At 38.8% G+C, this 72,089-nt stretch overlaps 2 non-coding genes and 1 pseudogene across 2 annotated transcripts; 1 reads left to right on the top strand and 2 right to left on the bottom strand.

Annotated features, from left to right (window-relative positions):
• Positions 1 to 14,607: 14,607 nt before the first annotated feature.
• On the bottom strand, positions 14,608 to 14,680 carry Trnaa-ggc (transfer RNA alanine (anticodon GGC)). The gene has a single exon. It is a non-coding gene; the product is annotated as a tRNA-Ala (tRNA).
• A 166-nt stretch (positions 14,681 to 14,846) lies between these two features.
• Positions 14,847 to 14,953, bottom strand: LOC113175294 (U6 spliceosomal RNA). Its single transcript, XR_003299954.2, has one exon. It is a non-coding gene; the product is annotated as a U6 spliceosomal RNA (small nuclear RNA).
• Positions 14,954 to 31,537: 16,584 nt separating this feature from the next.
• On the top strand, positions 31,538 to 33,427 carry LOC113199309 (14-3-3 protein zeta/delta pseudogene; annotated as a pseudogene).
• The last annotated feature ends 38,662 nt before the right edge of the window (positions 33,428 to 72,089 follow it).

The raw sequence follows: 72,089 nt of genomic DNA, 5'->3' as shown, positions 1-72,089 counted from the left end.
CTGGCTCTCTGCCAGGTCCCCTCCCTCCTCTTCTGTTGGCCCAACATCCAAGTATTCCTCGGCATCCCCACCCTCCCAGGCTCTGGGTAGGATTAGGGCCTGGGCTCCCTCTTCCTCCTTGGGGCCTCCCTTGGGCTCTGGGACCTCCACCACCCCAGGCCCAGTCACCTCGGCTTTGATGGCCTCAGGTGCCATGTCACCCACATCTGGGCCCAAGTCGCGGTCCATCCCTTCACCCACTCCAACTGCCCCATCCACTCTCCCATTGGGCTTACCCGCCTGTTTCGGCCGTCTAGGGTACGGTTTCTATCCCCTGTGGCAGACATGACACCAATCAGTACCTCAACTGAGCTGCGATCGGAGTGGGGCAACGTTGACAGCAAAGATGGTGGCTGTCTAGCAGGCTGCCACAGAGGGGAGGGGAAAGAGGGGGCAAAAAAGCCTCTTTCAGAGAACACAGCAGTCTGTGGGTGGTGCCTGACGAGAGGCCCCACTACACGAAGGGCAGAGGGTCAATCCCAGGCCCCAGGAGTTGTCAACCAAGTCTGAGCCTCAGAAGACCCCCCAATAAGAATGAAAACTTCCCAACGGCAGGTGATGAGGCGGGTTCAGAACTGTCAACAAAGGGTTGCAGCCCCTTGTGACAAGCTCTAAGCTCATTTGCTGAAAAGAGAAGATTGACATGCCCTATGTCCAATGAATGATCAAGGGCCTTAGTTTCTAGGACTATTGAGCATCCTGTACCTTTTCTTTGAAGCCTTAGCCTAAAGGGAAACCCTTTATGTCCACACCAGTCCTGTCCTTTTGATTTGATGATTATTGACAAAAGTATAGTTGTTTAACATGGAAGTAACCCTGAGGCATGTTTACAATGAGTAAGTAGTTCACTGATTTCCACCTGGTCATAATGGCTCATGCAAGTAGGGATAGTCATAAAAATGTTGTATAATCCAGACCTCAAAAGTAGTTAAAACTAGGCTGTGGCTGTGGCTCAGTAGAGAGTGCCCGTCTCACATGTGTTCTATCCTCAGCACCACCTAAAAATAAATATATTGTGTCCATCTACAACTAAAAAAAAATTAAAAGAAAAAGTAGTTAAAACTTTCTGAGACTGATAAGATTTTGTGTGGTTTAACATGGTTAAAACTATTTAGAAAATAATGGACAAAGTTGAAGTAGATGCATTCAGGACTGAGTGTTGATGAGGTAGTAAACAACAGGTATTGGATGAGGCTTAATGAATCCTGCCAAATTCACTTCATGCCTCCAGAGAATGAAAAATAAAAGAGACTTAAAAAAAAAAGACCAGGTCATCTCTTAAGAGCTAAGTATGACAGACATCAAATGGGCAGGATTCCCAGGATATTTCTGAGGTAACAGACCAAGACTTCTTATTGATGTCAAGACCTACTTACGATTTCAATTGTAAGTAATTCTGAAATTATGGAGAAATCAATTTTATTCTCATTCTATAAAAAGTGTTTTGAAACACTAATATTATTTTATTTTGGTACTGAGGATTGAACTCAGGGGCACTCAACCACTGAGCCACATCCCCAGCCTTATTTTGTATTTTATTTAGAGACAGGGTTTCACTGAGTTGCTTAGCCTTGCTTTTGCAGAGGCTGTCTTTGAATTCCTGATCCTCCTGCTTCAGCCTCCCAAGCTAATGGGATTACAGGCATGTGCCACTGTGCCCAGCTTAGTTTTTGAAGATAATACAAAACAACATATATTACATTTTAGAAATATAATACCATTAAATATCATTAATGAGAGCATGTAAATTTTTCTTTTTCTCGTGTCTCAAGATTGGAAAAGAAGGTCCTGTCATCTTCATCCTCTATGACTAGTTTCTCCAGATTGCTTTTTGGAGGGGAGCTCATTGCTCCTCTCTTCACCCAGAGCAAAGGAAGAAAGCCTCATGTAGAGTACAATATGCACCTGACTGCAGACAGGCAGCTTTAACATACACAATAGGCATATAAATTCAACCAAAGGGAGAGAAGGGAGTATTTTGCCTCCCATTAACACAAACTCCAGTTTTTATTTGATTTATTTTTTACCTTTTAGTTCTAGGTCAAGGAGACCTTGTGGTTTTGCACAAAATGCCCTGGAGATGAATGCTTACAGTTACATGTACATGTGTGAGGTCTGGAAGGGCCATTAGCAGTCATGGAATCTGTCACTCTCCACACTTGCATGTGGAAAGAAGCAGCGGGAGGGCTTGTCACAACAGATGGCTGGGTCCCATGCCAGAGGTCAGGCTTCCCTGGGTCTGGGCAGGGACTGAGAATTTCATTTCTGTCAAGTTCCCCTGGGAGGCTGGGGCTGCTCTTGTGAGCACTGCACTTGGGGAACCAGGGATCTCATCCAGCTTCCTCATTTCACAGGTGACTGTGCTGAGGCAGAACCCCAGCTGGGTTCTAGGATTGGTTTTAGCACTTAAGCACTTGTTAAGACTTTGCAGACTTGCTTAGCTTCTCTGGGCCTCAGTGTTTCTCATCTACAAAATGAGAGGAAGGGCCTTGTTCTGCCTTCCCCGTGGAGTTGTTTAATTTATAGAGTGGAAGCAATAGGGTTCCTTAGGCCTTGAGCAACAACCCTCTGATTGGGCATGGAGCCCTCAGGTGGTCTCAGGGCCACTCATTTATTCCTCTTCCCCTCTGGTTAGTGGGCTGGAGTTTACCCTCTGCTTTCCCTTTTGTGGACGACTGAGAGAGACACATGCTTTCAAGTTGAGGTATACATCATTTTCCCTTCTTCTTGTGTTTTCCTCAATTTGCATTTTCCTTTTAAGTTTGTTTAAATTTCTACCTGTATTTTTCCTTTTTTCAATAAAATTTTTACTAGTGTTTTCATATGTAATTTCTTCCATTGCTTTTAAATTCACACAACTTAGACCATTCAAGTGTATATTTTCTTCTTATTTTTAGCATGAATCTTTACCATGTACATCCTTTTTCTATCTGGAGTTTAAAAACATGTACTATGCAATTCATAACTCAGGTGGCTTTATTTTTCTAAACAGCTAACTGCTGCCCCTATTTGTTGAGTAAACCTTTTTCTCACTGATGATGTGAGACTATACCTGTTAGCACTTCCTAGGAGGGTAGGATAGGTGGGAGGAGAGGGATTTGTGTCTACCCTATTCTTTATCAAATACAGAAACCATGGCCCAGTGTAGGTAACTTTTTTCTTCAATGTTATGCTAGTTTAATGGAGAAATCAGGCTTAGAACCAAGATTTCTCGTCTCCTATGTGAAGCTGAACAACAACTGCTTGTTGTCCCTCCAACTTTGTGATTGACATTGGTCAGCTATAAAGAATGTGCCTTGATTAATTGGGGCAGCTATTGTTTCCTCATTTTTTATTATGTGGGTGCATGGCCTTTGTTGTTTGCTGTTTCAATAGATGCTAACAACCATTTTGGTGGGGGTGATACCGGGGATTGAGCCCAGGAACATTATTTACCACTAAGCTATGTTCCCAGTCCTTTTAATATTTCATTTTGAGACAGGGTCTTGCTAAATTCCTTAGGATTTTGCTAAGTTGGCTGGGTTGGCTCAAACTTGGAATCCTTCTGTCTTAGCCTCCTGAATTACTAGATTGCATGATTGTGTTTTAAAAATGTGAACTCACCTGCATTTAATGACTACTTGGACATATACAAAATGCTTTTAGGTCACATGTGACCACAGGTTGCTAGTTTTTGATCTTTTTAAAAAACTACTATTTGCTTTGGTATGGCAGTTGCATCCTGACTTCTGTTCTAGTTATTTGAAATATGGATCATTCAGCTAATATCAGAGGAGAAACATTTCCTTATTCGTCTTCCTTTTTTACCCTCTTATTAACCAGACTGAGCAACCTGGAATTAGTTTTCCAGTAAGACACCATGTGAACTAGATGATCTGAATTAATGGTTTGTTTATGGCATTAATGCCATTTCTGATATTTCCCTAATATTATTTACTTGAAATATAATCTAGGATTAGACTAATACATGGTGAGCTGCCCTTTATTATGGTTTCTGGAGTGATGAAAATCCACAAATGTGAAAATCCATAATTGATTTGGGGAGATAATGGGGATTCAAGTGTGCTAGATTTAAAGGAAACGAGTGAAGTGATGGTATGCTAGTGCCTTTTAGTTTCATTTAAACGTACCTCTCAGTACCTGACATTTCTTTTTCCATTCTCATCTAGGAAAGTTTTTCTTGGAGATTACCAGGGATTGAACTAAGGTTCTCACTCATACTAGGTAAGTACTCTACTACTAAGCGCCTCCGTCTTTATCCTTATACGTTACAAGATCTTTGAATCTTCTGATTTTCTGAATTATTGTTGGCAAACAAATGTGCTGTTAATGTTTAGAAAGTGGAGGAAACCGATATCCATAGGAAGATTAAGAGACTATAATATGGATAATAAAAAGACCAAGCATTTAAGGGATAGTGTGATTTTGTTGTGTGGATTAGAAGAGATTTTTTTTTTGTAGTGGGGAGACTGGGGATTGAATTCAGGGGCACTCCACCACTGAGCCACATCCCCAGCCTATTTTGTATTTTATTTAGAGACAGACAGGGTCTCACTGAGTTGCTTAGCACCTTGCTTTTGCTGAGGCTGGCTTTGAACTCCCAGTCCTCCTGCCTCAGCTTCCAGAGCTGCTGGGATTATAGGCATGTGCCACCTTGCCCGGTGAGAATGTTTTGTGTAACTATTCCTCCTGGATCTTCAGCAAGGCCTTTCAGAAATGGTTCAGATGAAGAAGAAAACCTAATGCATTTCTCCAAACTCTGTTAGTATGTCCTTGCTTTCAGACACCTTTGTTGGAATATTGGTTCTCTGATGAATACCCTTGAGTAAGCCATATGTAAGCATCTCTGAAACTGTTCTCCAAAATGTGAATAATAACAGTATCTCTTTAATGGGATTATTGGTAGGATTTTAATAAGATAATAGAAACTCTTAGCATTGTACCTGGCACACTATAGTCACTCTATACATGCTAAACTTTTATCATCATTTCTATAGACCCTTGGAGGATGGGGAAGAGTAGATCAAGAATGGCATGGAGGAGATTGCATTTGAGTCAGGCCTTATAAAATGGACTGGATTCTCATAGATGGTGATAGAAGGGAAAGAGACAACAACACAGAATGATATATTCAACAGCTATTATTGAGCATCTACTATGTGGCCTAGCATTAATAATTTAGCAGTTAGGGAGAAAGTCATGCAGTAAAAGGCCAAATATCAGTTATGCCATGTATTGACTCTATGATTGTGTCTCATATTGTGTTGTACTTCCACTTCGCTCCCACTCCCTTAGCACTCCTGTTAGTTGTATAACCCTTTCTTCAGGGTGGGGGTGTACCAGGGATTGAACTCAGAGGCAGTTGACCACTGAGTCACATCCCCAGTCTTATTTATTTTATTTAGAGACAGGGTCTCACTGAGTTGCTTAGCATTTTGCTTTTGCTGATGCTGGCTTTGAACTCCCAATCCTCCTGCCTCAGCTTCCAGAGCAGCTGAAATTACAGGAGTGCACCACCATTCCCAGTCCTGTATAAACCCTTCTTAAGTTACAATTTGATAATGATTTATTCTTGAAAGGAGAGGCATTTGCAACTAATCCAACCCCTTTCCTTGTACATGGAGTTGTTTGAAAGTCATTCTGTCTTTCCTTCCTAATTGCGAGTTGTGAAATGTATTCTTGTTTTTATCCCTTCATATGATTGCCATGAATTTGGATTCACTGTTCGGACTAAACACATCTTAGTATATTACTTTGTTGGTATTAGTTCATCCAGTTAATGATTCTACTTTATTTCCTCAATTAAGTCATCAATTATTCCTTTTTAATTTTCTAGTGGTTGCATTGGGATTTACAAAATACATTTTAATTTGATAGTTTATTTTAAAAATATTATGCCCCTTGGGGTGGGAGTTGTGGCTCAATGGTAGAACACTTGCCTGGCACGTGTGAGGTACTGGGTTCGAACCTCAGCACCACATAAAAATAAATAAAAATAAAAGTATTTTAAAAAGATACAATAAAGATAAATATATGTGTATTTATATAATATATTATATAAATAGTAAATATATTTATTAAGTATATAATATATATTAAATGTGTGTATATGTATGTTATATATAATATATATATATATATTATATATAATATATATAGCTCCTTGCAGGGTGTGGTAGCTACTTGGGAGGCAGAGGCAGAGGACTGCAAGTTCAAAGCCAGCCTCAGCAACTCAGCGAGACACTATCTCAAAAAAAACCAAAAAGGACTGGGGACGTTACTCAGTGGTAAAGCTTCCCGGGTTAAATCTCCCTTATCAAAAAAAAAAAAAAAAATATATATATATATATATATATATATATATAAAAATAATGCCCCTTCACTTATACTATAAGAATCTTACAACAGTATACTTTCATTTTTCTCTGTGCTGGGGATTGAACCCAGGGATGCTTTACTACTAAGCTAATATAATCAACTTTTATTTTGAGACAGGTTCCTGCTTAGTTGCCCATTTAGTCCAAACTTATGATCCTCTGCCTCAGCCTCCCCAGTTGCTGGAATTATAGGTATGTGCCACCATGCCTGTCTTCATTTTCTTTCTCTTGACCTTGTGCTATTTATCATATATTCTACTCTTACATATGCTTTCAGCCCTATAATTGTTACTGTTTTGTGTTAGACTGTCAATCATTTTTTAAACAATTAAAAATAAGAAAATACCTTCCTTTTTGGCATTTATTATGTCTTTGCTTAGATCCAAATTTTGTTTGGTATCATAAAAATTTCTTGTAGTGCTAAACTTCTGCAAGTGAATTCCTTCAGCTTTTTTTTTTTTTTTTTTTTTTGTATCAGAGACTGAACTCGGGGGAACTTGACCACTGAACATATCCCCAGCCCTATTTTGTATTTTATTTAGTGACAGGGTTTCATTGAGTTGCTTAGTGCCTCCCCATTGCTGAGGCTGGCTTTGAACTTGTGATCCTCCTGTCTCAGCCTCTCAAGCTGCTGGGATTACAGGTGTGCGCCACTATACTGGCTCCTTCAGCTTTTGAAAAGTCTGTTTCAACTTTATTTTGATGGATAGCAGTTAGGATGGTAGGTTTTCTTGCATTTTGATACTTTCAAAACAATACTACATTGTCTTCTGGCTTGCATATTTTTGATGAGAAGTATGTATTGTATATATTTCTTTTTTTTCTGTTTTGGGTTTTGGTATCTAAGATGGAAATCAGGGCCAACTCATGTTAAGCATACACTCTACCATTGAACTACATCCCCCTGCTGCTATCTATGTTTAATGTTTCCCTTCATCTTCCTTAACCTGGCTGCCTTCAATGTTTTCTCCTGATTTTTAGTTTCCAGCAGGTTAACTGTGATGTGATAGGTTTTGTTTGTTATTTACTTTGATTGAGGTTTATTGAGCTACTTGGATGTGACATTAATATTTTTGGAAAATCCACAGCCATTTTCTTTTCAAATATTTCTTCTCCCTTTTTCTTTCTCTTTTCTCCTTCTGGGACCTCAGTTGCACACATAAACAGTTTGATATTGTATTACCATTCTTGTGTGTGCCATTCTTGACCAAACCTCTATTTCCTCTTGGTGTTTGTTTGGCAAATACACATTGTTGAGCATTGCATTGAATCATCTTAAAAATATATTGAAGGGGCTGGGATTGTGGCTCAGTGGTAGAGCACTTACCTAGCATGTGTGAGGCACTGGGTTTGATTCTCAGCACCACGTATAAATAAATGAATAAAATAAAGGTCCATCAACATCTAAAAAAAATCAAGTCTTCACCTCAAGAACCTTAAATGTGAGCTTATTTGGACATAGGGCCTTTATAGAGGGAATAAAGTTCAAATGAGACCATTAAGGTGAACCCTGATCCAATATGACTGGTACTTTATAAAACTGGGAAATTTGAACAGAGACAAGAAGAATACCAAGTGAAGATGGTGGCAGAGATTGGAATAATACATCTAAAAGCCAAGGAATGCCTAAGGTTGCTAACAAGCCAATAGAAACTTAGAGTCATGAAATAGATGTTCCCTCACAGTTCTCATAAGGAACCAAGTCTGCTGACAATTTGCTTTCAGATATCTAGCCCTCAGAACTGTGAAAAAATACACTTGCTGTTTAAGCCAAACAATTTGTAGTACTTTGTTACCGCATCCCTAGGAAACTAATACACTTTGGCCCATATCCAAATTTGTTGATTTTTTTTTTTCTTTTTGCCTCAGCTGCTTTCAGTATGTCAGTGCTATTTTTTTTTACTTCTTTAAATTTCTTTATCTTTATTAAAATTCCCCATCTATTCATGCAAGTTGTTTACCTTTTTTACTAGCACACTTAATATATTAGAACAACATTAACACAATGAGCTCTTTAGCATAACAAAATAATAGTTTAAAGTCCTTGATAGTTCCAACAGCTTGTATTGGCTGGTGTATCTGTTGACAATGGGCTGTTTTTGCTTTTCTATGTATCTCAATTTTTTGATTGAATGTTGAACATAATATTTGCCAGAAAAGTGGAGACCAAAGTAAATATTTTTAACATTTTTATTTTTTAGTTTTAGGTGAACACAATACCTTTATTTTTATGTGATGCTGAGGATTGAACCCGGTGCCTTATGCATGCTAGGTGAGTGCTGTACCACTGAGCCACAACCTCAGCCCCAAAGTAAATATTATTTATGCCTAGTAATGTGCTGCTCTTCTTTGGTCAAGCCATAATATGTGATTGAATCAATGTACTCAGGAGTTAAAATGGATTTAGATTTTGTCATTTTTATCTTTGGGCATCACAGTCTTCAAATTCCTTTTTTAAAAATTTTTATTTGTTCTTTTTGGATACACATGACAGTAGGTGTATTTTGGCATATTATACATACATGGAGTATAACTTATTCTAATCGGGATCCCATTCTTGTGGGTATACATGATGTGGAATTTCACTGTTCATATATTCATTTACCAACATAGAAAGTCCTATTCATTCTACTGTCTTTCCTATTCCCATCCTCCTTCCTTCCCTTCATTCTACTTTGTCTAATCCTAAGTACTTATATTTTTCACCCCCCCCACTTGCTTGTCTTCAAATTCTTACAGTGTTAGGATGCTGTTACCTTTTACCTAGAGTGGTGGCTAGATGGCCAGATGGTTTCCCTTAGTATTCAGTTCTCTCGTAGGTTAGACCATCTCTGGTTGCCTGCATAATATTTCTCTCTGTGTTATTGCCTTTCTCATAGTGATAGACTACTATTGTATATTACTTGGTACTAGACTAATTTTGTGAATATTGGTGGGTGGTTCTCTAGTGTTCTGATCCAATCTAGTCTTAAGACAGATCACTCAATTTACAGCTTTTGTAGCAGCTTCAACTCAAGTCTATAAAATCTGTGGAAAAAAAAAATTCTTGCAGAATTCAGAGCCCTTCTGTCCTCTATATCCCACTCCGCAACTCCATACTAATTCACCCTTACACCCCTGAATTCTAATTATTTTGCCTCTTGTAGCTACAGGAGCAGGAGCAGTCATGTCTTCTGAAAGTATGTTCCTGTGTGTATGTATGTGTAGTACTGAGGAGTGAACCCAGAGCCTCACACATGCTGGGTAACCACTCTTCTTCTAAGCCACATCCCCAGTCCAAGAAGTATTATTTGTGTGTGTGTGTGTGTGTGTGTGTGTGTTGTGAATTGAACACAGAGATTAATTACCACTGATCTATATCTCCAGCCCTTTTTTTATTTTGACCCAGGGCTTCACTAAATTGCTAAGGCTGGCCTTAAACATGTGATCCTCCTGCCTTAGCCTCTCAAGTCATTGGAATTACAGGAATGTGCTTGTATATATGTATATTCTTGAATCAGGGAAGGCTTTGTGGAAATAGTTTTGCTTGAACTTGTGTCTGAAAAGTGGACAATATTTCCATAGATAGAAATGATGGAATAGGGATTCCAGAGAGAATGACTAAGAATAAAATAAAGTCAACATTGGAAGAGGTATGGTGTGCCCTTCTAGCAGTAAAACAGTGTTTGGAGAATGTAATGTAGGTGGTCACAAAATCCTCTCACTGATAACAATAATGGACTTACGCCATTTGACTTAGGACTGTATTTGTACCTCATGCTGGCAAAATAGATTGTGAACCTATTGTATCATCTATTAACAAGCCCAAAGTGCCCCAGAGGAATATCCTCATATTCCAGTGGAAGAATAATTTTGGTTAAAATAGTCATAAGATCCATGAATTTAGTCATAGAAATTGTGAAACAAGTTAATTGTCCTATTTGTTTTGTCATAGCATAAATAGTTCACAATTTTTTCTCTAATTTAGAAATCCAAGACCAAGAAATTATGAGCATCTAATTCACAATAGCTTAACTATGGAACCAACCTAGGTGCCCTTCAACAGATGAATGGATAAACAAAATGTGGTGTATATACACAATGAAATACTATTCAGCCATAGAGATGAATGAAATTATGGCATTTGCTAGTAAATGGATAGATCTGGAGACTATCATGCTAAGTGAAATAAGCCAATCTCAATAAACCAAAGGCTGAATGTTCTCTCTGATATGTGGATGCTAACACAATAAGGGGCAGGAGAGGAAAGAATAGAAGTTCATTGGTTTAGACAAAGGGGAATGAAGAGAAGGGAGGGACAATGGGAATAAGAAAGACAGTAGAGCCCAGGTGCGGTGGCACAAGCCTGTAATCTCAGCTGCTCGGGAGGCTAAGGCAGGAGGATCAAGAGGTCAAAGTGAGCCTCAGCAACAGTGATGTGCTAAGCAACTCAGTGAGACTCTGTCTCTAAATAAAATACAAAATAGGGCTGGGGATGTGGCTCAATGGTTGAGTGCCCCTGAGTTCAATCCCCAGTACCAGAAAAACAAAGCAAAGCAAAAACAACAGTAGAATGAGTCTATTTTTTTAAGAGAGAGAGAATTTTTTAATATTTATTTTCTAGTTTTTGGCGGACACAACATCTTTGTTTGTATGTGGTGCTGAGGATCGAACCGGGCTGCACGCATGCCAGGCGAGCGCGCTACCGTTTGAGCCACATCCCCAGCCCACTTTCCTATGTTTATATATGAATACACCACAGTGAATCTTAACATTATGTTCAACCAAAAGAATGGGATCCTAATTAGAATGTTATAACTCCATGTATGTATATATGTCAAAATATACTCTACTGTCATCTATATATAAAAAAAATAAAAATAGAAATTATGGGCATCAAATTGTAGGGAGACTAACATCTACAGTATCACATTAGGTTCCATCCTTCTCCATGCCACCCCTCCCATCTGCCTATGTCTCCTGGTAAGAATAGTGAAAAGGGGGATGAATGTGTTACAGAAGTATAGAGAATCAAACTTTTTCTGTTTCTTCTCAGCTGATTAAAAAAAATCTTCAGAGGATGTAAATAATTTAAAACCTCTGTTTCCTGGATTTGTTTGTTGAAAGCAATTTATCAAAATAAACTTTATTTTTACTTCTGTAATACTTGGATCAGAAAAGACAAAGTAAAATAAGCATGGTAAATTTAAAGAAAATTATTTTTAAGCTTCTAAGAAACAGGTTTAAGAAAACTGTGGCATAGTAATTTCTGGTTTTAACCCAAATCCAATTACTTCATTATTTAGTAATATCTCCCCACCATTTTTGCTTCTTTTAAATTAGTTGGGAGGTGAAGATAGTGGGTTACCACACCTTTGGTGTAATGATATTGCTGGAAAGGTGTCATTTTGATGCCCAGAAAACCTCTTCACTGATGCAGAAATGGAACTGTGATATGAGATTAGGGAAATTCCAGCCGCCAGTATGTATTCAAGCATATTATATATTTATGTCCAGAATTAGGTTTCTTTCAAACCTCTTTTGCTGTTCTCTCTTTGGCTTTGCCAACTGAATGGATGAGGGATTCAGCCTCCTATGCTAGGCTTTCTCCTAAGGGAAAGGGATGGCACACTTCCATTTTTATATAAATAGGCTGATTTTCTATTTCTCTAAGCCTCCATTTGGTTCACTAGAAGAAAATTAAAAATACAATTGATTAGGTCAATCCCTGCAGCATATGGTACTGGGCCAAAGATGCACTGTGTGTGATTGCTTTTTGTGTGTGTGTGGCATTTGTTGTATTTATTAAAAATAACAATAGCAGTAATTTATTAGGTTTTAATTTTATAATTGTCAAAACCACATTACATTTTTATTTAATCCTCACAATAACTATGATATATGTGTTGTTATTTACATTTTATTTTTTTATTTACTCATTTATTTTTATGGTACTGAGGATTAAATAAATCCAGGGATGCTTAACCACTGAGCCACATCGCCAGCCCTTTTTTATGTAAATTTTTTTATTTATATATGACAGCAGAATGCATTATAATTCTTATTACATATAGAGAGCACAATTTTTCATATCTCTGGTTGTATACACAGTATATTCACACCAATTCTTGTCTTCATACATGTACTTTGGATAGTAATGATCATCACATTCCACCATCCTTGCCAACCCCCTGCCCCCTCCCTTCCCCTCCCACCCCTCTGCCCTATCTAGAGTTCGTCTGTTCTTCCCATGTTCCTGTTCCCTGTCCCACTATGAATTAGCCTCCTTATATCAAAGAAAACATTCAGCATTTGGTTTTTTGGGATTGGCTAACTTTACTTAGCATTATATTCTCCAACTCTGTCCATTTACCTGCAAATGCCATGATTTTATTCTCTTTTATTGCTGAGTAATATTCCATTGTGTATATATGCCACTTTTTTTTATCCATTCATCTATTGAAGGGCATCTAGGTTGGTTCCACAGTTTAGCTATTATGAATTGTCCCAGCCCTTTTTTTATATATCTTGTTTAGAGATAGGGTCTCACCAAGTTCCTGAGGCTGGCTTTGAATTCATGATCCTCCTGCCTCAGTCTCCTGAGCTGCTGGGATTACAGGCATGCATTTCCATTTTAATTAAAATATGGAAACAGCCTCAGAGTAGAAGTGATTGCTCAAGGCCCACAGTTGATATCGTAGCTAGAATTTTAGTACAGGCAGCCCTGCTACAGATTCTCTGTTCTTAGCCAGGGATTGCCAATTTTTTCATTAAATGGTCTGATAGGAAATGTTTTAGGCTTGACAGGCTATATGGTTTCCATTGCAACTACTCAATTCTCCTGTTGTACTAGAAAAGCAGTTATAAACAATACATTAATGAATGGGTGTGGCTGTGTTGCAATAAAACTTTACCCAAACAGACTAAGGTCAAGATGTAGTCTGTGTTCTATAATTTGTCCAAACACTGCTTTTAACTCTTATGAAAGTATGTCTCATTGTTAGGGATTAATTATTCTCAAGTAACCGAGGTGCTTTCCACAGGAGACATACAATACACTTAGTCTTATAAAATACCTAGAGAAGTCGGGTACAGTGGTGCATACTTGTAATCTCAGTGGCTCTGGAGGCTGAGACACGAGGATCACAAGTTCAAAGTCAACCTCAGCAACTTAGCAAGGCTCTAAACAACTCAGTGAGACCCTGTATTAAAAAAAATATATCTATATCTGTCTATATCTATCTGTATCTGTCTATATCTGTCTATATATCTATATACGGGCTGGGGATGTGGCTCAGTGGTTAAGTGTCCCTGGGTTCAAACCCCAGTACCAAAAAAAAAAAACAAACCAAGTGAGAAGGACAATTAATATTCATAATCTTCTTTCAGTTTTTTTCTTTTTATTCATTCTTTTTAGCTATATATAACATTGGGATTTATTTTGACATAAAAGCATGGAATTTAGTTTGCTCTAATTCAGTCCCCAGTACTTCTTCTTTCTCTCCCTTCCTCCATTTCCCTGTTCCCTTCCCTCTATTCTACTGATCTTTTTTTTAATAGTTGTAGATGGATACAATACCTTTATTTTTATTTATTTATTTTTATATGGTGCTGAGGATCAAACTTAATGCCTCACACATGCCAGGTGAGTGCTCTACCACTGAGCAACACCTTAGCCCTCTATTCTACTGAGTTTTTGCTATTTGCTTTTTTTTTAAAGTGTGTTGTGGATATACATTATGATGAGATTCATTGTGGTATAGTCATATGTTTACATAGGAAGTTAGGTCAGATTCATTCTATTGTTCTTCCCTTATACCATCCCTTGTTTTTCCTCCTCAATCCCCTTTATCCTATTCACTGATCTTTCTTCTATTTTGATGGAATCTACCCCTTTACCCTTTCTCCCTTTCTTCTACCTCTCTTTTTTAAAAAATAGTTTTTAGTTGTTGATGGACCTTTATTTTATTTATTCATATGTGGTGCTGAGAATCGAACCTAGTGCCTCACACATGCTAGGCAAGCCATTTCCACTGAGCTACAACCCCAGCCCATCTTGTCCCTCTCTTTTTTTGTAGACTTTTTTTTAAATTGTTGATACATCTTTATTTGATGTATTTGTTTCTATATGCGGTGCTGAGGATTGAAGCAGTGCCTCACACATGCCAGGCAAGTGTGCTACCACTTAGCCACAGCCCCAGCCTCCCCTTTTTTGTGGTACTGGGGATTGAACCCAGGGCCTTGTGCATGCCAGGCAAGCACTCTACCAACTGAGCTATGTCCCAGCCCTCCCTCTCTTTATTTTGGACTAGCTTCTGTATATATGATGAAACATTCAATCTTTGATTTTGGGGTCTGGCTTATTTCACTTAGCATGATAGTCTCTATTTCCATTCATTTAATAGCAAATTTCTCAATTTCATTCTTCTTTTTGGTTGAGTAATACTCCTTAAAAATATGAAATGCTTCACTAATTAATGTATTATTCTTGTGCAGGGCCCAAGCTAATCTTCTCTGTATTGTTCCTATGTTAGTATATATGCTGCCAAAGTGAGCACATAAACTTTTTAAAATGAAAAAGTATTTCTATCTGTATCTACAATATCACTATATGGGTGCTTGGGTGTACATGGGGCTGCCCAGGAGGAAATGGTGTGTGTATATGTGTTTGGATGTGTGTTTAGGTACACAGTTATGTGTGCATGTGTTTGGTGTATATAATTTCAGTAGGTCTTTTTACTTTTCTCAATATATGAACAAACAATAGAGTAGAGGCAGGGGATGAAGGAGGAAGAACAAGGGGAGGGAAAGTATAAGAACTGGGGAGTGAAGTTGACCATATTATGATATGTATGAATACAACACAATGCATTCATTTTTTGGAGGGTACTTTAACACTGATGTAATACCCCTAGCCCTTTTATTTTTATTTTGAGGCTGGGTCTCCCTAAATTACTGAGGCTGGCTTTGAACTTACAATCCTCCTGCCTCAGCCTCCCAAGTTGCTAGGATTACAGGTGTGTGCTACCACACCTGGCCATTTCATGTTTATTTATAACTATAATGTGCCAATTAAAAATAAATAGGAAGGGCTGAGCATGCAACTCAATTGTACAGCCCTTTCCTGGTGTGTGTGAGGCACTGGATTTGATCTTCAGCACTGCATAAAAATAAATAAATAAAATCAAGGTATTTTGTCCATCTACAGCTAAAAAATTAAAAAAAAAATAGGAAGACCAATAGAGCAGAGGAAGGGGACTCGGGGAGTGAGGATGGGAAGGAAAGTAGAAGTACTGTGGACCAAAATGGAGCAAACTGTGATATGCATTTATGAACATGTCAAATGAACTCCATTATGTATGACTATAATGTACTAATAAAAACATTTTAAAAAGGCACATTAAAATGTTAACTGGCTATCTCTTGGTTTGACTTAGTGGATGTTTTGAACTTTTTTCTATAATTGTGATGAATTTTCTAATTTTTCTATAATGAATATTTATTACTAAAGGGAATCGGTACAAATCAAAATTATAAGATAATCAAATTTATTTTCTGTGAAGGAGACAGAGGAGAAGAGTGGAGAAGGCACACCATTGCATAAAAGCTAGGACCAGGAGAAACAGACCGCTCAGGCACCTTCCAAGGTTCAACACATAGGACAATTAGAAATGTTTCTTATCAGTTCCATATTTATCCTCATTGCCTTATCTGTAAAAGTGAATCTGAGCTCTTTAAATAGATTTCCTCTTTACCCATCATGTTAAGTTTTGTTAGATGGCACTAAAGAGACATTAGAAGAGGAAAGCTTTTTGTTTCCTGACCCTATGTGCTCCCTCCAGGGCAAGTGGCTTCCCCAGTGTCCAGCTCCTTTAATGTGGGTGGCTTCCCCAGTGCCTGGCTTCTACAGGGCATGAGGTCTAGCAGCTGTCAGCTAAAAGACTTTCCTTGGCCACTGCCCTCTTTCATAGTAGAGTGCCTCTGATAGGACACTACCTGTGAACTTAATGAGAAAGAATTTCTGGCAATTTCCAGAGGGCAGATTTCTAGCAAGTTTTCTTGCCATTCAGTTAGCTATGCCTATGCCTTCTTTATCAATGCCTGGATCTTAGCCCTGGTGCAGAGGTGAGGGTATAGGGGAGTAGGAGTCAGAGGAACTTTTCTTTGGGTGCTGTTTCTTAGCCTTAGGGTTAGTGGTTGTACCTATATATGTAATAACAAGATATCCTTTATTATCCTGATCACCTGTTTTAGTTAATAATTCCTTGATTTTTTCTTTGTTAAAATAGTTGCATCATTTTTTCTCCTTATGAATACACTAGGGCACTGAACCTGGCTGCTTAGGTCTAGAAACATCATGCTTTTCTTTGTCAACCAAGAGGAAGGCAACTTCAACAGGAAAGTGCACATATACCTTTCTGACAGTCATAGAAGGGCTGAATCCAGTAGGTTTATAATCCAGAATTAAGTGTCATTGCTTTCTTCTGAGCTTCATGAAGCTGCTTTCAGACTCTCCTCTTCATATTTCATATTGCATAATTGATATGGACTTTATACCTTCAAGTTAGTGTCATACATAAATATCTTTTTCTAATATAGCAAAGTTATATAGTAGCATGTATAGATTTGGGCTATAAAGATCTGTTTGAATTCTGGCCTAACCATTTAGAAGCTATTTGACCTTATAAACTAGTAAATAAACTAGTTTTTCTGAGTCAGTTCAATTTTTCTCTTATGTAAACTTTGGGACAATAGTAACTACTTAAAAGTTTTTGTAGTTGTTAATGATTAAGAACAATGAATATAAACATTCTAATATGGTGCTTCATACATAACAATTGTGTTGTACAAATATAATATAAACTGCAGCTACTAGCCTTGGGGTAGTGGTTGTTCCTATATATGTACTAGTAGTAAAATATCAGTAATTATTCAGTGTGTATAGAGCATTATATTCTAAATAGTTGAAGAGAAAACAAGGGAGAAGCAAGAGTTATGATCTTAATGCTGAAACCAAACATTTGTTAGGAGCAGATGGTAACCTGTCAGTATAAAAGAATCTTTTCCTAGTCCTATTTCTTCTCAGAAAGTTCCACATCTGCAGCCTTTAATTGGGCAGTGAAAAGTCAGGATGGAGTCCAGGAGTAGGTATTGAGAGCATCACTGGTCCTGTTTGTTAGGTCTTTATCCAGCACACTGGGCTGATGTGTAAGTGAGAGGGTCTGGATCTTTTTTTAAAAAATATTTTTCTAGTTGTAGATGGACAAAATATCTCTATTTATTTATTTTTAGGTGGTGCTGAGGATCAAACCCAGTGCCTCACACATGCGAGGCAGGCACTCTACCTCTGAGCTACAGCCCCAGCCCTGAGGGTCTGGATCTTAACTTTTAACTTTATAGCACAAGTAACTCCAAATTGGATAATGATCATATGATGCCAATAGTCACATCTCCTGCTGCTCTGTGTAAGTATTTTAATGCTAATTCAGATTACCATTGCTCCTTGGGAATAAAGAGAAGGCTAATTTGATATGCAAACCAGGGTGTATGTGTTTGGAGAATAGTATGTGTCTTTTAGCTGGGCTCCTGCTGTGACTGAGCCTTCTAAAATAAAACCAAATGTGCATATTACTTGGCTTTCTTCTCTTATATGTGACATAAGAGATTCCAGTTCTTGCCTGGGACACCATGTCCTGGCTGAGCTTCTGGTGTGTCATATCTGCCTCTGTGTCTGTCTCTGTACTTGTCAGCAACATTCATGAGTGAAGGAATGAGCTAAAATGAAAGTGATTTCTGTAGTTGAAGTTCTGGTAATGACCTTTACCAGCTCTGGCTAAGTAGGTTATGCCTGGATGGGACTGGTCTTCTGTGCAGATAGAGTATGTGGTATTCTTTGGATTAAGTTATTGAAGACTCCTGTGAACATTGACTACTTGATCTGGTTTAAGATTCTGTGAGCAATGCAAACAAACCAATTCATTTTGATCATCAGAAGACTGAGGTGAATGCTATAGGTTTTATAGATGAGAAAACTGAAGCTCACGTTAAGGGATTTATTACTATTTATATAGTTAATAATTAGAGTTTATTCAATGAAGATTTTCTATAGCATCTGTGTGCCCAATACTTTCCAAGAGGTAGGGATATAGCAGAAACCCAGAGAGAAATATCCCTGCCTCCAAGGAGCTTACATTTATAATGGTTAAAGGACAACAAGAATTTAAATAATACATATAGTGAAAAGTGCTAAAGAGATCTATAAAATAGAACAGGGGTGCAAAGAGTATGTGTGTTGGATTGCAGCTTAGACAGGGTGATCAGAAAAGTCCTCACTGAGTAGGTGGCATTTGAGCAGAGCTCTGAAGGAGGTAAGGGATTAAGCCATGAGTATATGTATAGGGAAGAGCATGCCAGGCAAAGGGATCAGAATGTTTCAAAGGTGTGAATGCAGAAATATGCCTGGTATGATCAAGAAACAGCAAAAAAGTTAGCAAAACTGGAGCAGAAGGGACAGCAGATAACAGTAGTCCAATTATGTAGGACCTTATAGCTACTGTAGAGATTTGGCTCTTACTGAGAATGGAGAGTTTTGACAGAGATGTGCTATGATCTGACTTGTTTTATTTTGTTATTTTTATTTACTTATTTTTTTAGTACTGAGGATTGAATCCAGGGGTGCTTTACCACTGAGTATATCCCCAGTCCTTTTTGTTTTTGTTATATTGAGAGAAGGTCTTGCTAAGTTGCTCAGGTTGGTCTCAAACTTGTGATCCTCCTGTCTCAGCCTCCTGAATCACTGGACATGGGCCACTGTACTTTGCTGACTCTTGCTTTAAAAAAATCAACTTTAAGAATCAACTGGGATTAAGAGGTTCTAACAAGGGGCTGGGGTTGTGGCTCCGTGGTACAGCACTTGCCTAACCTGTGTGAGGCACTGGGTTCCATCCTCAGCACCATGTAAAAATAAATTTTAAAAAGGTATTTTTTAAAAACAAAGAATACTTAAGCTATGATTCAAACTAGGTGGCACATGCCTGTAATCCCAGTATCATGGGAGGAGCCCACAGAAGGAGAGGCCTGCTTGCTTCATAGCAACCAGGGAGAAAAACACCCCAAAAAATTTAAAAGAAAATTTAAAAACAGGGACAGGTTCCCTATATTCTCTTCAAGAACTTTCCCATTGTCCTAACTTCTTTCAACTGGGCTCCTCTTCCTAAAGTTTTCCCTACCTCCCAGAAATGCTAAGAGCTGGAAACCAAGCCTTTAATACAGGGCCTTTAGGGTACATTTAAAATAACAATCAAAAATCTCTATGAAACTATGTCTATTCAGAGTTTTTGCTCATTTTATAGTGAGATTATTTGTTTCTTTGTTTTTGAGTTGTAGGAGTCCCTGGTATATTTTGGATATTAACCCCTTATTGGATATATTGCTTACAAACATTTTTGCCCAATCTGTAGGTTATCTTTTTATTCTGTAGGTTATTTCCTTTGCTGTACAGGATTTTAGTTTGATGTAATCCCATTTGTCTATTATTATTTTTGTTTTTATTTTTAGAACTCGGGAGCATGAACATTAAGCTACATCCCTAGTCCTTTTTATTTTTAATTTTGAGACAGGTTCTCCCTAAATTGCCGAGGCTGCCCTTGAACTTGCCATCCTCCTGCCTCAACCTCCCCAGTTGCTGGGATTACAGATGTGCACCACCATACAAGCCAATTTTTGCTTTTATTGCCTGTGCTTTTGGTGTCTTACCCAAGAAATCATTGCCAAGGGCAATGTCAAGAAGCTTTTCACCTGTTTTCTTCTAGGAATTTTCCAGTTTCACATTTTACATTTAAGACTTTAATCCATTTGGAGTTGATTTTTGTTTGGTGTGAGATAAGGGTCCATTTTCATTCCTTGGCATGTGAATATCTAGTTTTCCCAGCAAATTTATAAAAGAGACTGTCCTTCCCCCATTGTATATTCTTGGCACTCTTGTTGAAGATCTTTTGACTACATATGTGTCTGTTTATTTCTCGGCTCTTTATTCTGTTCCATTAGTCTCTGTCTTGATTTTTTTTTTTAATTAAAGGGACTAGGAAAGGGTCTGTGTAAGGGAGGGATGCTGATGCTTAAGCTTCATTAGCTTCACAAGGAACTGCCTCTGACTGAGTTACTATGGTTTCATTGTATGCCCTGAAAACAAAGCGATGAATAATTTATAGTAATTAGTTTTAACATCTAGACTATTCTAAAGTTTCTCTCTGGTTTTCTTTCTTATCTCCTCCAAACTTCCCAGTATACATTGGCGCGCGCGCGCTCGCTCGCTCTCTCTCTCTCTCTCTCTCTCTCTCTCTCTCTGTGTGTGTGTGTGTGTGTGTGTTTGTTGCTGGGGATCAAACCCAGAGCCTTGTGCAAACTAGGCAAGACTCCACTACTGAGCCACATCCTCTGCCCTCATTTGCTTTCTGTTGCAACTTTCCATTGGCTGCAGGAGATGATCTATTGTATTAGGCATGAGAATCATTTGGTGGGAGGGGAATACAAAATGCAGATGCTATGGTGCCATCCCTGAACCTACTGAGTCAAAGTCACTGAGATTTTTATGTAAAATCCTTCATTTAAAGTCTCTCCAGTTTATTGTGATGCAGATAGCCACACTTTAGTAGTAGGTAATGGACTATGGCCAAAACACCTTAATATGGGATATCATCCATACAGGGTATTGGTCTAGCTGAACTTCTCAGCCCCATTTTTCCTATTCTTCAATGTAGACCCTTCCCAAATATGCCTTGTGCATTCTTGACTGTTCCTTGATGAATTTGTTTCTCTGAATGATAGCCTTTTCTTAAATTCTAGTTCAGGTCTAGTCTCTTTCTTGATGCCTTTGCTTAACAAACAGCCCACAGAGATCTCTCTAGGCTCCATGCTTCAAGAATACTCATCAGCAACCTTGTCATATTTATTGCATTGTTTTTACTTCTAAGTCATGTCTGTTAACTAGACCAAGAAATATCTCTGGGCAAGGTCCATTTCTTTAACTTTTTGCATCCCCAGGGATCTTTCTTGCCTAACACATAGCAGACAGAAAAACCAAAAGTAGGCAGCATGAAGAGTTATGTCCATAATGGACTACATTTCTTGCCCCTTATATTCTCATTTAGTAGAGCATAACAAATTCCCAAACAACTGCTTTTCAATGAACCACACAAATTTGGTTCATAAATACCAGTTCCAGAAATACATTGAAAATAAAAAACTTTTTGGCTCAGATGCTCATGACACATGAAGATATTCTGTGATATACTACTGGATACTGGCTGCTGTTTTAGTATATATTCCAGGAATCAATTTATTTACTGCTATGATTTTTATATTTTTATCTAAGGTTATATTTTTATATTTTGTTACCTTTAAGGGAGTTTATTTGCATGCTGAAATAGTGCTCTCTTAGATTATTTGGAAAAGAAACACCATCACCAAAGTATGGTCAGCCATCTGTATCCATGGGCTCCGTATTCATGAACTCAAACACATTCAGGAAATATTTTTAAAAATTGCATCTGCACTGAACATTTACAGACATGATTATTGTCATTATTCCCTAAACAATACAGTGTATTGACTATGTAACTTTTATTGTGTTAAGTATTTCAAGTAATGTACAGATGATTTTAAAGTAGACAGGAAATGAGTAGGTTATATGTGCTCTATTATGTGCCATTTTATTTCAGATCCTTCAGCATTTGTGGATTTTGGTATCTATGGATGGTGGGGTGGAGTCCTAGAACCAATCCCAAGAGGATACTGAGGGAGAGCTATATACCTAAAGATTGCACTGGGATCTGCAAATTTTGATGTGATACTTATTAGGGTTTAAGATAAGATGGTATCTTATTGGAGATTGAACCCAGGGCTTTGTGCATGTGAGGCAAGCACTCTACCAAGTGAGCTATATCCCCAGCCCTAAGATAAAATGGTTTTAGAGTTAGTCTTTCAGCTGTCCAGAAAGGAATGAATATAATATTTACATATGTAAAGATGGAAATATTTGGGGCTGGAGTTGTAGCTCAGTGGTAGAGTGCTTGCCTAGCACATGTGAGGCACTGGGTTCAATTCTAGGCACCACATTAAAAAAATAAATGAGGGGGGGAAAAGAAGATGGCGGCGAAGGGACTGCATCACCCCAGGGCGCCGCGTCACTAAGTGGGAGAAAGACAATGCAAAACGGCTGAAGGATATCTTTGGGAAGTTTCAGTGAAATTGAGGTGCTCCAGAATCTAGTGGACAGATTTCCATCGTGCGAAGTTCGGCTCTGAGAGCTCCATTTCCCCGCACGGAGGGTCGCATAGCCTGACAGGCAATCGCCCGGAGGCTGGATTCTGTGGCGCGTGCCGGGGAGCGGCAGGGTGCTGGAGCGGGGGAACAGCGATACGGATCCAGGGGGGCTCCCGCCAGTGGTACATCGGAGCCCTTAGTGCTGAGTTCCGGCTTTGAAACAGAGGAGAGAAGCGGCCCAGTTTGGTTCCAGACACCGGTCGGCGGACCACAGTGGAGGACAGCAGCCGCCATTTCGGAGAGATGATGTAATCATCCCCGTGTTCTACTGATCTCAGCCCATTCAACTACGGAACAGGTGATTTCAGGCTGGTATTTGCCTGCGTCTAGCAGACAGATTTCTTGCTCAGGCTCAGGACTGGGGATCTTGTGGAGAATACTCCTAGGGGCTCGTGCCTGGCAAGGCGTGCGCCGGGCAATGAGCAGCTGGATTCTGGTTCCCGGGGCTAACCTGGCCCAGGTCTGAGGAAACTGCGGAGACTGCCGGTGGAGGCCAGCTCCAAGTGGAGCGCGCGCTGAGCTTGGGGCGACTGAGTTCTGACTCCCGGAACAGTTTTGGCCTGGGGCTGGGGAACCCGTGGGGGTCGCTCGCTGGAGCCAGCTCCCAGCGGAGAGTGTATCGGGATCGGAGAGGCGGGGTCTGGCTACCGAAGCTGCTTTGGCCCAAGGCTAGGGAACCAGCGGTGACTGCTTCTCAATCAGGGTCCGTCGGGGTGTTGTAGGGGCAGAGTGGAGCTTCCTCCTGCGCCCAGAGCAGGCCAAGTGACCCGCCGGCGTGGTACCATGACACCCCAAACGCAGCTGGGGCTGAAGAGAGCAGCCGCCCACGCCTAGAATAGGACCAGCGATTCCGCGGCGCAGTAGCCAAGTAACCTCATTTGGAGTAGGGGCTGTGCGGAGCTGCCATCCGAGCAAGCAGGGCAGGCAGACCTGCCGCCAACTGGCAAGACAGGCCAGGTAGCTTGCCAGCGTGGTGGACACGTAAAACCGAGGCAGTCGCGTCACACTGGTTGGAGTGGGGGTGGAGCAGGGTCGCCCCCCGGGTCCGGAGGGGGCTCAGCGACCCATTGGAGAGGTAGTCAGGTACCCCCATTGGGAGTGGGGGCTGTGCAGAACTGCGACCCACCGGCCTAGAGGTCTGCCAGCGCGGTAGACTCGTCACACCAATTGGAGTGGGGGCCCAGCTGAGCCGCCACCCACATCCAGATCAGGACCAACGATCCCAGGGCGCGGTAGTTACGTTACCACAATTGGAGTGGGGGCAGAGCAAAGCCACCACCAGTGCCCGCAGCGGGGGCAGACCTGCGACCGATCAGCGGGGTAGACAGACCACCATAATTAGAGGAGGAGCACAGCCAATACCCGCCCAGCAAGGGAGACTTCCCAACTATACAAGAGCAACATAAATAAATAGGGGGTAAATTTCAAAAACACAACAGTGGCACCAAGCAGAAAGAAACACCAGCAGTATGAAAAGACAAGGAAAGAAAGGACCACAAGTAATGCAGGTCAACTCAACTTTAGAAGAGGTAATAGCTGCAACAGATGGAATGTCAGATAAAGACATCAGGATTTATATGCTTCAGATGATCTGGAGTCTCAAGGAAGACATGAGACAGCAAAATCAGACAATGAAAGATCACATTGACAAACAAATCCAGGAAGTAAAAGATCAATTTCACAGGGAGATAGAGGTAATAAAAAACAAACAAATAGAAATTCTAGAAATGCAGGAATCTATAAACCAACTTAAAAACTCAATTGAGAATACTACCAGCAGAGTAGATCACTTAGAAGAGAGAACATCAGACAATGAAGACAAAGTATTTCAACTGGAAAAGAACATAGACAGCTCAGCAAGTCTGCTAAGAAACCATGAGCAGAATATCCAAGAATTATGGGATAATATCAAAAGACCAAATTTAAGAGTCATTGGGATACAGGAAGGCACAGAGCTCCAAACCAAAGGAATAAAAAGTCTATTCAGTGAAATAATACGAGAAAACTTCCCAGACTTGAAGAATGAGACAGAATCCCAAATCCTAGAAGCCTACAGGACGCCGAATGTGCAAAATCATAAGAGATCCACACCTAGACACATTATAATGAAAATGTCCAACATACAGAATAAGGAGAGAATTTTAAAAGCTGCAAGAGAAAGAAAGCAGATTACATTTAGGGGTAAACCAATCAGGATAACAGCTGATCTCTCAACACAGACTCTGAAAGCTAGAAGATCCTGGAATAACATATTTCAAACACTGAAAGAAAATGGGCTCCAACCAAGAATCATGTATCCGGCGAAATTAAGCTTCAGATTAGAAGATGAAATTAAAACCTTCCACGATAAACAAAAGTTAAAAGAATTCGCAGCTAGAAAACCATCTCTTCAAAAAATCCTTGGCAAAACATTACAGGAAGAGGAAATGGAAAATAACATTGAAAACCAACAATGGGAGGTAGGACAGTAAAGGGGGGAAAGTTGCTGGCAGCTGCCGGCTGATGATTGGCTCACAGTGGCCCCAGCAACATCTAGCTGATTGGCTCCTCTGCGGCGATGTTCATTGGGCTGTTTCCCTGCCCTTCAAGCTGCCAGCTGATGATTGGCTCACAGTGACCCCAGCAACATCTAGCTGATTGGCTCCTCTGCAGTCATGTTCATTGGGCTGTTTCCCTGCCCTTCAGACTACGGAACTGCTCATTGGGGGACTTCTTTGGCTCCGCCCACGCGACCCAGCCAATCGGCCTCAAGAGCAGGAGGATTGTGGGAGGTGGTGTGGTTTGTGTGGGGAGAGGCTTCTGGAAGCCGGTGGTGGCAGTTGGGCTCTGAGGGTTTTCCTGAGGAGCTGTTTTGTTTGGCGTTTGTAGTTTTAAAAATAAAGTTTGTTTCTTTTGACAAGTGGCTCCTGAATTGTGCCCAGCCAGACTGCGGTGCTGATAACGCCAAGGTCGCGGGTTCGTTCCCCGTACGGGCCACCAAATGCCGCAGTCTGGCTGGGCACAATTCAGGAGCCACTTGTCAAAAGAAACAAACTTTATTTTTAAAACTACAAACGCCAAACAAAACAGCTCCTCAGGAAAACCCTCAGAGCCCAACTGCCACCACCGGCTTCCAGAAGCCTCTCCCCACACAAACCACACCACCTCCCACAATCCTCCTGCTCTTGAGGCCGATTGGCTGGGTCGCGTGGGCGGAGCCAAAGAAGTCCCCCAATGAGCAGTTCCGTAGTCTGAAGGGCAGGGAAACAGCCCAATGAACATGACTGCAGAGGAGCCAATCAGCTAGATGTTGCTGGGGTCACTGTGAGCCAATCATCAGCTGGCAGCTTGAAGGGCAGGGAAACAGCCCAATGAACATCACCGCAGAGGAGCCAATCAGCTAGATGTTGCTGGGGCCACTGTGAGCCAATCATCAGCCGGCAGCTGGGAGTTTGCTGGCAGCTGGAAGTTTTCTGGGGCCCCTTTGGCTGTGGCTCTCAACAAAAGTAGTCAAAGAGGATAACAAATCAGGGTTAGTAACATCAATAAACAAATTATGGCTGGAAGAACAAACCATATCTCAATAATAACCCTAAATGTTAATGGCTTAAACTCACCAATTAAGAGACACAGGCTAGTTGAATGGATCACAAAACAAGACCCAACAATATGCTGCCTGCAGGAGACGCATTTGATAGGAAAAGATATACATAGACTGAAGGTGAAAGGTTGGGAAAAATCATATCACTCATATGGACTGCGGAAACAAGCAGGAGTGTCCATACTCATATCAAATAAAATAGATTTCAAGCCAAAGTTAATCAAAAGGGATAAAGAGGGACACTACATACTGCTCAAGGGAACCATACACCAACAAGACATAACAATCATAAATATATATGCCCCAAACAACGGGGCTGCTATGTTCATCAAGCAAACTCTTCTCAAGTTCAAGAGTCTAATAGACCACCATACAATAATCATGGGAGACTTCAACACACCTCTCTCACCACTGGACAGATCTTCCAAACAAAAGTTAAATAAGGAAACTATAGATCTCAATAACACAATTAACAATCTAGACTTAATTGACATATATAGACTATACCACCCAACATCAAGTAGTTACACTTTTTTCTCAGCAGCACATGGAACCTTCTCAAAAATAGACCATATATTATGTCACAGGGCAACTCTTAGACAATATAAAGGGGTAGAGATAATACCATGCATCTTATCTGATCATAATGGAATGAAACTGAAAATCAATGATAAAAGAAGGAAGGAAAAATCAAGCATCACCTGGAGAATGAACAATAGGTTGCTGAGTGATCAATGGGTTTTAGAAGACATTAAGGAGGAAATTAAAAACTTCCTAGAGTTAAATGAAAACACAGACACAACATATCAGAATCTATGGGACACATTGAAAGCAGTTCTAAGAGGAAAATTCATTGCTTGGAGTTCATTCCTCAAAAAAAGAAAAAACCAACAAATAAATGATCTCATACTTCATCTCAAAATCCTAGAAAAAGAAGAGCAAAACAACAGCAAAAGAAGTAGAAGGCAAGAAATAATTAAAATCAGAGCTGAAATTAATGAAATTGAAACAAAAGAAACAATTGAAAAAATTGACAAAACTAAAAGCTGGTTCTTTGAAAAAATAAATAAAATTGACAGACCCTTAGCCATGCTAACGAAGAGAAGAAGAGAGAGAACCCAAATTACTAGCATACGGGATGAAAAAGGCAATATCACAACAGAGACTTCAGAAATACAGAAGATAATCAGAAATTATTTTGAATCCTTATACTCCAATAAAATAGAAGATAGTGAAGGCATCGATAAATTCCTTAAGTCTTATGATCTGCCCAGATTGAGTCAGGAGGATATTGACAACCTAAACAGACCAATAACAATAGAGGAAATAGAAGAAACCATCAAAAGACTACCAACTAAGAAAAGCCCAGGACCGGATGGGTATACAGCAGAGTTTTACAAAACCTTTAAAGAGGAACTAACACCAATACTTTTCAAGCTATTTCAGGAAATAGAAAAAGAGGGAGAACTTCCAAATTCATTCTACGAGGCCAACATCACCCTGATTCCGAAACCAGACAAAGACACTTCAAAGAAAGAAAACTACAGACCAATTTCTCTAATGAACCTTGACGCAAAAATCCTCAATAAAATTCTGGCGAATCTGATTCAAATACATATCAAAAAAATTATACACCATGATCAAGTAGGATTCATCCCTGGGATGCAAGGCTGGTTCAATATACGGAAATCAATAAATGTTATTCACCACATCAATAGACTTAAAAATAAGAACCATATGATCATCTCGATAGATGCAGAAAAAGCATTCGACAAAGTACAGCATCCCTTTATGTTCAAAACTCTAGAAAAATTAGTGATAACAGGATCATACCTCAACATTGTAAAAGCAATCTATGATAAGCCACAGGCCAGCATCATTCTGAATGGAGAAAAATTGAAGGCATTCCCTCTAAGATCTGGTACAAGACAGGGATGCCCTCTTTCACCACTTCTGTTCAACATAGTCCTCGAAACACTGGCCAGAGCAATTAGACAGACGAAAGAAATTAAAGGCATAAAAATAGGAAAAGAAGAACTTAAATTATCACTATTTGCAGATGATATGATTCTATACCTAGCAGACCCAAAAGGGTCTACAAAGAAGCTATTAGAGCTAATAAATGAATTCAGCAAAGTGCCCGGATATAAGATCAACACGCATAAATCAAAGGCATTCCTGTATATCAGCGACAAATCCTCTGAAACGGAAATGAGGAAAACTACTCCGTTCACAATATCCCCCCCAAAAATAAAATACTTGGGAATCAACCTAACAAAAGAGGTGAAAGATTTATACAATGAAAATTACAGAACACTAAAGAAAGATATAGAAGAAGACCTTAGAAGATGGAAAAATATACCCTGCTCATGGATAGGCAGAACCAACATCATCAAAATGGCGATATTACCAAAAGTTCTCTATAAGTTCAATGCAATGCCAATCAAAATCCCAACAGCATTTCTTGTAGAAATAGATAAAAGAATCATGAAATTCATATGGAATAATAAAAGACCCAGAATAGCAAAAACAATGCTAAGCAGGAAGTGTGAATCAGGCGGTATAGCGATACCAGACTTCAAACTATACTACAGAGCAATAGTTACAAAAACAGCATGGTACTGGTACCAAAACAGGCGGGTGGACCAATGGTACAGAATAGAGGACACAGTAACCAATCCACAAAACTACAACTATCTTATATTTGATAAAGGGGCTAAAAGCATGCAATGGAGGAAGGATAGCATCTTCAACAAATGGTGCTGGGAAAACTGGAAATCCATTTGCATCAAAAAGAAGCTGAATCCCTATCTCTCGCCATGCACAAAAGTTAACTCAAAATGGATCAAGGAGCTTGATATTAAATCAGAGACACGGCATCTGATAGAAAAAAAAGTTGGTTATGATCTACATACTGTGGGATCGGGCTCCAAATTCCTCAATAGGACACCCATAGCACAAGAGTTAACAACTAGAATCAACAAATGGGACTTACTCAAACTAAAAAGTTTCTTCTCAGCAAAAGAAACAATAAGAGAGAGAAACAGGGAGCCTACATCCTGGGAACAAATCTTTACTCCACACACTTCAGATAGAGCCCTAATAACCAGAATATACAAAGAACTCAAAAAATTAGACAATAAGATTACAAATAACCCAATCAATAAATGGGCCAAGGACCTGAACAGACACTTCTCAGAGGAGGACATGCAATCAATCAATAAGTACATGAAAAAATGCTCACCATCTCTAGCAGTCAGAGAAATGCAAATCAAAACTACCCTAAGATACCATCTCACACCAGTAAGATTGGCAGCCATTAGGAAGTCAAACAACAATAAGTGCTGGAGAGGATGCGGGGAAAAGGGCACTCTTGTTCATTGCTGGTGGGACTGCAAAATGGTGCAGCCAATTTGGAAAGCAGTATGGAGATTTCTTGGAAAGCTGGGAATGGAACCACCATTTGACCCAGCTATTCCCCTTCTCGGTCTATTCCCTAAAGACCTAATAAGAGCATGCTACAGGGACACTGCTACATCAATGTTCATAGCAGCACAATTCACGATAGCAAGATTGTGGAATCAGCCTAGATGCCCTTCAATAGATGAATGGATTAAAAAAATGTGGCATTTATACACAATGGAGTATTACTCTGCATTAAAAAATGACAAAATCATAGAATTTGGAGGGAAATGGATGGCATTAGAGCAGATTATGCTAAGTGAAGCTAGCCAATCTTTAAAAAACAAATACCAAATGACCCCTTTGATATAAGGGGAGTAAACAAGGACAGGGTAGGGACGAAGAGCTTGAGAAGAAGATTTACATTAAACAGGGATGAGAGGTGGGAGGGAAAGGGAGTGAGAAGGGAAATCGCATGGAAATGGAAGGCGATCCTCAGGATTATACATAAGGACATATAAGAGGAAAGGAGGGGTAAGACAAGATAATACAAATGGAAGAAATGATTTACAGTAGAAGGGGTAGAGAGAGAAAAGGGGAGGGGAGGGGAGGGGAGGGGAGGGGAGGGGGGATAGTAGAGAATAGGACAGACAGCAGAATACATCAGACACTAGAAAGGCAATTTGTCAATCAATGGAAGGGTAACTGATGTGATTCAGCAATCTGTATACGGGGGTATAATTGGGAGTTCATAACCCACTTGAATCAAATTGTGAAATATGATGTATTAAGAACTATGTAATGTTTTGAACGACCAACAATAAAAAAAAATAAATGAAATAAAGGTATTGTGTCCATATACAAATAAAAATATTTTAAAAAGAGGGAAACATTCAAGTACACGTGTATTAACCATAGTTAGACAAGAAAATTGTAATCTTGCTGGAGGTGGATGTGTTGGTTAGTTTTTCATCACAGGGACAATACGTGAGAAAAACAACTTGGAGGATAAAAGATTTATTTTGGCTCATGGTTTTAGAGGTTTCAGTCCATAGTGAACTGGTCTTGAGATGACAAAGGACAGGTAGTCAGCTTAGATAATGAAAGATGGGGGCTAATTCAAAGGAAAGGAAATGGATTACTAACCTCTGGATAGCACTTCCCTGCTCAAACAGTTGCTATCACCTCTAGGGAAGGGGAAAGATCCCCAGTTCCAACACAAATAATTACCCCCTGCAGCTAATCTTTCCTGCCTTTGGGCAAGTCCACAGGAAAGAACAAAGAATTACAGGTGTTTGCCACCCTACTGGGCTGTTGAATGACTTTCTTAACACCACTGGGGGGAGAGTGTATGGGTGGGGACAAGTGAGAGAAATAGACAAATCATGCCATCCTGCTTGTCTCAGTCCAGAGAAGTCTAAATTGGATTGAACCTTGAGATGGAGCAATCAATGATGCTGACAACCTCAGTTCATAATTAAGCCAACCATAAGGCAGGACACTTTGGCAAAGCAGATTTGTTTGTTTTTGTGGTATTAGGGATTGAACCCAGACAAGTACCCTACCACTGAGCTACATCCCTAGCCTGCCTTCACAAAGCAGCTTTGACACAAGGGATGTTTTAGTTTTTATTTTCTAAACTTTTAAATTCGAAATAAAAATTCATAGTCTGAAAATTAGTGTAACTTTCACCCACTTTCCTGCAGTGGTTACATCTTACATAACTACAGTAAATTATTAAAGCTAGAAAGCCTTGCTCTTGCCACTGCCATCACCTAAACCCTACTTAGCTCTAGTTCCTCTGCTGCCACCCACTCCAGACACAGAACATCAGTTCATGGATAAAAATGAGCTGGTGCAGAAGGCCAAACTGGACAAGAAAATTGAGCAATACAATGACAAGGCAGCTTGCATGAAGTCTGTAAATGAGCAAGGAGCTGAATTATCTAATGAGGAGAGGAATCTTCTCTGGGTTGCTTATAAAAAATGCTGTAGGAGCCCCTGGGTCATCTTGGAGGGATGTCTTAAGTATTCAGCAAATGATGGAAGGTTCTGGAAAAAAGCAGCAGATGGCTGCTTTTTATCCCTGTATCTATATATCTATATCTCTCTATATATATCTGTATTTATATTGATATCTATATATCTATCATCACTGGTAGCTCTTAACTTGGTCTCAATTTTCTCTGTATCATTAAGCCATGTGATGCTTTTCTTCAGTACCTTCCATCATTTGCTCATTACTTGAGCAAATATATGTATATTACAGATACAGATATATATCTATATGTCTATATCTATATATACTGTCTATATATATACTGTCTCTTTTGGAAACTTAATTTTTTTTTGGTACTGGGATTGAACCCAGGGGTGTGCAACCACTGAACCATATCCCCAGACCTTTTTTATATTTTATTTTAAGGCCGGGTCTCGCCAAGTTGCTTAGGGCCTTGCTAAATTGCTGAGGCTGGCTTTAAACTTGCGATTCTCCTGCCTCAGCCTCCCAAATCGCTGGTATTACAGGCATGTGCCACTGTGCCTACCTCAAAAACATTGTTGATTCCCAGTTCCTCACAAGCAGAGTCTTCTATTTGAAAATGAAAGGAGGCTACCTTCATTACTTAGCTGAGGCTGCTACTGGTGATGACAAAACCAGGATTGTACATCAGTCACAGAATAAGCATTGAAAGATATGGAAAAACGTGTCCTCCAGGAAGGACTATGGGCCCTGAGCACATGTTGGTGGGCCTGATTCTGGACCTACATGGAGGAATGCTTATTTTGCTCATTGTACAGAAGGGAAGTCCTAACATAGAACACTTATGTTTTGGGGCAAAGTGCTGTCAGAACACTGGAAAGCACCATTTCCTTGCTCCCTTGACAAGAAGTTATTCCCCTGTTGGTGCAAGGTCGGCCTTTGGGGCAGTTTCTGGACTCTTGGGGTCTTGACTCCCGTAAGATGATATGTTGTGTACACCTCTGGCCTATCATGACTGTTATATGTAAATTGGCACATACCCACTATAAAAGCTATTTTTGCTGCACAATAAAGCAGACACTGTTCTCTGAAACCATCTCTTGAGGGGTTTCTCCCCACCTTCAAGCTCCCCACAGTAGATGCTGGAGGGGCAGGCCCCCCAGAAATCACATACAATTTCCCTTATCTATTATCATTCCTCCAGTCACTGAAGGCCTCTCTCCTGCTATTTCTGAAATTTCTCCTGCAATAATTCAGCCAAAATTCACCTGCCTGCCAAAAGCCTGCCAAAGGTAGTGGTCTCCTCTCATGAGCTGGCTTTGCTAAGGACCTATAAACTCTGACCTCTGTTGCAGGATCCCTCACCATTTTCTCCCCTGAAAATGTACCCCTCCGATGCCTGACTGATTTCGCTGCTGATCCATTGAGGTCTGCTCCCGTTTTGGTCATTTTTGCTTACAAGCATATCAAGAAACTTTTGAAGTAAGCAAAAAGGAAATACAATGAACATATCCTCTCAGATTGGACCTGGCCCTTTACTTCTCCATGTTCTACCAAGAGATTCTAAACCCCCCAGAGAAAGCCTGTTCTCTTGCAAAGACAGCTTTTGATGAAGCCGTTGTTGAACTTCATACATTAAGTGAAGAATCATATAATGACAGCATGCTAATAATGCAATTACTGAGAGACAACTTGACATTGTGGATAGTGGGTACCCAAGGAGATAAAGCTAAGGCAGGAAGATAGGAAAATTAATTGCCCTTCCAACTTTTGTCTTCCTCATTCTAAAATTCACATGGAGATCATTTATCATCCTTGCTGTGTCAGAAGTAGTTTTTGGTTTATGATTTATCACAGGTTTATGCTAATTTTATTTGGATTTCTTTGTTTCCCATGTGTTTTTTTTTTCTTTTGGTATCAGGATTGAACTTGGGGGCACTCGACCACTGAGCCACATCCTCAGCCCTATTTTGTATTTTATTTAGAGCAGGGTCTCACTGAGTTGCTTAGCACCTCACCATTGCTGAGGCTGGTTTTGAACTCGTGATCCTCCTGCCTCAACCTCCCGAGCCACTGGGATTTTTGTGTTTAATATTAGGGGAGTAGAGTGAGTTCACATTTAGGAAATTTTGTTTTCATCTTGAGGTGGTCAATATGGAGATGTTGATTTCTTTATATAAGTTGTGTTTATCATAATACTCTTGATACATTGTGGCTTCACAAGGGCCAGTGTTAAAACTGCTTTCATATCTAAGCAATGAAAATTGCTTACATATTGGTTTGTCATCTTGGGGAATAAAAGGAAGCACTTGTTCTAGTCATAGGCATAGTGTGGGTACTAGCACTTATAAAGCTGTGGTAGAAAAAGATAGCCCATGCATCCTACATGTGTGACTCAAGCGTTTCTCTGGAATGATCAAACAGTGTGCATACCTTGGGCTACTGCTGCAAAAGTGTACCTTTAAACAAAGTGGTGACCCAGTTTAGTCTGCATAGGAGCAGAAACTCTTCACGTTCCATTATTGTATAATTACCTGATGTCTGCATTTTCTTTTTTTTTGTGACACATTTTATTTGTATTTAAATGTTTTAGGCAATGTAAGAACAAATGTAAAAGGAAAGCTGTAATAAATTGATTGGTATTAATTACTTCCTGCATATCAAGCACAACAGAAAACAAACAAAAAAAAACCCCTAGATAGGCATAATGGAACATGCATGTAATTACAGTGACTCGAGAGGCTTAGGAAGGAGGATTGCAAGGTTGAGACCAGATTGAACAATTTAGCAAGTCCCTATGCAACTTAGAGAGACCCTGTCTCAAAAAGGCTGGGGATGTGGCTTAGTGGTTAAGCACCTCTGGGTTTAATAGTTGGTACCAAAACAACAAAACATGTATTTGACTTTTTTAAGTGTTTGTGTTTACTTTTGTGGTTGTTTTGATACTTGCCTCTTATACATGCACTTTAAAAATAACTACAGGGAAATAACCCAAGATGATGGCTACCTTTGTTTTATGTCTTGTGAAATTTTCATGTATAATCCATGCATAATTATTAAGAATATGTATTAAGTTCATGTGAGGGGAATAAAAGTTTTATAAATGGACTCTTCAACTACTTTCTCTATAGCTTTTCTTTTTTTATTGGTTCTTTTTAGTTATACATAACAATAGGATTCATTTTGACATAATTATAAAAGCATGGAATATAATTTGTTCTAATTCAGTCCCCAGGGCTTCCCCTTTCCCTCCTCTCCTCCCTCTCCCTGTTCCTTTCCCTGTACTGATGTTTCTGCTATTCATATAAATTAGTCTTTTGGTTTTTTTGGTGCACAATAATTGTACAGAATAGTGAGTCTCATTGTGGCATCTTTATACATGTATATAACATGATTTCATCAACTACATTCCCCAACATCTCCATTTACCCTCACTTTCTCCCTTTCCTGGTCCCTTTCTTTTACTCTAATAGTCTTTCTTCTGCTTTCAAGTATCAAATATTTTCTCTCATGTGGAAGCTAGAGGGGAAAAAAGTGTTTTGGTTTTAAAAATTCTTAAGGGGAATTATACATTCTTGCAAATTCCTTGTTCTGTCTTTGCAACTAATGAACTTTTACCAAGTTTAAATGCAAATTTTATAACAAAAATACTACTAACATAAATATCCTTTTAAACCATGTCTCATATTCTCTCTCCTCTCCCCCAAAAGTAAATTAATTCTTTTTCCTGGGGAAGGGATTGATAGGAAACAAGTAATATGTTCCATTTAAAATTTTGATATATGGCATTTTCTTTTTCTTTCTTTGTTTTTTTAATACTAGAGATTGAACCCATGAGTGCTTAATCACTGAACCACATCCCCAGCCCTTTTAATTTTTTTTTTTTTTTAGATAGGGCCTCACTAAATTGCTGAGGCTGGCTTTAAACTTGCAATCTTCCTCCCTCAACCTCCCATACTGCTGGGATTATAGGCATGTGCCACCATGCCCAGCAGATAAATGGCAATTTCTTACTTCAAATCACAATGTTTTTTGGTACCGAGGATTGAACTCAGGGAAACTTAACCACTGAGCCACATCCCCAGCCCTTTTTTGTATTTTACTTAGAGACAGGGTCTCACTGAGTTGCTTAGGGCCTCAGCCTCCCAAGCCACTGGGATTACAGGCATGTGCCATTGTGCCCAGCAGTCACAGTGTTTTTTATTCATCATGATATTGGATACATAGCATAAAACTTGCAGTTAATACTATACTTCCAAAAATGTGCAACTACAACTAAAAAATAAATATTAAAAAAGAATTTCTTAGCCAGGCTCAATGGTGCACACCTGTAATTCTAGTGAGATGAGAGACTGAGACAGGAGGGTCACAAATTTGAGGCCATCCTCAGCAACTTTGTGAGACCTGTCTCAGAATTTAAAAAGAGCTGGGGATGTGGCTCAGTGGTAAAGTGTCCCTGGGTCCAATCCCAGGTACAAAAAAAATTCTTCATAATCTTATAGCTTGTATTTTACGTTTTATTTTTGATAGTGCTGGTGACTGAACCCCGGGCCTTGCACATGCTATACAAGCACTCAACCACTGAGCTACATCTCCAGCCCCTGCATTCAATTTTGATCCTTAATTCTTTGTCAGATGTACAAGATTACTTTTCTTTCCTGGTCTTCTGTCTTGTCACCAACTATTTTTACTTGATGGCCATGTACTTGGGGAAAAGGCTCTAATCTTTTTGGCTCCACCCAGTGTCTGAAATACCCTGCAACCTTTGCTTGCATCCTATAAACTATTTCCCTCATTCTCTACTTTAGCACCTCTCTCCTCAGTTGATGAGATGGCATTTATCTCCCTTTAAACCCTACCTATCTTGGATGGTCTGTCATTGCCTGCTTTTAAAATCCTTTCTCATCCTCTCTTCTCTAAATAATGATAGAGCTAAGTTATACCCAGAGTTCACTCTACAGAATATTTCCTTAGTACTTTACAGACAGCACAGAACAAAAATGGCATTTTGAAAAGAGGTGTATTTTGGGGCTAGGGATGTGGCTCAAGCGGTAGCGCACTCACCTGGCATGTGTGCGGCCTGGGTTCGATCCTCAGCACCACATACCAACAAAGATGTTGTGTCTGCCGAAAACTAAAAAATAAATAATAAAAAATTCTCTCTCTCTCTCTCTCTCTCTCTCTCTCTCTTTAAAAAAAAAAAAAGAAAGAAAAGAGGTATATTAGTTTTCCTTTTAGAATGTAAGTTCCTCAAGCCTGGCGCAGTGGCGCATGCCTGTAATCCCAGCAGCTTGGGAGGCTGAGGCAGTAGGATCGGGAATTCAAAGCCAACCTCAGCAACAGTGAGGTGCTAAACAATTCAGTGAGACCTTGTCTGTAAATAAAATACAAAATGGGGCTGCAGAGGTGGCTCAGTGGTCATGTGCCCCTGAGTTCAATCCCCAGTACCAAAAAAAAAAAAGAATGTAAGTTCCTCAAGAGCAGGTCAGTGTTTTCTGTTCATTCTGTTGTGCCTAGTATATTATAAATGTTTAATAAATATTGATGACGGAAGGCAGTGAGTCTTTTTAAAAGTTATACTCCATGTATGTATACCTTTATTTATCTATTTATTTATTTTTATGTGATACTGAGGATTGAACCTAATACCTCAAATATGCTAGGCAAGTACTCTACTTCTGAGCCACAACCTCAGCGGAAATTGAAATCCCAAGCACTGTTTTGTTTCTTGTTTTATCATGATATCGGATTAAATTGGAAACTGTTGGCCCTTTTGGACAATTGTGCCAAATATTGCATTCAAAGTACAATGGAGGTCTTGGGGTTTTTATTTCCAGAATAAAAGATCTCAGGCATTCAGGACAACATAATGCATCTTCACTTAGAGCTGTTTTATCTATTGATTTCTCCTGACCCCAGGCCAAGGAAGTGAAATAATGTTTTTTACATCTAAAGAGAATTAGGCGAGTAGACAGAGGATGGGATCTTATTTGAATAAATTATATATAAAAACACCCAATACATTTGCCTATTAGCTGTTTATATGCAGTACTCATCTACTTGAACTACTTTGGTTCTGAACTAAATTGTGATAATATTTCACTAATAAGTTATTTAATATTTTGTTTATACTAGTGCCTGATAGAAGGAAGATTCCCATCTGAGATTTTATTTATGAGTACTGCGGATTGAACCCAGTGATGTTTTACCACTGAGCTACATCCCCCAGAATTTTTTATTCTGTTCTGAGACAGGATCTCACTAAATTTCCTGGGGTGGCCTTGAACTTGAGGTCCCCCTGCCTTGGTCTCCCAAGTCACTGGGGTTACAGGAATACTCTCAACTAAGGTATTTTCACTTGGAATTTGAATAATAATTTTGTTTCTAATCAAAAAGCAGTAAATATATGATTGGTACAATGTGTATGCATAATTATATCATTTTTATCATGTGTAGATTCATATGATCTAAACTGTAATTGAGATACAGAAACATTCAAGCAACATGAAAATCTCCACTGGGCTGCCTTTATATAGTCATACCAACTGCCATCCTCCATAGTGTCTGTAACTTCTGGCAACCACTAATCTGTTCCCCATCTCCATAATTTTGTAATTTTGAGAATGTTATATAAATGAAATTATATAATATGTGGTCCTATGATATTACCTTTTTTTTTAAAAAAAAACCCATGTACCTCAATTCCCTTTTAGATCAATCTACTCTGTTGGATATATCTTGCTGGGCATAGTGTAATGCCAGCCTGCCTGTAATCCCAGTGGCTCAGGAGTCTAAGACAGAAAGATAGCAGGTTCAAAGCCAGCCTCAGCAATTTAGCAGGGCCCTAAGCAACTTAGTGAGACCCTTGTCTCTAAATAAAATATAATGGGGTTCAGCATTAAGAGAGAAGAAAATCATGGCATTTGCAGGTAGATGGATGAAGTTGGAGAATATAATGCAAAGTAAAGTTAGCCAATCCCAAAAAGCCAAAGGGCAAATGTTTTCTTTGATATGAGGATGCAGATGCATAATGGCGATGGGGGGGAGCATGGGAGGAATCGAGGAACTTTAGGTAGGGCAAAGGGGAGGGAAGGGAAGGAAGGGGGCAAGGGTTAGGAATGATGGTGTAATGAGTTAGACATTATTACCCTAAGTTACATGTATGATGGCATGAATGGTGTGAAAATATTTTGTGTACAATCAGTGTCTTGAAAAAATATTAAATGAATTGCATTTTGCCATCATATATAACAAATCAGAATAAATTTTAAAAAAAAGAAAAAAAAGGCTGGGGTTGTGCCTCCGTGGTAAAATATTCTGGGTTCAATCCCTAGTACCCAAATAAAACAAAACAAAAAACAAACCATGTATCAGTAGTTAATTCCTTTTATCATTGAGTAGTAATCTATGGATATGCCATGGTTTATATCACCATTCACCTATTGAGAAACATTTAGCTTATTTCCAATATTTACCATTACAAAGCTGCTATGAATAATTATGTATAGGTTTTTGTGCAGACATAAATTGTCAATTTTAAGAGATAAATATAGAGGGGAGTGATTGCTGGATTGTATGGTAATCATATTTCACTTTAAAAAAAAAAAACTTTGAAACCTTTTCTAGAGTAACTATAGCATTTTATATTCCCAGTAACAAAGTATGAAAGATCCAGTTGTAACATATCTTACCAGCATTTATCACAATTTGGGGGTGAATGTTTCTTCATTTTATTTTTTTCTTAGTTAAAAAAATGTGATTTATTCATAAAAATATCCCAAAAGTTAACTAAAATTTAATATTTGGGCATTGTAACTTGTGACTTCTTTTTATTATTGAATCAGAAACTTCATTCAGATTTTCTTAGTTTTTCTCTATTGTCCAAGATTCCATGATTACATTTAGTCATCATGTCTCCTTAGGTACTTCTTGATTGCAATAGTCTTGTGAAAAATTGTAATTATTAACATATTTTAATTGTACATATTAGTAACTTTCATTGTAATGTTTCCATACATGTGTATATTATGCATTGATCATATCCATTTTAATGGTTTTATGGAGACATAATTTACATACCATAAAATGCACCCATTTGAAATGTAAAACTCACCAGGCTTGATGGTGCATGCCTATAATCCCAGCCTCTTGGGAGGCTGAGGCAGGAGGATCCCAAGTTCAAGGCCAGCTGCAGCAATTTAGCAAGGTCCTAAGCAATTTAGCAAGTCACTCTCTCAAAATAAATAAATAAATAAAGGGCTGCGGATGTGGTTCAATGATTAAGTGCTCCTGAGTTCAATCCCTGGTGCTCCTCCACACCCCCAAAAGTGCAAACTCAGTTTTTAATATACACAAAAAAGTCATATCTCATTGTGGTCTTAATTTACATTCCAATAATTGTAAATGTTGAATATCTTTTTGTGTGCTTATTTATCCACATCTCCTCTTTGGTGAAACGTATTCTTGTAGTTTTTCTAAAGTTTAGTTAATTTTATGATCACTTTAAAGAATCAGCCATTTATTTCTTTGATTCCTCCCATTTGTTTATTTTCAATTATATTGATTTCCATTCTTAATTTCCTTTTATTATTTTGTTTCTAATTTCTTAGATTATCCATTTGAGACTTTTCTAATATAAGCATTTACTGCTATGAGTTTCCTTTTAGCACAGATTATCCTGTATCCCTCAAAGCTTGGTATGTTTACTTACATTTTTATTTAGGTGAATGTATTTTCTTTCTTTTGATGCTTATTTGACTTGGGGATTATTTAGAAGCATGTTGTTTTGTTTCTAAATATTTGGACATTTATCTGTTAGCTTTGTTATTAATTTCTAGTTTCATTTCAGAGTGGTTGTATAACTACTCTGTATGACTTAAGTTTTTAACATTTGCTCAGGTTTGATTTTAACATAGTATGGTCTATCTTGTTACATGACTTATATGCATGTAAAAATATTGTATAATCTGTTGTTGAGTGCACAGTTCTATAAATGTCAATTAAACACTTGGTTGATTATGATATCAAATTCTTACATTCTTGCTGTTTTTTTTCTGTCTGGTTTTGTCAGTTATTGAAAGAGCTATGTTCTAGAACTATAATTATTAGTTTGTTTATTCCTTTCACTTATCTATATTTCACATATTTTTTAGTTGTTATTTGCTGCATAAATATTTAGGATTATATTATGTCTTCTTGTAGGATTGTCACCTTTCTCATTATATAATATTTCTCTGTGTTATTTGGAGTTATTTGTGGTTGCTCCAGTGCTTACTATATCAAAATTTGTTTCAAATTTATACCAGTTTAATCCCAATGAGACATAGAAACCTTACTCCTATGTAGTGTGTTCTTTTCCCTCTTTTTGTGATATCATTGTTATATACCTAACTACATATATATTTAAAAAAACAACACATTGTTATACTCATTATTTTATATAATTTTAGTCTTTTAAAGAAGCTGAAAAGAGTGAGGAGAACATGTATATATTATAACTTTGTTATATTTATTAATTTTGGTTGATCAGTGTTGCCACCTGGAATCATTTTCTTAATCCAGTACAATTTCACTATCCAACACCTTCTTTGTGGTTTTTTTTTTTTTTTTTGGTACCAGGGATTGAACTCAGGGGCACTTGGCCACTAAGCCACATTCCCAGCTCTATTTTGTATTTTATTTAGAGACAGGGTCTCAAGGAGTTGCTTAGTGCCTTGCTTTTTGCGGAGGCTGGCTTTGAATTTGCAATCCTCCTGCCTCTGCCTCTGAAGCCACTGGGATTACAGGCATGTACCACCCTGCCTGCCTTTTTTTGTGTTTTTATTAGCAAATGTTTTACATTCCTGTGTTGTATATATCACCATACAATTATATACATGTTGTTTTATAAAATTCCTTTTTTTTAGTTAAGAGAAGAAAGTAGCCAGGCATGGTGGTGCACACCTGTAATCCTAGTGATTTGAGAGGATGAGGCAGGAGGATTGCAAATTCAAAGCCAGCCTCAGCACTATGGTAAGGACCTAAGCAACTTAGTGAGACTCTGTCTAAAAATAAAAAAAAATAAAAAGGGCTAGGGATGTAGTTCAGTGATAAATTGCCTCTGGGTTCAATTCCTCTGTACCACCCCCCAAAAAGGAATATGTACATTTATACTGTATTTTAAAACATAATTATCTTTGTAGGTGCTCTTTGTGCATTTGAAATACTATTTGGGGTCACTTGCTTTCAGGCTTTTAGTATTTCTTTTAAGTTGGAGGATCTGTAAGGAACAAATTCTCTATGCTTATCAAGGAATATCTTTATTTCACATTCATTTGTAAAAGATGGTTTTGAGGATACATGATTCTCAGTTGTCAGATTTGTTTTCCAGCACTAGGGATCTAACCTAGGGCATATTAGGCAAGTGCTCTACTACTCAATACACTGCCAGCCCCAACTGGCAGTGTTTTGTTGTTTTGAGTAATTTGATGTGTTTCCCCACTGCCTTCTGGTCCTCCATTTTTCTGATGAAAAGTCATTTTGTTAATCTTAACTGGGATTTCCTCTCATGTGACACGTTTTCCCTTGTTGTTTTCATGATTTTCTTCATGCTTTTGGCTTCTAACATTTTCATTATGTGTCATTTTGTGCATCTGTTTGCTTTTGTCAGACTTTTGATACCGGTGCATTATCCATTAAACTTGAACATTATTATTGGTGTTCAAGTTTGTTGTGTCCTGGAAAGGGAATTGAGCAAGACCTCAAAATGTAACAGGTATGGGGGCCGGGGTTGTGGCTCAGTGGCAGAGTGCTTGCCTCACACATGTGAGGCACTGGCTTCGATCCTCAGCACCACATAAAAATAAATAAACAAAGACATTGTATCTATGTATAACTAAAAAAAATATTTAAAAAATAAAAGTAACAAGTAGAGCACAGACTTGTTGAAAGTGAAAATAATGCTCTGTAAAGTAGAACCCAGTAGACCTAGGAAGAGAGGGGGTCAAAGCCCCAGTGTCTGAACAGTCTTGTTTTTTATATGTTGTGCCTCTTTCCTCTCCCCAAGGACCTAATTGAAGACCTTGTTCCATTGTTTCCATTGATCACTTTATTTTCACTCAATTATAATACAGTTTCCATTGGTTACTTGATCTTTTACCTGATTAGAATACAGAACCTGTGGTGGGAGTTGTCATGGTAATGGGACTTATTCTAAACAGGGACATGATGACTCATCTCCCAGTCTTGGGTTCCAGCTGGCATTTTTCTTGTATACTGCTTCTGCCATTTTGATGTCCCTAAACACCTACATCATTTTTTTTTTATTGTTGGTCGTTCAAAACATTACATAGTTCTTAATACATCATATTTCACAGTTTGATTCAGGTGGGTTATGAACTCCCAATTTTACCCCGTATACAGATTGCTGTATCACATCAGTTACCCTTCCATTGATTGACATATTGCCTTTCTCGTGTCTGATGTATTCTGCTGACTGTCCTATTCTCTACTATCCCCCCTCCCCTCCCCTCCCCTCCCCTCCCCTCCCCTTTTCTCTCTCTACCCCTTCTACTGTAAATCATTTCTTCCATTTGTATTATCTTGTCTTACCCCTCCTTTCCTCTTATATGTCCTTATGTATAATCCTGAGGATCGCCTTCCATTTCCATGCGATTTCCCTTCTCACTCCCTTTCCCTCCCACCTCTCATCCTTGTTTAATGTAAATGTTCTTCTCAAGCTCTTTGTCCCTACCCTGTCCTTGTTTTCTCCCCTTATATCAAAGGAGTCATTTGGTATTTGTTTTTTAAAGATTGACTGGCTTCACTTAGCATAATCTGCTCTAATGCCATCCATTTCCCTCCAAATTCTATGATTTTGTCATTTTTAATGCAGAATAATACTCCATTGTGTATAAATGCCACATTTTTTTTATCCACTCAACTCACTCCAGTAAGATTGGCAGCCATTAGGAAGTCAGACAACAATAAGTGCTGGAGAGGATACGGGAAAAGGGCACTCTTGTTCATTGCTGGTGGGACTGCAAATTGGTGCAGCCAATTTGGAAAGCAGTATGGAGATTTCTTGGAAAGCTGGGAATGGAACCACCATTTGACCCAGCTATTCCCCTTCTCGGTCTATTCCCAAAAGACCTAAAAAGAGCATGCTACAGGGACACTGCTACATCGATGTTCATAGCAGCACAATTCACGATAGCAAGATTGTGGAATCAGCCTAGATGCCCTTCAATAGATGAGTGGATAAAAAAAAAATGTGGCACCTACATCATTTTAAGTTAATTGAACTCCTTGGATGTAAAAAGCTTTTCTTCAAATTTGGGGACTATTCAGTCATTCTTTTTTTCCAGTACTGGGAATTGAATTTAGAGGTGCTTTACCATTGAGCTATATCCCCAGTGCTTTTTTATTTTTCATGACAGACAGGGTCTTGTGAAGTTATTTCTTTAAATTTAAAGTTATTTCTTTAAATATTTTTTTCTGCTCCTTTCTTCTCTCCTTTTGGAACTTCTATTATGTACATGCTTGTGTACTCCATGGTGTTCTATGTTTCTCTGAGGCTCTTAATTTTCTCCCATGTTTCTTTTTTGGATTTCATAGTATCTACTGACCTATCTTCAGGTTTGATAAGTATTTACCCTGCTAGTTCAAATCTACTATTGATCCTGTGGAAAGCAGGTTATGCCATGCTCTGAATTACTCTTTGATGTATAAGATAGCAATTCACAGGCAGTGCCCAAACGTGAGCAAACCTGTTACTCAATTTTAAGATAGTAATTTGCCATTAGTTGCTCTTTTTTTTTTTTTTTTGATACCAGGGATTGAACCCAGGGTGCTTAACCACTGAGCCACAGCCACAGTTCTTTTTTGTATTTTATTTAGAGAAAGGGACTCACTAAGTTGCTTAGGGCCTCTCTAAGTTGTTGAGGCTGGGTTTGAATTTGCGATCCTCCTGCCTCAGTCTCCCAAGATGCTGGGATTGTAGGCATGCACCACCTTGCCCAGCTAGCTACTCCATCTTGAGTATAAGTGCCAAGGTAGAATGACTTCATACCTTGTTGGTACAAGTAAGCAATCACCTTCTACCTGGCGCAACCCATAAGACAGATTGATAAATAACTTATACATGCCAACTTCTCAAACTAAATCAAGGAGTTAGTGCCTAGACATGTGGACACCCCAAGTCATATCAAGAACACCAGACACAGGAGCTTATCACCCCCACCAGATGAGAACCCCTCAATGGAGACCTATAAAAGGAGGAGCACCCTAAGACTGGACATGGTGGCACCTTGAGCCTGTCATCAGGAGCCTTGTTCAAGAAAATCGCCCCTGCAATGAACTGCCAATCTCCTATCCCTAATGGGTTTTAACAAAGTATGTTTTATCTTGCCTGTGATGACCACACATGGCCTGCTTCAAGCTGACACCTGGTGCTGACACTGAAACTGAAACTGCCATCAGTCTGGACCTTCTGCTTTGACAACTCTGTGGAACTGGTTCCTCTAAATCCTTTTCTGACCACCTACAGTGACTCTTCACTCTGCATCCATATCTCTTTCTGCTTGTGCTCTTGGCACACCATCCTGTATCCCTGAGGCCACTTTAACCCTTTCTTGGCTTTTTTTTTTTTGGTACTAGGGATTGAACTCAGGGACACTCGACCACTGAGCCACATCCCCAGCCCTGTTTTGTATTTTATTTAGAGAGGGTTTCACTGAATTGCTTAGTCACCTTGCTTTTATTGAGGCTGGCTTTAAATTCATGATCCTCTTGCTTCAGCCTCCTGAGCCACTGGGATTATATGGAGCTTTGTGCATTGAAATTAGTAATATGGGTACAATAAGTGACAACAGAAGTATAATTCACTGACTGCTGGGATTACAGGCTTGCACCACTGTGACTGGCCCTTTCTTGGTCTTTCTGTGACCAATATAAATATCATTGTGTGAAGTATATCTAACTTGAGTGTTTAGATATTAGAGAAATTGGAATAAAATAACTTGTGTTTGCAGGCTTATGACTACCAGGTGACCCACAAATATCCTGTGATCTGCAACTGATGAACATGGTCTAGCCTGTGAACTTATTGTTATTCAGTAAATACTGATACTATGGAAAGACACAGATTTTTTTTTAATCTATGTTAATCACATAGCACTTTCAGGAGATAACTCCTATAATTTTTCCTTTCAGTTAAAATGATTTTGGTTCCAGAATTTCTCTATTGGTTTTCATAGTTTCTACCTTCTTATTGATATTCTATATTTAATCCATTGACATCATATCTTCCTTTACTCATTTAACCATGGTTTCTTTAGTTGTTTGGATACATTTAAAATGGCTGCTTTAGGGCTGGGGTGTAGTTCATTATTTTTTTAAGAGAATTTTTTAATATTTACTTTTTAGTTTTCGGCAGACACAACATCTTTGTTTGTATGTGGTGCTGAGGATCGAACCCGGGCCACATGCATGCCAGGCAAGCGCGCTACCGCTTGAGCCACATCCCCAGCCCCATGTAGTTCATTATTAAGAGTGTATGCCCAAGGCAAACACAAACACACACACACACACACACACACACACACACACACTCTCTCTCTCTCTCTCTCTCTCTCTCTCTCTCTCTCTCTCTCTCATACAAATGTCTGCTTTGTAGTCTTATTAAATCTGACATCTGCTTGCCCTCACAGGCATTTTTTGCTGCCTGCTTTTCCCTCATATATGGGTCAGGTTTTGGATATTTTGCAATTTGCTAGAAATGAGACATTTTGAGTAATATATTATAGCAACTCTAGTTACCTCTATTTCCTGCTACCCCACGTTGTTATTCTTATTTGCATATTTATTTCCTTAATGGATAGCTGGGTTAGTTTAGTGAATAGTGTTTGCTCCCCAGTGTGAAGCCTTTGACATTCTCTGAGGAGGCAGCTTGACTTTTACACATTCTTGTGCAACTGGAATGGACAATTGTTTTAGCAGGTTTCTGTCTCTTTCTCTGACCACACCCTGCTATAAAACTCCATTAATTGCTAGCTTATTTTCATCCGTTATACCTGTGATTGCACCCAGGACAACCTATCAGTGAGCTACATCCCTAGTACTTTTTATTTTTTCTTTTATAGACAGGTCACTCTAAATTTCCCAGGCTGGTCTGGAACTTGTAATCCTATTGCTTTAACTTCCTGAGCTGCTGGCATTACAGGTGTGGCTACATCCTCTGGATAGTCTATTGTTTTCCAAATGCTCTGGGGCACACATTTTCCCAAACACTAATCCAACTCAGATCCTTTTGGGGGATGGTTTTTAAGGTTATTGTTTAAGATTTCTTTTGAAGACAGGGTTAGTTTTCTTAGCTGTATCTATCCTTGGTTCTTTGTCTCCTTTTAATTACTTTTTACCATTGTTTCCTTCAGGAAGAGTTTCTCAGCTCTTTGCTTTATGCCCTGCCTCTCTTCCTAGGCAAAATTTCTGAGGCTCTGGACTGGGATAGGGATATTCTCTTTATGTGATCTTCCTGCTGTTGGAGCTGGATGCTCAACAGAGTAGCACTTGTATCCTATGGTCTTCTCAGTTCTCTTTGTAAGGAAAGAAGTGAATGAATGTGAACTGTGGGGAAGGAAGAGGAACCTTTGTTCCTGGTTTCATCTATACAGATTTTCCATCACAGAGCTAGGATACAGGAGGGATGGAATATGTAAATCAATTGCCACAGATTTTCAATGTTCTCACCAAGTTTTAGTAGGCTGGCTTGCTTTCCTTCCTTCCTTCCTTCCTTCTCTTTTCTCTTCTCTTCTCTTCTCTTCTCTTCTCTTCTCTTCTCTTTCCTTCTTTCTTTCCTTGTCTGTCTTTCCTTCTCTCTCTCTCTTTCTTTCCTTCCTTCCTTCCTTCCTTCCTTCCTTCCTTCCTTCCTTCTTTTCTTTCTCTTTCTCTTTCTTCTTTTTTCTTTTCTTTCTTTCTTCAGTACTGGGGATTGATCCTAGAGCCTCATGCAAGCTAGGCAAGCACTATACCACTGAACTATATCCTCAGCCCCTGATTGAATACACTTTTTAGGTTGTAGATGGACACAGTACCTTTATCTATTTTTATGTGGTGCTGAGGATTGAACCCAGTGCCTCACACATGCTAGGCACATGCTCTACCACTGAGCTACACAAATCCAGCCCCCTGGTATTTTTTTTAATAATTGATTTTTCATTTGCTACATGCCCTTAAGATCATCACCAGAGAAATTAAACAGGTGGTTTTTGAAAAATAATTTTCTCCATCTTTACTGGTAAGTCTGCAAAACTCCTCAAGTTATCATGTCACAATTGGAAGTGACATCTAATGTTTTTTGAGTGTATCATTTCGTATATAATGTTAGTATTTTCTCTGAGTTTAGCATCATATATACTTATCAGTTAGCCGGTTTCAACATTTTTCAGCTTAAGTTGTAGAAACCTTCCCTTTAGTCAAATCTTGTTATTCTCCTTATAACATAATTACCTTTAGTGTTTCCTCTACAGACTTTGAGAATTATATCAGAAAATGCTATGATTTATGATTTAACCATTAAACATGATATAGAAACATACGAGGAAAAGGAAAGTCTTTTGTATTTACCCAAAAATTTGTTTAATTTTTTTTTTAGTTTTATTGATGTTACTTTTTTAAATACATGACAGCAGAATGCATTACAATTCTTATTACACATATAGAGTATAGTTTTTCATATCTTTGTATATAGAGTATGTTCACACCAATTCATACCTTTATACATGTATTTTGTTTTTTTTTTTGCATTACAGTTCTTATTACACATATATACCACAATTTTTCACATCTTTGTTTATATATGAAGTATGTTGTCACCCAATTCGAGTCTTCATACATGTACTTTGGATAATGATGTCCATCATATTCCACCATCCTTGCTAATCCCCTGCCCCTTCCCTTACCCTCCCACCCCTCTTCTCTATCTAGAATTCATCTATTCCTCCCATGCTCCCCCTCCCTACCCCACTATGAGTCAGCCTCATTATATCAGAGAAAACATTTGGCATTTATTTTGGGGGGATTGGCTAATTTCACTTAGCATTATCTTCTCCAACGCCATCCATTTACCTGCAAATGCCATGATTTTATTCTCTTTTAATGCTGAGTAAAATTCCATTGTGTGTATATGCCACATTTTTTTTATCCATTCATCCACTAAAGGGCATCTAGGTTGGCTCCACAGTGTAGCTATTGTGAATTGTGCTGCTATAAACATTGATGTGGCTGTGTCCCTGTAGTATGCTGTTTTTAAGTCCTTTGGGTATAGACCCAGGAGAGGGATAGCTGGGTCAAATGGTGGTTCCATTCCCAGATTTCCAAGGAATCTCCATACTGCTTCCATATTGGCTCTACCAATTTGCAGTCCCACCAGCAATGTATGAGTGTACCTTTTCCCCCACATCCTCTCCAACACTTATTATTGTTTATCTTCATAATAGCTGCCATTCTGACTGGAGTGAGATGATATCTTAGAGTGGTTTTGATTTGCATATCTCTGGTTGCTAGAGATGATGAGCATTTTTCCTATCTTTGTTGATTGATTGTATATCCTCTTCTGAGAAGTGTCTGTTCAGGTCCTTGGCCCATTTGTTGATTGGGTTATTTGGTTTTTTTTTTTTTTTTTTTTGGTGCTTAGCTTTTTGAGTTCTTTATATACACTAGAGATTAGCACTCTATCTGATGTGTGAAGGGTAAAAATTTGCTCCCAGGATGTGGGCTCTCTGTTCACCTCACAAATTGTTTCTTTTGCTGAGAAGAAACTTTTTAGTTTGATTCCATCCCATTTATTGATTCTTTATTTTAATTCTTGCACTATAGGATTCTTATTAAGGACCTAATTAGTTGGGACCTAATCCCATATGATGAATAGTAGGGCTTACTTTTTCTTCTATTAGACACAGATTCTAAATAAGATAATTGGGAATCAACTTAACAAAAGTGATGAAAGGTCAATATAATGAAAATTACAGAACCCTAAAGACAGAAATCACAGAAGACCTTAGAAGATGGAAAGATCTACCTTGCTCTTGGATAGGCAGAATTCATATTATCAAAATGACCATACTACCAAAAGCACTATACAGATTTAATGCAATTCCGATCAAAATCACAATGGCATTCCTCATAGAAATAGAAAAAACAGTCATGAAATTCATCTGGAAAAATAAGAGACCCAGAATAGCCAAAGAAATCCTTAGCAGGAAGAGTGAAGCAGGTGGCATCACTATACCAGAACTTCAACTATACTACAGAGCAAGATTAACAAAAACAGCATGGTATTGGCACCAAATCAGACTCGTAGACCAATGGTACAGAATAGAGGACACAGAGACTAACCCACAAAATTACAATTATCTTATATTAGACAAAGGTGCCAAAAACATGCACTGGAGAAAAGATAACATCTTCAACAAATGGTGCTGGGAAAACTGGAAATCCATATGCAACAAAATGAAATTAAACCCCTATCTCTCATGCACAAAACTTAACTCAAAATAGATCACATACTTACCCAAAGTTTAATTCTTCCTTTTGTATTCCTTCCTTCCTTGATGTTCTGTGATTGCTTATTTCATAATTCCCTGTTTCAAAAATTTTCTTCAGTTATTCTTCTAGGGTCAGTCTACTAGTGAACAAATATTATCTTTCAGCTGATTATCTTGATTTCTCTTTTTACCCCAAAGGATGTTTCCAATAGATACAGAGTTTGAGTTTTATAATTCTTTGCTTATAATGTTCAAAAAGTATGGTACTTTGTTCTGGCCTTCATGGTTTCTAATGAGAAAACTGTGGTCATTTGAGTTCTTTTCTCCCTATAATTAACGTGTCATTTCTCTCTTGCTTAGTTCTCTGATTTCAGTTTTTTTTTTAAACTGGGGATTGAAATCAGGGGTACTCTACCATGGAGCCACATCCCCATCCCCTGTTTTTATTTAGAGACAGGGTCTTGCTAAGTTGCTTCGGGCCCTGCTAAGTTTCTGAGCCTGGCTTTGAACTCACAAACTTACAATCCTTCTAACTCAGCCTTGAGCCACGGGGATTACAGGCATGCCCCACTGTGAGTTATTAAATCAGACAGCATCATAACAATGACATTAATCAAAACACAAAGAATACTTTTATCACTAGGTAATGTACATAGGGTCATTCCTGTCTCTTACTTCATCTTATCCATGACATCCTTGGAAGTGGGAGCTCCTTTATCTATCTGAAGGAAAGCAGAATTGCTTAAGATTTATAGGTTTCCTAATGGTTGTTGAAGAGACCTTTTGTTGAATCTTCTCCTTTGCCTCTCCTTAAATGGTACCCTTTAATGATTCATGTGATTATCTGAGGAGAAAAGATACGACATTCACACCAATATGGAAACAGAATCAGATTGGCAACCTATAGCAACCGACTTATCCTTGCAACAAATGAAGACTTAGCTCTTGTACTTATCCTGAAGTGCTTTTTATTAGAGTGGAGATAGATACAATGATTAGCTTTGAGTTCAATAATAGTAAACTGTAGTCCAAGGCTATACAAGTTACTGAAAGAGTGTCTTAACTGAAAGAGTTTATGACTACACCAAGGTAACCTAAGGGTAAATAGTTTGCCACTTTCCTAGAAAGGCAATTGCTATTTTATTGTTCATAGGATTTCCTTCCCTTCCCTTTCAACATGAAATGATGCCTTTTGCTATTAGTCTTTTGACTTCTTTTGCTTAGGACTGTCAGTTGGAAACAAGATGGGATACCAGGGTTGGGGCTGCTTTGAGCTGTGCATATTAACTGAGCCTATTGGATAAATGTTGATATACATGATATAAAATGCATACCTCCTTTAGGTAATACTGTCAAAGTCTATGAAGCAGCAGGGTGCAGTGGTGCATACCTGTAATCCCAGTGGTTTTGGGAGGCTGAAGCAGGAGGATTATGAGTTCAAAGCCAGACTCGGCAACAGTGAGGTGTTAAGCAACTTAGTGAGACCCTGTCTCTAAATAAAATACAAAAAAGGGGGCTGGAGTTGTAGCTCAGTGGAAGAGCACCTGCCTAGCATGTGTAAGGCACTGAGTTCAAATCTCAGCACCACATACAAATAAATAAAATAAAGGTCCATCAACAACTAAAAAATATTAAATTTTTTTTTTAAAAATGCAAAAAAGGGTTGGGGATGTGGCTCAGTGATGGAGCACACCTGAATTTAATCCCTGGTACCCTGTCCTCCTAAAAAAAAGTCCATGAAGAGAACTTTCAGATTTGAATGGCAATGAATTAGAGTCCACGATTTTTGTTCAATAAATTTACTTGTAAATCGTGACTTTAAAAAGACAAATAAGTTTTGGGATGGTACCCTCAATGAATTTTCTATTTATCTAGTTGATTTTTCCCCCTCTAGTATCATAGTGTAACTGTTAAAAGCTTCAAATTTGGAGCCAGACTGTGTGGCTTCAGTTCTTGACTTTGCCATTAACTACTTGTGACACTTTGGGTGAGTCACTCCAGAGCCTTGTTTTGTTTTGTTTTGTTTTGTTTTTTTTGGTTATAAAATGAGCATCACCGTCACACCTACCTCTTAGCATTTTTGTGAGATTTAAATGTGATAAAAATGCTTACAATAGGTCAGGAAAAACCTGACCCATTGTAAGTATTCAATACATGCGGGCTAAAATGAAAAACTTTGGTTCAGGAGAATGTCTTTAATAATATGGATGGATCCCAACTTTTGCCAGTATTTATTGACCCATGTTTTCTCCCTTTTGGATCTCACTAATATATAGAGTTGGATAATGCTTCAGTTCCCAGGGACCTGATAGTGGTACAAGGGTCTCAGTTTCTTATCAGTCAGAATTTCCCTCAGGGAATAGGATACCCATTTATTGTTACTTATTAATGTTATCTTGTTTACCATTATAACATATCCAAATAAAGCACAAATAATTTGGCCTTTTTAGCCTTCTTGAACAGAATATGATCTATATATATATATATATACATATATATATTTGTATTTAGTTATAGTTAGAAACTTAGGATGATATTTTTTTCTAGGAGAATACTTTAGATGTTTATTTTCCTTATTGATAAGTTTTTTTAAAAGTTTTAACACATAATAATTGTACATATTAACCTTATTAAAACACACTGACCAAAGCCAACCTCCCTTTCTCAACCTCCCCCTCCATACCCTTTTCAATCTCTAACAATCACTATTCTACTTCAAAGTTAATATTTTTAGTTTCTGTATATGGGAGAGAAAATGCATTACTCTTTCTGTGTCTGGCTTATTTCACTTAACATAATTTTCTCCAGTTCTATTCATTTTGCTGCAAATGACAGAATTTCATTCTTTTTGTAGCTAATATTCTACTGTGTATGTTATATATAATACATGTTTTTAAATCTATTCATCTTTTGATGGGCACATAAAGATGATTCCAATCTTGCCTATTGTGAATAGTGCCAGAATAAACATAAGAGTACAGGCATGTCTTTGATACGCTGATTTCATTTCCTTTGGATACATACACAATAGTGGGATAGCTGATCATATGGTAGATTTATTTTTAGTTTGAGGGTCCATACTGTTCTCCATAATAGCAGTAATAATTTACATTTTCATCAACTTAAAGAGTTTGTTTTTCTCCATATCTTCATCAGCATTTGCTATTTTTTGTCTTTTTGATCACAGCTATTCTACTGGGTTGAGATAGTATCTCAATGTAGTTTTGATTTGCATTTCCCTGATAACTACTAATATTGAATATTGTTTCATATATTTGTTTGCCATTTGTATTTATGTTTGTGAGAAGTGTCTTCAGGTAACTTGCCCATTTTTATTTGGATGCCATTTTTTTGTTAAAATTTTTTGTGTTTCTTATATATTCTGGATAATAACTCTCTTTCAAATGAATGATTGGCAAATATTTTCTTTCATTCTGTAATTTGTCCCTTCATTGTATTAATTATTTCCTTTGTTGTACATAACCTTTTCAGTTTGATGTAATATTCCATTTGTCAATTATTGCTTTTGTCTTCTGTGTTTTTGTAGTCCTACCCAGAAAGTAATTGCCTGTATTTACCTTATTTTTTTTTAAATAGTTGTTTCAGAGTTTCAGTTCTTATATTTAGTTCTCTGATCCATCTTTAGTTATTTTTTCTACAGGGAAAGTAGTTAAGTTTAATGATAAATATTTTTAAAAGATTAGAGTTGGGAGAGATGTAACAGATCAAAAAGTATGTTTTAATCCAGGTATAGTGGTATGTGCTTGTAGTCCCAACTACTTAGGAAGCTGAGATAAGAAGAATGCTTGAGCCCATGAGTTCGGAGCCAGCGTGAGCAGCATAGACCCTGTCTCCTAAAAACAAAATAAAAATGAAGTTCTTAAAAAGTAATATTTATTTGCTGCCTCTAATCCCAGCAGTTTGGGAGGCTGAGGCAGGAGGATGGAGAGTTCAAAGCCAGCCTCAGCAAAAGTGAGGTGCTAAGCAACTCAGTGAGACCCTGTCTCTAAATAAAATACAAAATAGGGCTAGGGATGTGGTTCAGTGGTTGAGTGCCCCTGAATTCAATCCCTGCTATTAAACAACAATAACAACAAAAATTGACAACCACGTAGGTAAGGCCTTCACTCTTGTGAAGAGGAAGAATCAAAAAGGTAAACAATTTTGGGCTGAGTTCTGAAATAAACAACATGCTTTGACAAAGACCAAATAGAGGGGATTGTTTTGAGTATGATTTGGCAAGGAGTCTATTGAGAAACAAGTAAGCTGAGATTTTAGAAAAAAGTTGTTTAACTAGTTAAGATATTTAAAAATTGGAGGGAAAAGGATTCTAGGAATTGACGTGTATGATAGGAAAGAACTTCGTGCCTTTTTATAACTGAGAGATCACTGATATTTGAGTAGAAAGGATCTTGATGTTAGTTTTTCTTTAAAGATTTGGTAGAATTCACCAGCAAAGCCATCTGGTCCTGCGTTTTTCTTTGAGAGACATTTGATTAATGGTTCAATCGCCTTAAGTGTTATATTTTGTTTTTGTTGTTTTGAAGTACTGGGGATTGAACCCAGAGGCCCTTTACCACTGAGCTACATCCCAGCCCCTTTTTTCATTTTAAATTTTGAAATAGGGTCTCACTAAGTTGACACAGCTAGCCTTGAAATTGTAATCCTCCTGCCTCAGGCTCTTGAATTGCTAGGAAACAGGCATGTCCCACCACACCTGACTGTATTTAGGTTTTGTTTCTTCACGAGTTAGTTTAGTAATTTGATAAGTTATAACATTGTTTGTCCATAATAATAATATTATAGTCATTTTTATTTCTGTAAAGTCTTGGATTAATGTTGCTTCTTGCATTTTTATTTTTAGTTATTTGAATATTTTCTCTATAGTATAGGTTAAAGGCTTTTTGATTTTGTTGATCTTTTCAATGAACCAAATTTTTACTTCACTGATTGTCTCCCTCCACCATTCTTTATTTTGTCTACCTCTGCTTTGATCTTTATTTCTTTCCATCTGTTAGCTTTAGATTTGTTTTACTTTTATTTTTCTAGTTCCTTAAGACAAAAAATTAGGTTATTGATTTTTGACATACAGCTCTTGTTTGGCTGTACATATTTAGAGCCATAAATATCACTACTTTTAATTCTTTCTATAAGTTTTTGGCATGTTGTGTTTTTAAAAAATGTTTTATTTGTTCTTTTGCAAGTTTTAATTTTCCTTTTTCACCCTTTTTTTTAAAAAAAAGAAATAAAAGTTTATTTTAGCTTACAGTTTCAGAGGTTCAGTTCATGGTTGACTGACTTCATAGCTCTGTTCTAAGATGAAGCAGACTATCATAGTGGAGGGGCACAGGGGATGATAGCAGCTTATGACATGCTGGCCATGAAGCCACAAGTAAGCACAATCTCAACGCCATAGACACAATCTCAGTGACCTACTTCTTGTAGCCACACCCTACCAGCCTATCATTTCCACCAAGTTGATCTATTTATTCAATTAATCCACTGATAAGATTATAACTTTCCTAATAATTTCATCTCTGAACATTCTTATGTTATCTCACACATGGGCTTCTGAGAGACTCCTCTCATCTAAACCATAACATTCTACCTCTGACCCCAAAAGCTCATACCCATCTCACAATGCAAAATATAGTTAGTCTATACATAAAAATCTCCTTAGTCTTAACAGTTCTACCATTGCCTAAAACTCCAAGTCCAAAATCTCATTTGAGACTCAAGGAAAACTCTTGGATGTTTTCTCCTGTATAGCTCAAAATCAATTTATATATCCAATATAAAATGGTACAGAGGGCTGGGGTTGTAGCTCAGAGGTAGAGCGCTTGCCTAGTACATGTGAGGTACTGGGTTCAACCTCCAGCACCACATTAAAAAAATTCAATTGGACGGAGAGTGGTGGTGCATACCTGTAATTTCAATGATTTGGGAGGTTGAAACAGGAGGATTTCGAGTTCAAAGCCAGCCTCAGCAAAATCAAGGTGCTAGGCAACTCAGTGAGACCACATCTCTAAATAAAATACAAAATAGGGCTGGGGATGTGGCTCAGTGGTTGAGTGCCCCTGAGTTCAATCCCTGGTACCCACCCCCCGCCCCCAAAATATAAATGTTATAAATGATCTCCAAAGGCTTCTGAACCACATTATCAGTTTAGTTATAGCAATGGCCCCACTTGTAGTATGAATTTCTGTTTGTTTGCTTTATGTCACTGTGATCAAAAGACCTGACAAGAACAACTTTTCCTTAAAGTTTATTTTGACAGTGTCTCATTGAGTTGCTTAGCACCTTGCTTTTTTTTTTTTTTTTTGGTGTGTGTGTGTGTGTGTGTGTGTGTGTTTTGCTAGGATTGAACCAAGGGCCTTGTGCATGTGAGGCAAACACTCTACCAACTGAGCTATATCCTCATCCTAGCACTTTACTTTTACTGAGGCTGGCTTTGAATTCGTAGTCCTCCTGCCTCAGCCTCCTGAGCCACTGGGATTATAGGTGTGTGCCACTGGGCCCAGCTTATTATTTTTATTTTCAGACATGGTCTCACTAAGTTGCCAAGGCTGACTTCCAGCTTGAGATTCTTCTGTCTTAGGCTTCTGAGTTACTGGAATGACAGGTGTATTCTGCCAAGTCCAGTTGTATTTTCATTTGTATCATCATGTTATCTGATTTCTTTTACCCATTGGGTTTTTTTTTTAAAGAGTGTATTGTTTAATTTTCAGATATTTATTAATTTTCCAATTTTCCTTTTGTTATTGATTTCTAGTGTTAACCTACTCTTGTTTGACAAAGGTATTTTATATTACTTCATTTTGAAAAAACAAATTATTGAGACTTGTTAGCCTTATGTATGCTCCATCTTGAATATGGCATGTGTACTTGAGACAAATTTGTATTCTGCTATTTGGTATAATGTTCTATATATCTGCTAGACATATTTGAGTTATAGTGTTGTTTAAGTCTTCTATTTCCTTATTGATCTTCTGTTTAGATACTATATATATTATTGAAAATGTGTTATTGAAGTCTACACAGATTGTAGAACTGTCTCTCTTTTCAATTCTGTCAATTACTTCATGTATTTTGATCTTTTGTATATGTCTAATTGTTTTATATACCTTGTATTTATATATACACATATCTTCTTGATGAACTGTCACATTTATCAGTATATGTTCCTTTTTTGTCTCTTGTATTGATTTAATATATTTTGTCTGCTACAGAATTAGTATGCTACTTAAGTTCTCTTTTTAAATTTTTTTAGTTTTACATGGGCACAAAAACTTTATTTATTTTTTTGTGGTGCTGAGGATTGAACCCAGTGCCTCACACGGGCTAGGCAAGTACTCTACCACTGAGGTATAACACCAGCCCTTAAGTTCTCTTCTATTGTTTATATGAATATATTTTTTCTATCCTTTTATATTCAAGTTGTTTGCATGTTTAGATTGAAAGTAATTCTGTTGTTGACAACACATAGATGAATCATTTTTAAAAATCCATACTTCCAATCCATGTCTTTGAATGGGTGAATTTAGCCCCTATATAAAGTTATTATTAATATGGAAACATGTATTCCTGTCATTTTGCCAGGTATTTCCTATATTTCATACATAATTTTGTTTCCTAATTAGTACAATTCTGCATTTTATGTTTTTCCTATTATAACACTTTTTGATAGTTTTTTTTGTTAGAATATTATAGTTATACATGATATTTGGGTTTATTATGACAAAATCATGCATGCAATGGAGATTGGCAGATTTCAGCTGAGAACCTGTTGAGAGCCACAGCCAAAGGGGCCCCAGCAAACTTCCAGCTGCCAGCAAACTTCCAGCTGCCAGCTGATGATTGGCTCACAGTGGCCCCAGCAACATCTAGCTGATTGGCTCCTCTGCAGTCATGTTCATTGGGCTGTTTCCCTGCCCTTCAGACTGCCAGCTGATGATTGGCTCACAGCGGCCCCAGCAACATCTAGCTGATTGGCTCCTCTGCGGTGATATTCATTGGGCTGTTTCCCTGCCCTTCAGACTACGGAACTGCTCATTGGGGGACTTCTTTGGCTCCGCCCACGCGACCCAGCCAATCGGCCTCAAGAGCAGGAGGATTGTGGGAGGTGGTGTGGTTTGTGTAGGGAGAGGCTTGTGGAAGCCGGTGGTGGCAGTTGGGCTCTGAGGGTTTTTCCTGAGGAGCTGTTTTGTTTGGCATTTGTAGTTTTAAAAATAAAGTTTGTTTCTTTTGACAAGTGGCTCCTGAATTGTGCCCAGCCAGACTGCGGCAAGAACCCAAATGGTTCTGGGCTTTTCTTTGTTGAAAGATTTTTAATTGCTATTTCAATTTCATTACTTGATATTGATCTATTTATGTTTTCCATAGCTTTCTGGTTCAATTTGGGTAGGGTATATGTGTCTAGAAATTTGTCAATGTTTTTTAGATTTTCTTTTTTTGGTACCAGGCATTGAACTTGGGGGCATTCAACCACTGAGCCACATCCCCAGCCCTATTTTGTATTTTATTTAGAGACAGGGTCTCACTGAGTTGCTTAGTGCCTTGCATTTGCTGAGGCTGGCTTTTGATCTCACAATTCTCCTGCCTCAGCCTCCCTAGCTGCTGCAATTACAGGCATGTGCCACGGAACCAGTGCTGTTTTCGAGATTTTCCAGTTTATCAGAGTATAAATTTTCAAAATATTTTCTAATTATCTTCTGGGTTTGAGAAGTGTTATTATCTACTTTTTCATTTCTAATTTTTTAAAATTCATGTTTTTTCTCTGTTTGGTTAGGTCAGCTATGGGTTTATCAATCTTACTTATCTTTCCAAAGAATCAACTCTTTTTTGCATTGATCCTGATAGATGTGAGAGAAGTTGAGGATGGAAAAATAAGTTCAATAATAGTTAGTATACAGATGGTATTAAAGCTGTGGGACTAGATGAAGTATTTTTAGAAGAGAACATAGCCAGGGAAGAGCAGAAAATGCTGGAGCAAACCCTGTGAACTTGAAAACCTAACTTCCCTATTTATGGAGAATTATGTGTTTATCCTTTAAGTCTTATGAATAGGCAACACAACTGTCACTTGGTTATCTTCCCTGATTTTCATTGCTGAAGGCTCTAAAGTGAGAACTGCTTTCCTATGTTTGCCGAGTCTTAGAACTTTAGAACTAAAAAAAAAGGACTTGTTTTATCTCAATTGCTTCATGTTTTGAATATTTTAATTAATTATCCATTAATTTAAAAACCATTCTGTTTTTCCAATTAAGTACTGACCTTAATTTTCTTCTGGATATCATATCTTACTAGAAAAAGGAACAAAGCCTGTGTTTTCATTTGGTGGTTCCTTAGATGGTGTTATGGTTTTGATATGAGGTGTCCTCTAAAGACTCATATGTGAGATATAATCTCTGAGAAGGTTTAGAGGTGGAATGATTGTGTTACAAGAGCCTTAGCTCAATCAGTGGGTTAATTCTCCTGATAAGTATTTACTGAGTGGTAACTATAGGCAGGTAGGGTATAGCTGGAGGAGGTAGGTCATTGGGGTCATGGCTTAGGGGGTCTATATTTTGTTTTTGGAAAGTGGAGTCCTTCTCTGCTTCCTGATGCTTTGTCCGCAGGTGCTTTCCTCTGCCACACCCTTTCACCACGATGTTCTTTCTGCCTCCCTTAGGCACAGAGGAATGGAAGTGGCCATCTATGAACTGAGACTTCTGAAACTGTGTACCTCAAAATAAACATTTCCTGCTCTAATTATTCTTGTGAGGTCTTGTTTTAGTCACCTTTTTCTCAGCTGTGACCAAAATACCTGACAAAAACAATCAGAGAAGGAAAAATTTATTTTGGGGCTCATGGTTTAAGAGGTCTTAGTCCATAAATGGCTGGATCCATTCCTTTGGGCTTGAGATAAGGCAGAACATGGCAGAAGGGTGTAGTAGAGGAAAGCAGGTCAGGACAGCACCAAGAAGCAGAGAAAGAGCTCCCCTCCTGGACAAAATGTACATCCCAAGAGCACCTAATACCTAAATCACAAGAGGTCCTTTGGTAGCAGTAGCAAAAAAGTTTTCAATAGATGAGGATGATAAGGGCAAAAATTTGTGCTAATTAATGTCAAGGTCATATAAAGCACATATGTGGCATACATGAGCTATATGTGTTATTACTTGATTGTGGCTTATATTCCTTACATCACTAGCTTTCTCTCAAAAGCGTATTTTTAACCACATGGGATGAGAGAGTGGAGATTATTTTTTTGGGGGGAGGGAGGGTGGGAGATGATTCTTAGAGGAACAACTCTACATTCACATTTGTTTGAGGGAAGGCCAAGATTGCTACCTTTATATTTGAATAATGCTATATTCTGACCCTTTAAACATAGTTTTGTTTGTAGGAGGCAGATGGGTTATGAATAACCATGCCATGCCTATGCTGAAAGTCTAAAATATATGTAACTATAGAAGATAATTGAACATTGTTTACCACTTGCTTTTTGCCTAATGTCTAATTCCTGTTATTTATTATATATAGCCTGTCTTGTCCTTGCCTCCCCAACCTTCTAGCCACTTGAAAACAAGATCTTTATTGATATCTGAAAAATAGATCATTGGCCAATTGAGACTGTGAAATCTCCATTAGAAAAAGCAGAATTGAGAAGGTGGGAGGTAGTTCCTGACTATGGAGCAGATGCATTTCCCAGCATAGTTATGACTTGAGCCATTTGGATAACATGACTCCTAAAATTTGAATGGCTCTCATGGAGAAAACTCTGGCTTCCTTGGACTATTACTGTCACCCCCTCCTTTTGACTTCTATTTCTCCATGATTTATAGACACTGGAAAACAAATTCACTAAACTCCTATCAAATTGCGTTCCTAATCGTCTCACCATGGCAACCCTGTCATTGCCTAGACATATGCTGTATGTAGTTCTTTTGAGAGCCCATGTGTTTGTTAAATGAGCCCACACAAGTATTTTGTGGGGGTTTTAACAGTCCTCATAGAGAAGTCCTCCATGTGATTTTTTTTTCTTTCTTTTTTTTTTTTTTTTTTTGGTTCCAGGGATTGACACTCCCAGCCTTATTTTGCATTTTATTTAGAGACAGGGTCTCACTGAGTTGCTTTTGCTGAGGCTGGCTTTGAATTCGTGATCCAGGTCCTGCCTCAGCCTCCTGAGCTGCTGAGATTACAGGTGCGCTCACCACACCTGGCTCTCCATGTGATTCTTAGGACCAGGAAGAGGGCATTAGGCTTGGCCTCAAATTCCTAGTTTACTGAGAATAAGGGAGCTCCAATACTCATAACAGAGATTCTCAGCCTAGATTTCATTGATGGTCTATGAACCTTCATATACTGAAATCAAAGTCTGGTGTGTATAATATGTTTTTGTTGAGGAAATAGGGTTCAGATTATTCATCATATTTTCAAAAAATTGCATTGTCTTCCTTATACTTTTTTTTACTTTATTTTATTTATTGATTTTTATGTGGTGCTGCAGATCGAACCCAGTGCCTCACACATGATAGGCAAGCCCTCTACCACTGAGCTCCAGCCACAGCCCATTGTACCTTTTTTTTTTTTTAAAAAAATTATTAGTTGTTGGTGCATCTTTATTTTTATTTATTTATATGTTGTGCTGAGAATAGAACTCAGTGCCTCACACATGCTAGGCAAGTGCTCTACCACTGAGCAACAACCCCAGCCCCTCCCTTGTACCTTTCGAGACCTCTCACCTTAAATTTTCTGTTAGGTACAGCAAAATCTAAATTTATCTACTTGTTTAACTTCAATAAAATACTGTGAAAAGAAATGGAATAGAATGAACTCAAGTGCATTTAACCACTGAGCCACAGTCCCAGTCCTTTTTATTTTTTGTTTGGAGACTATAAGGTCCTTGGTTAGCATCTGAATGGCCATCTTAAGTGACAGCCACTTTAAGGAAAAAGTTTCACTTTCTTACCCAGGGGCGTTTCTGAGAAAGGCTCACAGCTCCCACATACCAACCCAATCCCTAACTGCTGGCATTAGGACCTGCCAGGCTCTGATTCCACAGCCTCCCCTGTAAAAGTCCTGGACCCCAAGCCAGTTTTGACTCTCTTTCTGCTCTATAGAAAGATGGCCTTTATTTATCAGCTCTGACAAATAAACTCTCATGTGTATCTCTGCCTGGTCTCTCTTTCATTTCTTGCTTACCCATCTCTGGTTCTTTGCTTTCCCTTCAGAGACAGGGTCTCAATAGGTTGCTTACAGTCTTGCTAAGTTGCTGAGGCTGGCCTGGAACCTGTGATCCTCCTGCTTCAGCTTCCCGTCCTGCTGAGATTATAGGCATGTGCCACCAAGCCAGGCTAAAATGAATTTTTAAGGAAAAGAAATGTCCTCAATTAGCACTGAAATTCATAACTCTCATAATACTGTTACCATCTAGGGGTGTTGAGTTCATCGTCTTCACTCCGAAAAGAATTGAAGAAAAGACACAGAGATAGCAAGCAAGCAGCAAGTTTATTTGCAGAAAGAATAGTGACAGACTTCTCTGAAGAGAAAGGGACTTGGAGCCAGGTGCCCCATGGGGAAGTTTTGGCTTCCTGGAATTTCCTCCTTTTATCTCAGGCCCTGTCCTGGCTCTACTCAGTATTATTCATTGGTGTCCTGTTGTTACACCCCCCCCCCAACATGAGGAGGGAAGTGTCTGTTTAATTGGGTCCCTTACTTGTGTCCAGGAGCACTCTTGTCAACTGGGAAATTGACCTCTGAGAAAGGCTCACAGCTCTCACATACCCTCTCCTTGGAAGACCCTCTCCTTGCTCCTTTGGTCTTGCCCCACCCCAGCTCTCTTGCCATCTTGTCTTGGCTGCCTAGGTTCTTCTACTACATACCTCTCACTACTCTATCATATTGGCAACCTAATAGCCACATACCCATCATTTCTTTACTGCTAACCCATAAAACCAACCATGTTAATGGAATATGGTGTCTACTAGAAAAGGGGTGCTGCTCTGAGCTAAATGATACCCTGAGACATTCTCATTGCTACTGAAGGATTAGTGTGACAATGATTCCAAATCAGTTATGAGGTAGGACTGAAAGAATGAATATTGTAGTAGTTTACTGCCAGGTATTTTGCTACATATTTTCATAAAGTAAACTCAATTTTCACAACCATCTTGTGAGGTAAATATTGAAATCCTAATTCTGTAAGCTCAGAACAGTGATATGATTTGCCACAGGTCTTAGTAAAGTGTCAAACTGAAAATGAATCCTCATTATTTCTGCTGTTTGTTGCCTAGGGCCTGGAACTAGGAGTAGGGAGGACATCCCAAGGGTTGTCTGAGCCAGATTCTGGTCTTTGAAACTGAGAGATAATTCACTTCTCTCACATTTGAGAAGTGGATAGCCTGTGCTCTTGTGTGACTCAGTGGCTACTGACAGTCCTATTACTAGGAAGGCCCCTATTCTGACCCCTGGAGCAGTTCTAAGTCTTGATCATGTTTGTATGTTCTCTAAATAACACTGGCATTAGCCCACACTGAAACTACCTCCTCTGGATTTTTTTAAGTACTGTGCAAACAGCTAAGGGAGAGTATTGTCTAAAGCCATTTAAAAGGACTGGAATTTGGTGAACAAAATTTTCATAATCATAATACCTTTTACTCCCACAGCAAGCAGAACATTTTTTCTTTGTGAAAGAAGCTAGCAAATATTTCATTTGCAAAATAATGATGCTCTTTAAAGAGATAGTGCCAGCAGTTTAGCTCTTGATTTCCTTCTCTTTTCATATAATGTACCATCAGAGGAGAAAAGCAGGCTTTTAGATGGTATTCTTAAAAGCACTGAAAGAATCCCCTACTACTTAAGTGGTTCCTACTGGGCTTTACTGACAAGCTAATAAGCAAGGTATTTCAAAATGTGATGTAGGGCATTCCCAAGATTAGAATCACTTTAGTTCTCTTTCAATATGCAGATTCCTAGACCACACCCTAGACCTACTGCTTCAGAATCTCTGGGGTAGCAGTCTTGGGGCTGAACTATATGCATTTTAGCTGCTCCTCTGGAGATTCTAATGGATGCTAGATTCTGAAAATCACCATAGTGGAAGGACAAATCGCAAAATAACCCGAGTTAGAGTACTTTTGGTATAATGCCATTTGGTTAAAATGAATCTAGTAGCTACTTTCATTCCTAGAGGGAAAGCCAAAATAAATGTAGATTTTCTGTAGCGAATTTGCACATGAAAAAAATAGTTGAAAAAATGGTGGAGAGAAGCTTTCTGAAAGAGCTTGACATATCCTCTTATACTCTAGAGGTCAGAACTGGAGTTATACCTTAAAACAGGAAGAGGCAGACTTGAAAAGACTGAGATCTGCAACTAGACTTGTAAGGTTCTTGTTTAGCATCTGGATGGCCATCTTAAGAAAAATTTTGCTTTCCCACCCAAGGGCTTTTCTGAGAAAGGCTCACCACTCCCCCATACTAACCCCACCCTTAACTGCTGGCATTAGGACCCACCGGACTCTAATCCCTTAGCCTCCCCCATAAAAGTCTCTGAACCCCAAGCCTGTGTTGCCTCTCCCCTCTATGGAGATATGGTCTTTATTTGTCAGCTCTGACAAATAAACTCTCATGTGTATCTGTGCCTAGTCTCCATCTTTCATTTCTTGCTTGCCGTCTTGTCTCCCAGTTCCTCGCTTTCCTTTCATTGGTGCAGAAACCTGGGATCAGTTCCCTGGTGTGCCCGCTGCCCTCTTCAAGGGTCACTGAGAGTCCCCAGGCCCCGATCTGAATTCTATCATGCGACCAGGCCCTTCACTCTGTTGAATGATCTCTCTGCACCCACCACCAGACATTTCAGGTAAGACCCCTGTCTCTAGTCAACCTAAACAACCTATGGGTCCTGGAAAATAACTGTGATTGTCTGGCACTCCCAGGGTTACTGTGTGGTTGGGGGCACCCACAGCCACAGCTTTCACAGCTGATCCCTACTGTCCACAGGGTCTATAGGTAGTCTTTTATTTGGGTCCTGGGTTTTGAGAAAAACCACCAAGGGTGATTGGGAATTGTTCCTGGTGAGACCTCTTGGCCTTGGGTTAATCTCTATGGCTTCTAGTCCCAGCAGGGTGCCCAAGTGTCTCTATGAGCTTCTGCTGCTTACACTGCAGGGTGATGATCCCATGAGTGTAACCAGTCCTCTGGACTTGGTGATACTAGAGAATGGGTGATGCCCTACCTCTATACTCACCTTCTACCTTCTCATCCATTCCCTCCCATCCTCTAGGCTGCTTCCTGGCTAACTTAGGGTCTCTCTCTCTCACCCTAGACCTACCCTCCTTCCCCCAAACTTAACAATTTGTGCAATCAGATCTGGCCTCAATATTCTTTGGATAACTACTCTAAATGTCTGCTTAATGGCATTTCTAGATCCCAATATTATCTTTTCAACTATTTTAAGTGTTTGGGAAAATGGAAAGAGATATCATACATTCAGATCTTCTCTCTCTAAGCCCTCTCTCTGAAACTCTTGCTCTCCTTCACAAGTCATCTTAGCTCTCACCTCCCCTTTCTTTCTAATGAAGCTTCCGCAGCAATGGTCCTCTTGGCTCCTCCACCCTTCTCTCCTCCTGCCACATGCTCATAGGCTGCTGCTGCCCAACCCACATCTCTGCCCAACTATGAGGTGGCTGGGGTAGATGGTGTAATCTGGGTTCATATCTTTGTCATATCTTTCACAGAGAGAAAAGTGGCGTGGGTCCTATACTTCAAGTTCCACCACATATATGCCCATATGGTCTTGTCTAACACTCTCCTGCCCAAGGAGTACAGGCGAGTTTGGGAGCAAGCTAGAAATTATGCTGATAAGTTACATCAGACCTCCCCTGCCCATCCGATTGGCACTGAAGAGGACCATGATCAGGACCCCAATTGGGATTATAATTCCCTGGAGGAGTAACTAGTAGAAACTAATTCATTACTTGCCTCACAGCAGGACTTAGAAAGGCAGCCCATAAGGCTGTTGATTATGAAAAGTTTCAGGAAGTCATCCAAGATAAAAATGAAAACCTTCAGCATTTTTAGACCACCTGACCAAGGCTTTATTACAATATACTCATTTGGACCTTGAGATTCCAGATGGGAGACAACTACAAATGACCTACTTTTTCTCCCAGAATTTCTGCAATATTAAGGCCAAACTAAGGTGCCTCTAGACAGGGCCCCTAACTTACCAAGCTAAGGTTCTAGGAGTGGGCTATAAGGTGTGTAACAGGAGAGACGAGAAAGCCTGGAAGCAAAAATATCAGATGCTTGCTCAAGCCAGCTCAAGCCATCCATCCAGACCTTGGCATCTGTCCTTGGTTCCATTGGCCCATGAAAGGGTCCCTTGGTACTGCCCGGACCCCATTTTAAATGTGGTCAGATGAGTCACTGGGCTTGTATATGTCCCAAGCCTCCGGGCCCTTGTCCTAAATGCCATCAGGTGAGATACTGGGCTGTTGACTGTCCTGAAGCCCATATCGGCCCCTGGCCATCCGGCCCTTCTGGTTGCCCTTTCCAGCTCTTAGGACTGGCTGCAGAGGACTGATGAGGCCCAGGTCCCCATCACCTGACCAGTACCATCATTCCTCAGGAACCCAGGGTAACTCTGCCTATTTCAGGTGAGGCCTGTCTCCTTCCTCCTAGACACCAGGGCTACAAATTCAGTCCTCAAGGAGTTCTGGGGGCCTACTACTCTGAAAAAGTCTCACTACTCCCTCATACCAAGCCAACCCTTCACCACCCTGTATTCCCCACATTCTTTCCTGTCTTTCCTTTGTAACACCACTCCCCCATACCAACTGCCACCCTTAACTGCCCACTTTAGGACCCACCCAACTCTAATCCCTGACCCTCCTCCATAAAAGTCTTGAACCCCAAGCCTGTGTTGCTCTATCTATGGAAAGATTGCCTTTATTTGTCAGCTCTGACAAATAAACTCTTCTGTGTATCTGTGCCTGGTCTCTATCTTTCATTTGCTCACCTGTCTCCCAGTTCCTTGCTTTCCTTTCAAGACTGACCTAACTGCATTGAGGCAGGCACAGATCCAGTTGTAGAGTCTAGGAGGAAGTTCATAGAGCAGTAGGTAGAGCAGGTTGCTCTAAAATATAGAAACAAAGATCACGTGAAAATTTAGGCCAGAAATTAACTATCTATGTATAGTTAATTATCTATGAGATGGGGAGAAGCAATTGCAAAGGCAAATTAAGGCTTAAACAAAATAGTAAATTCCCTCTTTTCTGATTTAATTGGGACTAGAGTTAGCTAATCAAAACATCAATTATATCAGAGTTTTAAAGATATATATCCAAATATTTCATTTTATAACAGGAACTTGCTCTTCACTTTTGCCTGCAAATGTCTGATGGGTGGCTAAAAGCAAGATTAAAGACTTGGGCCATATCTGAAGTGTGTGGAGTAAAGATTTGTTCCCAGGATGTAGGCTCCCTGTTTATCTCTCTTATTGTTTCCTTTGCTGAGAAAAAACTTTTTAGTTTGAGTAAGTCCTATTTGTTGATTCTAGTTGTTAACTCTTGTGCTATGGGTGTCCTATTGAGGAATTTGGAGCCCGATCCCACAGCATGTAGATCATAACCAACTTTTTCTTCTATCAGATGCCGTGTCTCTGATTTAATATCAAGCTCCTTGATCCATTTTGAGTTAACTTTTGTGCATGGCGAGAGATAGGGATTCAGATTCATTTTGATGCAAATGGATTTCCAGTTTTAGAGCCCTAATAACCAGAATATACAAAGAACTCAAAAAATTAGACAATAAGATAACAAATAACCCAATCAATAAATGGGCCAAGGACCTGAACAGACACTTCTCAGAGGAGGACATATAATCAATCAATAAGTATATGAAAAAATGCTCACCATCTCTAGCAGTCAGAGAAATGCAAATCAAAACTACCCTAAGATACCATCTCACTCCAGTAAGATTGGCAGCCATTAGGAAGTCAAACAACAATAAGTGCTGGAGAGGATGCGGGGAAAAGGGCACTCTTGTTCATTGCTGGTGGGACTGCAAATTGGTGCGGCCAATTTGGAAAGCAGTATGGAGATTTCTTGGAAAGCTGGGAATGGAACCACCATTTGACCCAGCTATTCCCCTTCTCGGTCTATTCCCTAAAGACCTAATAAGAGCATGCTACAGGGACCCTGCTACATCGATGTTCATAGCAGCTCAATTCACGATAGCAAGACTGTGGAATCAGCCTAGATGCCCTTCAATAGATGAATGGATTAAAAAAATGTGGCATTTATACACTATGGAGTATTACTCTGCATTAAAAAATGACAAAATCATAGAATTTGGAGGGAAATGGATGGCATTAGAGCAGATTATGCTAAGTGAAGCTAGTCAATCTTTAAAAAACAAATACCAAATGACTCCTTTGATATAAGGGGAGTAAACAAGGACAGGGTAGGGACAAAGAGCTTGAGAAGAACATTTACATTAAACAAGGATGAGAGGTGGGAGGGAAAGGGAGTGAGAAGGGAAATCGCATGGAAATGGAAGGCGATCCTCAGGGTTATACAAAAATGACATATAAGAGGAAAGGAGGGGTAAGACAAGATAATACAAATGGAAGAAATGATTTACAGTAGAAGGGGTAGAGAGAGAAAAGGGGAGGGGAGGGGAGGGGAGGGGGGATAGTAGAGAATAGGACAGACAGCAGAATACATCAGACACGAGAAAGGCAATATGTCAATCAATGGAAGGGTAACTGATGTGATACAGCAATCTGTATACGGGGTAAAAGTGGGAGTTCATAACCCACTTGAATCAAACCGTGTAATATGATGTATTAAGAACTATGTTATGTTTTGAACGACCAATAATAAAAAAAAAAAAAAAAGACTTGGGCCAGGTTAGTTGGTGCACCCCTTTAATCCCAGTGACTTGGTAGGTTGTGGCAGAAGGAATGTAATTTCCTGGCCAGCTTTAGCAATTTAGGGAGTCTCTAAACAATTTAGGACTGCCTCAAAACAAAAAGAGATAGGGATGTAGGTTGGTGTTAAAGCACCCCTGGGTTCAATCCCCAATAACCCCCCCCCCCAACAAAAAAAAACTTGGTATTTCTGTCTCCATTTGTATCCCTGTTTTCTTCAGAGCCACTCTGGATTCCAGGAACAAGATCTGTTCCAATAAACAACTTGTGATGAGTTGCAGCTACATTCAGGCTATAGCAAGTTTTTTTTTTTTTTTTTTTTTTTTTTTAAATCTGAGACAATACCCTGCCTACAAGATCACCTGGTTTGATAGCTGTGAAAAGTACCACCATTTCCTGGGTCATTGTCAGTCCTTTCCCATTGGCTGATTATACAGATCCCCAAGTATTCTCAGTGCAGCATAAAAGTTCCTTTCAGGTTTTTTTTTTCTTTCCTTTTTTGATGCTGGTATTTAATCCAGAGGTGCTTCACTACTACTGATCTATGTCCCTTTTTATTTTTTATTTTGAGATGGGGCCTCCCTAAGTTGCTGAGGCTGACCTTGAACTTGGGGATCCTCCTTCCTCTGCCTCCCAGTTTGCTGAGATTTCAGGTTTGTGCCACCCTACCCAAACTGTTAATGCCTTTCACCATTACCTTTTCTGTTTGTTTTTTGGGGGCAAGTGGTAGACCTGAGTCATTGGATCAGATCTTTCACCTACAATTCTGGTAACAGCTTTGGGGAGCTGTGGCAGGAGAAAGTGTACTATTTTGGCATTACTCAGTTGCAGCTATCTGACCCTGGAACTAGGACAACAGAAAAGCTGATAAAATTACATTAATTTTGGTTACTCCCTTTCTTTTCACTTTGGGATGGCATTGGCTGCTTTTTGCTATGATTTGGGAAACAGAAGTGAACTTTTGGACTTTTGGGGCTCTTAAATCTTATACCTGGTAGGTTCTCCCCTGTAATGCTAGTTGGGCCTTGCCTTTTCTTTTCCTTGTCCTTTGGGGCTGTTTTAATCCAATTTGGGTTCTTTTGAACCGATTTGTACTTTTGCCATTTGTCTGGCAGGGAAGTATACATTTGTAATTTTCTTTTGCCAATTAGCAGGGAAGGGACTTAAAGGTACACAGAAAAACCAGGTTGGTTTGAGGAGATCTGGTGTGATTTTCATAAGAATGGAAAGCACTAGTTTTGTATCAGTGCCTCTAGGGAGACTTTTGGTCTTCTAGTGTTTTTTGTTGCTATAAACTATTGACTAAGAAAGATTTCTCATTGTTGTATAGCATGGCCTATGCAACTCAAGGTGCAGTCTGAATAGTGTAATTGGTTTATGTATTATTTTATCTGTTAGACTGGCAGTTGGTCTGTATTTACAAGACTGACTTGTCCCAAAGTCGGAGATGGGGAAAAAAAAAAAAAAGAGAGAGAGAGAGAGAGGATGTGAACAAGTTGTAGAGTATCTTAAGCTGCAGAAGGTTTATGGAAGATAAATCTTAGGAAATTTGTATATATGATTTAGTTGGCTATAATTCTGTCAGGCAAGGTTATTTAAAGGTTTTTCCAAGGTCAAATTTTAATGTACCTGATATAAAATCAGAGACTAAATTCTCTGTTTAAAATAATGTTTTCTTAAAACATTTATCTGTTCATACTTATCAAGATAATTTCTTATGTCTACTAGATTTTCATTCCTTAGGAATGTAAGATTTAAAAGAATTAGGGAGTACACACCTATAATCCTAGTGGCTCAGGAGGTTGAGACAGGAGGATTGGGAGTTCAAAGCCAGCCTCAGCAATGGTGAGGCACTAAGCAACTCAGAGAGACCCTGTCTCTAAATAAAATACAAAATAGGGCTGGGGATGTGGCTCAATGGTTGAGTGCCCCCTAGTTCAATCTCTGTGTATAATGAATGAATTATGATTCATTTAAGTACCTGTTTTAAACTCTTTTGTTTTTGGTACTGGGGATTTAACCCAGGGTGCTTTACCATGAGTCATATATCAGCCCTTTTTATTTTTTATTTTGTGACAGGGTTTCACTAAGTTGCTTATGGCCTCCCTAAATTGCTGAGGCTGGCTTTGAACTTGCACTCAGGTGCCTGAGTCACTGGGATTACAGGCATGCTCTCCTGCTGCGCCCAGATTAAAGTCTTTTGAGTGATTTCTTCATAGCTGTGTTTAAGTAAACAACTTTTATTTTAGATTATTGTGTATATGACACCCTAAATATGTGACGATTGATATGTCTACATCTGGGGGCTAACTATGTTTGAACTGTGACTAAAAGCCGTGAAAGTTCAATACAGGAAAGGTAACCAATAAATTCTCTTCTATTCAATATACACTAGCTGGACCATTAACATAAAATGGCAAATGAAACTTTTCACATTTCTATCATTATTATTTGGCCTATAGCTATTTACTTTGAATGAAAATTTTCTAACTGTATATATGAGACACACTTGTATATTAGGGAAGAAGTCTATTTGTGATCATCAGTGCTGTTTCCTAAAATTCTAAGAGTTCTAAATCAATCCTTACATTTTTGTGAGTGCAGTTAACTATGGAGATTTGTGATTATAGTTATTGTGTGGTTCCATGGATTCTGAATTATGCTTCAAATGTTAACATTAACTTAACATAAGGACATCTGTGTAACTGTCATGCTAATTAATACTGATTTCTTTGTATATTAAATGTATTCGCTTTCTCCAAGCATGCAATCCTCCTCAAATGTATAACTTAGGAGAGTACTTTACAAAGCTGTTGTCCTCCAAACTAAAATTGTTAGTAGTGATAGCCTTTTTTACGCTTATATAAAAAAAGTAAATTTAGACCAGGATTTATTAATGTCAATTAATTTTTCTTTGTAATTCGATGAAAGTAACCTGATATCAAAAAGTTATATATGGAGAATTATTATTTTT

This window comes from Urocitellus parryii, chromosome X, assembly GCF_045843805.1.
Source record: "Urocitellus parryii isolate mUroPar1 chromosome X, mUroPar1.hap1, whole genome shotgun sequence".
NCBI lineage: Eukaryota > Metazoa > Chordata > Mammalia > Rodentia > Sciuridae > Urocitellus > Urocitellus parryii.
Note: the sequence above shows the minus strand (reverse complement) of the source record. Positions and strands in the feature narration are given on the sequence as shown.